The 72,089-nt window shown below is 38.0% G+C and overlaps 1 long non-coding RNA gene across 1 annotated transcript; it reads left to right on the forward strand.

Moving 5' to 3' along the window:
* Nucleotides 1-5,057: 5,057 nt before the first annotated feature.
* LOC311588338 lies at nt 5,058-36,720 on the forward strand. The gene is made up of 3 exons (XR_014776163.1): nt 5,058-5,142; nt 28,899-29,086; nt 36,603-36,720. It is a non-coding gene; the product is annotated as an uncharacterized lncRNA (long non-coding RNA).
* Nucleotides 36,721-72,089: the final 35,369 nt, after the last annotated feature.

The following is a 72,089-nucleotide window of genomic DNA, read 5'->3' on the forward strand; positions in this document are numbered from 1 at the left end:
AATGTAGTAGAATACAAATGCCCAGATCTTTGCTGTTTACGGTAAATGTCACTGATAGGAACAATCTTTCTATCTTCCAAATCTCAAGAATGCTTGGCTTATACCATTTGTAGGAAAATTATTGCATTTTTTTAAAATTTCAGTTAACTATTATGTTTCTGCCTATGATACTTGGTAAATTTTTAATAGCATATGCTAAAATCTAACTGAGCAAGTACAATGTCAGCAAGTATGATCATTTTAAGTGCAGGCTGCAATATATCTAAAATGAGATGTGTTTGTGCAGTTTTCAGATTACAACCCTGTGAGTTACAAAAGCATACCAACTGTGTCAATAAACAACCAATAGGAGATGTAGCTAAGAGAACAAGCCCATGTATGTTGCTCCAAAGATACTGGAATAAGTTGAAGAGACCATGACTAGGAAAAGAAAGCCTGTTTACATAGGTAGAACCACAGCACAGACTATAGATATAAGTAGGTGGTGATGGCATAAGCATGATGAAAATCTTACAGATTTAAGATATTTTAAGGGGAGCAAACATCTTAGAGTACATGCTAAAATCTGCTCCACCCACGGATGTTCTTTTTTCCAAATATGTAGAAAACATGTTCAGCATGAGATGTAGAGTGGTGTATCTGTTTCCTCCACAATGAAATACTGCCTTCCAAAGGGAGGAGAGAGGCTCAAAGACTCAGGGAGTTGCTCTGTAGTGTCAGAGAAATAGCAATCAGGTATCATGAGATGTCTGCAGCATGAGCAGGAAGCTCCAAACATGGCAGGTCTCAGGAGTCACCGTGCATCACTAGATGGGGTTTTAGTGGTAAAGACGACTTTGAGTCACTCATACATCTGTGGGTATCCCCTCACCTGTGCTCCAGTAAGAGACCCCAGCAAACTCATGGGCTCACTGAGAAGAATCATTCATTTGGTCTGTTTGTGATGCTCTATGTGGGTCAAGAATAATTTACTCTCATTTTCACAGGAAAAGCCACATTACAATGACACTTCAAGACTACTCTTAGTATTTACACTTCTACTTCAGATAGCTCCTCGAAAGCCTTGAGGACCCACTAGCTTATGTGCAGGAAAAAATTCTCAGGAGAATATAGGATGTGTGATTAGTCTGGGTTTCAAAAGTGAAAAATGGACCCGATCAATAATGGATCCATTTATGGTAGCTCTGATTCTGAAATCCCTGGGGAAGACTGGCCTTGGTTGTTGAATCATCAGTAACTTTGACAATTAGATTCTTCTGTATTTGCTTCTTCTCAGTGTGTATATAATTTCCACAAAAGTCTAACCATTCAGACGATAAAGGCAAACTAAAGTGTACATCTTTACTTATTGGGAGTCATTTTAAGATATATTATTGAATAATAAATTAAAATTAGAAAATTTGTATTAAAGTTTCATACCACCGGGCATGGTGGCACATGCCTTTAATCCCAGCACTTGGGAGGCAGAGGCAGGTGGATCGCTGTGAGTTCAAGGCCAGCTTGGTCTACAAAGGGAGTCCAGGACAGCCAAGGCTACATAAAGAAACCCTGTCTTGAAAAACCAAAAAAACAAAAACAAAAAACAATTCATACCATACTTGGTAGCAGGGAATGCTCAGCCATCCAATAAAATGCTTTTTATTTTATATGAGTGTCATACAAATATATAGTTTATTATGTTACATATACTTTATACATAAATTACACATAATTTATTTATAAAATTATAGTAATTTATATAAAATGACCAGTGTCATTCTAATACTACAAGATACCTGATATTAAATGGTTTCCAGTCTGAGGGGAATTTTTAGACTAGATATAAAAAGATAAAATAGAAGAATTTTAGTCATACACATTGAACTAAATTCCAGATTTCTAACAATGTAAAATATATTCTCTTTCATTTAGTGCCTGTTTTCTCACTGTCCCTCTGTGTGTGTGTGTGTGTGTGTGTGTGTGTGTGTGTGTGTGTGTGTTCATGTAAATAAAAAGTGCCTATTGACTATATCAAAGAAGGGCAGTATACTGAGCAATAACTCCTGCAACTTCTGCTTCTGCAATTCTTAACTTTTTAGAAATGTTTTTCCAAAATATCCCAGCAGAGGGCGGATGTTCTCTGCTTCAATTCTATAATCTTGGGAAGAAAGTTGAGCTTCTAAATCCTGTATTTCACCTCTTTGGGCTTTTCCCCTTGTGGAATCTTTAAGTGACATTCTTCTCTTGCAGTTTTTTTTCTAGTTAAACAGACCATGGCCTGATGAACGTGGCAAGTGACAATGACGTCACTTTTCTCTCCTCAGATTCACAGCCTGTTCTTTGTTTCTAAGTAAAATGAGTTTCTTGAGATCTGTTTGAAACATTGTTTTAAAAAGTGTTATTTCTATGTCTAATATGTTGCAATAAAACTTGCTCCATTAAATATGTACATCAGAATCAAATAGTAAAGGCAGAAAACCAAACCAGGAAACCAACATGAAGGAGAATGAAACAAAGTGCATAGCTGAGGTAGTTTCAGCAAAACTCTTCCAAGCTTTAGCCCAACTCTAACCAGCACATTGTCCTTGTTTCATAGTTAGCTCTGTGAACAGAGTTATTATGAGCTCCACTGTGTTAGCTTCTGGAAGATACACCGTGTCCACAAGAAGTTACCAGGCTCTTTAGTTAAAAAAAAAAAAAACCTTCCCAATTTAGTCTTTAAGCAATGAAGAATATAGCATACCTTCATGCTTCTATTGAAAAATAGCAACGGGTTGTCTTTGGTACACTGAGATCTCGGATGGCTCACTTAAATTCAAAATGCTGGATCATTGACTATGTCACTATTTTCTTAGTTAATTTTTGAATTGGTTGGTTGGCTTTAATTTTATGAGTAGTAAATAAATACACCTTTCACCAATGAGAACTACAAAGAGTGAAACAGAAGTTATTTATTCATTCTTTCACCAACAATGCAGAGCTCCTAATACTGCAGAGGCAATGCTTACGCTGATTTGATGGAGAGACACACCAAAGAAAGAGCTTCCAGTTCATCCACTGAGGGTAAATTTTCTTACACCATGTGATACCCCATTTCTTACACATATGACTACTTTTATTGTCTATGATTATGGACTCACATGAATGGGATTCATCTGCCTGTGTCGTGCTGCCTCCTGTTTTTCTCCATTATCAGGAATGCAGCTGATTGTGAAACTTTTAATTATTTTTCCAGCATTTAATGTGGATTGGTACTCCCTACGATGACATGTAACTATTTCTCACTCTTTTGCTAATGAGAGTATTCCACTTCCTTACGTGTTTTCTGGGTACTAGCTCACCCATGTGGTAACTGTGGTATAGTGGTACCTATAGTCTTTACATTAGGACACAGGGTGTCTACTATTTCCCCTGTCTAGTTTATATTCCATGGCCACTTTTAAAAATCATTTTTCTATGTGTACCCTTAGGCTCAGTTCCTTGTGCCTCTTATGCTCCTTTACTTACTTTGCAAAGACTCACACTGAGAAACTCCAATCTCTTCCCATCCTCTATCAACGTCTGTGTAGCTGTACATCCACCCCGCCTCCAACCACCAGAAATACAGGCAAGCAGAATAATCTCTCCTCCACGAACTCAACACTCCTCACGCAGGTCTGTTAGATGTCCCTGCCCTCATACAGCATGCCTTAAGCAACTTTAAATTATAATAACAAATAACCTGAGGCAATCAGTTTACAAAGAAGAAAGGTTTATTGTTCCTGGTTTTGGCTGCCCTGGTTCATAATCAACTAGGTCTGTTGTTTTCTTTTTTGGTGGGAGGCAGCTCACCATGACAGGAAGCACATGTTGAGCAAGTTATTCACCTAATGGCAGCTGGGAGGCAAACCAAACAGAAAAAGTGGCATTCTGTCACCTCTTGCCATCCATGACCAGCAACCTCCCTCTCGGCTCCACTTCTGAAAGATGTCCAAATCCTTCCAATAGCACCATGCCAACGCACTTTGTCAAGAAACCTCTTCTGTCCTGATTATCACACTGTTCTTCCTGTGCCTCTTTGACAGGCACACCTTCATTGTCACACTTTATACTTCCACCTCACTTCTAGCATATTTAATGTCCCTAAGATCACACATTTGCCTGCCCTGGCCTGTACCCCATCGACTGTGTATCATTTATTTAATAGGATACTGACTGACTCTCTACCACAGAATGTATGTTATAAAAAGCATCCTTAACTTTGCACTTGCAAAGGCTGTTAATGTACCCAACTCCCCACTTAAAAGCCATTCACTTCTGCTGAGTTTGCCTCTGAAAGGCCTAAGCCAGTTAATCACCTTACTCATAGCACATTGAGGCATTTGGGTCCTTACATGTTGAGGCATTTGTGTCCTTACAACATTGTGAATATTATATTTTACTTAGTGGAACAACATTTTTTTTAATGAAATGAATAGGTCAAAATGAATCTTGTCCTATGCTGCTCTTCATATCATACTAGGTCAAACGTTATGCAATAGTGTATTACTCATTTATATCCCTTTCTCTTCTCTCTCTACCTCTATTGCTCCATTTGTCCTTCCCTCCCTCCCACTCCCCTCACCACCGTCTTTCCTCCAGTGGCCTTTGGTCCAAATCTAAGCCTTGTGAATGCTAGGCCAGCACTTTACTAATGAATGATATCTCTTGCTCTCATCTAAATTTCTCACTAAGTGATATGGAGCTTCAGGCAGTCTTCAGGAATTGTAGAATTACACTTTCTTTTGTATATTTCATAACTACAAGATATGTATATTTTATAACTACAAGATTCCTTAAGTAAGCAAGACCTTGAGACTGAATTTTAAGCAACTATTTTATCCCTACCTTTTCACTGCCCCACTTATTTAATGGTAAATGTATTTTCCCAGTCATTCAGCCACCCACAACCCATGCATGAAACAAACAAACAAACAAACAAACAAACAAAACACCCATTGTTTTTAAGTTAACATATTTAATATAAGTAATATAGATTTTTTAAAGAGTATGTGATTACAAAATACTAGAAAATATTTAAAGGTGGACTTTTATCATTTCAGGAGCACAACGCCAATGATGGTCTAAGATGCTGCTTTGTATTGCAGAGGGAAGCCTCTGAGTGGAAAACGGCTCTTGGAATGGGTATGTTATTCTTTCTTCTACTCTCAATGCATTGATACAGTTAGTTTCTAACACTACTAAGGTCGATGTATCAAGGAGAGAAAGAAAAGAGTTACAGGGACAAGAAGTATGTAGTCACCTTAATGCATTGTTCTTGCTGACTTTGTGTTGCTTGTTTTTGCTCCATTCACAGAGTGTTACGTAGCCCACATTGGCCTCTAAGCATATCCATGCAATAGTGATCCTTCTGCTCCTGTACTCAGAGTGCTGAGGTTACAGGCATCCACACCTGGCTATGCAAATTCTTTTTTTTTTTCCTTTTCTTTATTAATTTATTCTTGTTACATCTCAATGGTTATCCCATCCCTTGTATCCTCCCAATCTTCCCTCCCTCCCATTTTCCTCTTATTCCCCTCCCCTATGACTGTTCCTGAGGGGGATTACCTCCCCCTGTATATGCTCATAGGGTATCAAGTCTCTTCTTGGTAACCTGCTGTCCTTCCTCTGAGTGCCACCAGGTCTCCCCCTCCAGGGGACATGGTCAAAGGTGAGGCACCAGAGTATGTGAGAAAGTCATATCCCACTCTCCACTCTACTGTGGAGAATGTTCTGATCATTGGCAAATTCTTAATTGATGTGTGCTTCCGCAAGAGGGAACCATGCTTTCTTTCCCTGACAGATATGTAAATCAGACTGCCTGTGTAACTTTGCATGAGTTCTCTTCTCTTTTGATGCCAGACACCATTCAGACCCACTCCCTCTCTCTCACAGAACTTGACATATTGCTCTGGTGTCTCTTGATCTCTGCTATTCAGTTTATATTCTGGAATAACATGTGTATCTTTTTTTTTCGGTTTTTCGAGACAGGGTTTCTCTATGTAGCCTTGGCTGTTCTGGACTCACTCTGTAGACCAGGCTGGCCTCGAATTTAGTGATCCACTTGCCTCTGCCTCCTGAGGGCTGGGATTAAAGGCATGCACCACCATGCCTGGCTAACATGTGTATCTTAATGACAGGCGCTTTCATCAGTGTCCAAGAAAACCCATAGGTATATCCACAACTATCTTCTTCAAATGTAAGGCACTTGCAATCTCCCCTTTGAGTCAGGTTAAGGCCCTCCCACTGGTCTTCAGAAAAAAGAAAGACACTGAACATTTTCTCACCACAGAACCTACGGAGTCTTTTACAGGACAGCAAGGTTCACCTTAGAAATTCTCTTAGTAAGTACTCTCTTCTGCTATCCGTTTTACCTCAATAACTTCCTAGATCTGTTTAGAATCTAAGTTATAGTATTGGAAAATATATTATTTTTTATATACCCACTTTATAGTTTGTCTCCATGCCTTTTTTTTTCTTGAAAGAGGGTTACAGTATTGGATTCAAAGTCTCATCTCTAACTTTATAGTCTGCTTCAAGCATGTTATACAAATGCTTTGTAGTCTCTGCTCCATTTCTTCCTTCTGAGTAGTCTTTCAAAGTGGATCAGGCAGAACTAGAGCAAAGCTTATGATGCTCCTCACTCAGCATCTGACTGCTAGGAACACAGGTGTGTGCTACCACAACCACAGGTGTGTGCTACCACAATTACAGGTGTGTGCTACCCTACTCCATTGGCCACACAAAGTATTACAATTTTTATTCATTTCAGTACTTCCCTGAGATGAGAATTTTATCCAGAAAGATAATCTCTAACCCAAGGCAATACATATATTCTTTTCTATTTTCCTCTAAATTGTTTACAGAATAGCCTAGTCATACTTAAATATTTAAATAGTGGGATTTACTCTGAAATTATTTGTAATATGAGTAATCTGCTTGTGCATTTCATGCAAATTGGAGGTTATGCAGCATTAAGTGGCTATGCTTCTCCTAGTGATAGGAGACAACAGTTCATCCTGAGCACGTACCCAGATGCTGACACAGATGCAGACTCAATCATGAAGCTGTTTCTCTTCCCAGTAAGTGGAAGGCATCCTTCCTTAATAAAGGGAAGTTAATTTGAGTTACTGACGTGAGCAGCTTCTCTACTTTACATGTTTCCACTGTGTCCACAGAAGACCCAGAAGCAGTAGTACAACTGCTTCCCCCATTTTCTGGGCTTGTTCTGTACCTAAAAGTAGAAGTTTGATAAACTAAAAATAATATAAAAGCTTGTATATTAATTTTTATAGTTTTTATTTATAAAAGGGTGCAGGCATGCTCTCTCCCTCCCTCCCTCCCTCCCTCTCTCTCTCTCTCTCTCTCTCTCTCTCTCTCTCTTTCTCTCTCTCTCCCCCTCTCCGTGTGTGTGTGTGTGTGTGTGTGTGTGTGTGTGTGTGTGTATATGTGTGTGTGTGTGTGTGTGTGTGTGTGTGTGTATGTGTGTGTGTGTGTGTGCATGTGGAGGGGGAGGTTAAAGTACTTTCCATGTAAGTGTGAGGACTGGAGTTCAGATACCCAGGATCTACATAATGGCCAACGGGCATGGCAAGGAACCAACATTTACATCCTTAGAAGGTAGAGATGGGGATCCCAGAAGCAAATTGGTTATCATGACCAGGCACATTGGTGAACTCCAGTTTTGACTGAGTGACCCTGTCTGCCTCATCAGATAAGGTGGAAGAGCAAAGACAATCCCCGACATCAAGCTGCCTTTACACACATGTGCACATAGATGAACAAACACCCACACACACATGTACACCTACTCACACATGTGCAAGCAAGTAAAATTACACATATTACAAATAAATTCACATATGAAAATGAAAGATACATTTTACAGAAACAAATGAAAGATCTTAATCATATAAATCTTTATTTCTAAAAGTCATAATTAGAATGTTATTGTAATGGTATTAGAAGAATAACAGTAAAATAATTATCCATTGCAAATTGTTCATTTTAGAATTAGTTTTAGCCAAAAATACTGTATTTAATGTACTGTTTCATTCCAAAACATTCAATAAATACCAATTCTACATGCTTTTGATATTGTGTCAACATATGATTTAAAATAGAAAAATAGGAGAAGATGATTTTTCTTCAAACTGAACCGAGTCTGCCCAGTTCTGATAGTGGAATGATTTTATGAAATGACACAAATATCATCACAAGTGCAATAGACAGGATAGTGTTTCTCCCGAGGGAAAAGGCATGGAGGCCAGGAGTATCAGAGCATTTTACTTTTGCTGCTTTTGTTCTGCAGGTAGCTATTACATACCTTATATTTAAAAATACGTTGTGCAGTGAGGTAGTTATTGTGAAATCTAATGATTCAAACAAAATAATGCCAATTTTCTATGGGCAAGCTCCATCAAAGGAAATCTGTATTTAGACAAAAGCCAACTGGAGAATATGCCACAGTATGCTAACCATACCACATCTATAACAATCCCTTGTAAGGATGAAGACTTAATTAAAAATTACACAGCAATCTGTTAGCTAGAAATTTGAGGTCAGGCTTGGCAGATTAAATACTCAGAATTTCCTTTGCCATATGCTTGAATCACCATGTGGTTTCCGGAGGAATAATTTATGTGGCCGTTGATTGCATATATTGCAAGTAAAATATATGGTTTTAAGAAAGCCACAAAGGCAGACAGGAGCCAAACTTAGTTCACTAGTAATCTCACTTGAATATGCTACTTCTACAAATATGGGTTTGATTACAAGAAGAAAGGTGTGAAAAGGATGTGAAGTAAGGAAAGGAATGCATGCCATATTTTGTATATTTTAAAATATGATCAATTTCAGTATGCAATATGAAATATAATTCATTTCCTTTGCAGGATATAAACTCCAATCAAGTTATATTATGCTTTTGCTTGGAGTATAATATATGAGAAATCCATGTCTCAAAGAAGATTTGGATTTATTCCTGAAGCTCTTTTTCAAGTTGATTTTAGATCAACACACACACACACACACACACACACACACACACACACACACACACACCAGCAGCAGCAGCAGAAGTGGCTATCAGTTCTCTGTTCCTTTGTTCTCCGTTTTCAGCCACCAAAAACTCTGGACCATCCCGTGGTGTGGAACTCATACATCTGGCTTACACCAATCTCACCACCTGAAAGGCGTACAGGAAGCATACGGCAGAGATTATTTAAAAACAATGAACACGAGAAATATATATCAATAGTGAACTCAACTGGAATTCCATTTGTGTTTGATATGTGTCCATGGTTTTCCTAAATTCTGTATCCCAAGCATTCTTCACAGCACCTGTCTGAAACAGCCACCCCTGTAATGATCCCCAGTGGTCAGCCTGAAATGTATACATACAAGTAACATATGAACACACACAGACACACACACACACACACACTCATTCTGTCTCTCATATACACACAAACACATATGCACACATATGCATTACAATAATTAATGAAGTAGAGTTTATGCATTTGAGAGAAAGTAAGGGGGTGATAGTGTGTGGGAAGGGGTAGAGAGAGCAAAGGAAAGGGTAAGTTGTGTAACTATATTTTAATTTCAAAAATAAAAATACATTGAGAAAATGAGTTGCCACATTCCTAAAAAAGACACACACACACATACACACAAACACACACGCGTGCACACACACACACACACACACACTCACACAAACACACATGCACGCACACACACTCACACACACCACACACACACAACCACACCACACACACACACACACACACACACACACACACACACACACACACACACGTATAGTACAATGTAAAGTGGAAAGACACCTTAGAAAACCTGCCCACCTCCTCTCAGGAACCCTGAGTGAAGAACGGGACCTGGAGTGAAAAGATGTTTGCAATTTCCTCATAATTTTGGTGACAAAAGACACCAAAAGTTTCAAAAGATAGAAACCCTGTGGGCAATCTTTACACCTGAGGTCTGCGCTAAGAGCAGGGGCAGTGCTCAGCTTGTGCAATAAAGGAAAGGAGGTGAACTGACTCCAATTGCATGAACACCCCAGCAAAACCCACCCCGACTTCTTCCCTCACACCCGGGCATAACCTAACAGCTACGTTTTCTGGCTTTGGTGATATTTCCTAGATTATCTTTTCAGAATCCAAAGAAAAAACCCTCTTTAGAGGCACATACAGTGTCACAACAAAGGCACTCCATCCAAACAGAAGAGGAATGGAGATGGTACTGGCAGAGGATCTAAGACAGATTTATGACTTTTCAGTATCCACCCAAACTGGGAAAATATTTGGGGCAATGTTTTGCCGTATTTTGGAAACATGAAAACAAAAATGTAGCATGAAAATATCTGAATTAAAATTTTACTTTAAAAGTCACACTTCAAAAATATTGAGTATTTATTCAGCTAGAAAGGCCCAATTTATTTGATTTTTAAGGTCTATAGGAATTAGACAGAATTTCACTATGGGGCACATTTAGTCATCACTCAGCATTTCCTCCACCGGGCCCTGTTCTGCGCTCTGGTAGTGAAACAGTGAATATTAAAAACTCTCTAATAAACAAGTCACATGAGCTAGGTAACATCACAAACAGCTGAAATGAATGCAGGGCATTAGCAGATAATGGCTGTGAAACTAATTTGCACCGAGCAACAAGAGTTACAGTCACCGGAGGGAGCAATTCAAGAAAGATGAATACAATCGTAGAGTTGGCCATGGGGAGATCAGGATGAAAGGTCACTTTTCTTCAGGGTGTGGGCATTGGTAGGTTGCCCGTGCTTCCATCGGAGACCTCATACCTGTGTGCATATGGGCATCACTAATTAGACTCTGTGGGATATTAATTACTTTTAAAAAGAATATGAATTTGAGAGAGAGAGGAACAAGTTAGAGGAGGGAGTCTCAAAAGAAGAAGTAAAGCCAAGTACTGAGGGTGAATATTATCAAAATACATTGAATATTTGCAAATTTTTCAAAGAACAAATACAATGTTCCTTTTTTAAAAAGAAGCACAGTATTCCAGGATAAGAAGAACTCTTGTCCAAAAGGTCGGAAGTAGATCCAGAAGGAGCCAACATGTGACTATAGATTAATGAGGTGAATGCAGAGCTTAGAAGAGAAAGGCGAGGGAAGATGGAGGTATCTATAGCCCGGCATGCTCAGTCCCTGAGTGAACACTCGTATTGGGTTGTAATCAAATGTGAAATAACTGACTCTTTCAAATAGAGACCACACACTGTGTATTGTTCAAATCAATACATTTTAGATGAACTAAATGTGGTTTCCCTAATTAGCACTACAGACACAAACAGGAACCGATCTAAACAAAGAGGTACACATGATCACTTGTTTTAAACAGATGAGCAAAGAGGTTATTGAACTTTTTTAAAGGTATCACAAAGTACAAAAGAACTCATTCATCTTGCTTTTGAGTTGTGAAGGGATTGTTAAGCAGTAGAAATACAAGCAGGGAGAATAAGTAACCATCTTTTTCATTGGCCTGTGAGTTAAAGAATAGTAGATTCAAGAAGTGTGCCAGAAGGCCTTGCTATATACTGAATTATCCATTTGGATACAGAGTCAACTGAACTTGCAAGTGGGGAGAGAGGAGGAGGCTTTTAGAGATGAAGGTGCAAGCAACGAATACAATCCTGGGCTGTGCGTCCTGGCCTCTGGTCTCAGCATTCCCTGAGGCACACAGATTGCCACGAGTTTGAGACTAGCTAGAGCTACATAATTCCAAGCAAGCCTGACTGACATATCAAGATCCTTTATCAAACCAAAACAGAGTAAAACACAAATGCACACACACAAAATCTAGGGAAGTGCGGTTAACAACGACTTTGTTTTTCAGACTACCAATTAGATAGATAAAATGGCCACAGTGTCGCTGGAGAGGGAGCACTCTGGGAAGGTGGAAACAGACTCCTTTTCTTAAGCTTCATATTTGTGTGGTGTATGGTGCTGGTGATGTGTGTGTGTGTATGTGTGTGTGTGTATGTGTGTGTGAGTGTGTGAGTGTGTGAGGGTGTGTGTGTGTGTGTGTGTGTGTGTGAGAGAGAGAGAGAGAGAGAGAGAGAGAGAGAGAGAGAGACAGACAGACAGACAGACAGACAGACAGACAGACAGACAGACAGAGAAACAGAGACAGAGAGAGACAGAGAGATAGAGTTCAATGGGTATACACAAACCTTATTGTATAGAGAACAGAAGCCCATCTATAGCAACTTCCATCTTGTTTGAGATAGTCTCTTGGTTAGACATTGTGTATGATAGGATAGCTTCCTTGCTAAGTTCCAGTATGGTCTGCCTCCCTTCTCACCGTAGGAGCACTTTGATTAAAGAGTCTTACTGTGGTAGCTGGTTTTTACATGAGCCCTGAGGATTCAAGCTCAGATCCTCACACTTGGGTAGCAAGCACTTTTACCACTGAGCCATCTCTCCATGCACAATACTTTTTTTCCCCATCAATGAATGGATAGTAATATTAAATTTCTATATTTCATCCAAGTTACTGTTAGCTTTTGCAATTTGTTTTGAGAAAGGGTCCTGCCATGTATCCCTGGTTGGCCTGGAAGTCATTATACAGACCAGGCTGTCTTGGAAATAAGAGAGATCTATATTCTGAGTGCTGGGATTAAAAACATGCTCCACTATACCTTGCCTTTTTCCTGCAATAATAAAAAATAGAATACAATTATATCATTTCCCCCCTCCTTCATCCAACTCCTCCCTTACCTCCATTTTAAAGTCATGACTACTCTTTCTTTAAGCATTATTGTTACATGTATAAATGTGGCATAAACATATAAATAAAATTTGTTCAGTCCGTCTTTTATTTTTTTTAGTTCTTGATTTTTTAAGACAGGTTTTCTCTCTGTAGCCTTGAGTGTTCTGGAATCACTTTGTAGACCAGGCTGACTTTGAACTCACAAAGATCTGCTTGCCTCTGCATCCCTGAGTATTGGGATTATAGGCGTCTGCCACTGCTCCTGCATTCTTGAGTCCATTTATTGGTGCTTCTATGTGAATTCTGGGCTGAACATTTGGAATTGAATAAGAAACTAAGGATCTCAGTTCTGTGTCCCTGTCATTCTTTGGGTAGGAGTGAGACCCCATGAGAATTCCCACTTCTTTGTTACCATGTCCCTTGATGCTGTCATCGTTCAAGTCTTGTGCAGGAAGCCATATTGTTGAGATATCACAGGTGTAGCTTCTCTGTCATTTCTGGGATACACAATCTCACAGCAGACTTCTTGGTGTCTGGATTTTGCAATCTTTCTGCCCCCCCCCCTTTCTGAGATATGCCCTGAGCTTCAAATATAGGATAGATGTGGTAGATGTATCAGTCAGGGCTGAGCATCCTGAGATCTACCAGTTTCTTGCTGTGTTTTGAAAAGCTGTGGCTTTCTGTGATGGTCTTCATCTGCTGCAAAAAGAAGCTTCTTTGGCAAGAGGTAAAAGCTCCACTCATCGCTGGGCGTGGTGGTGCACGTCTTTAATCCCAGCCCTTGGGAGGCAGAGACAGGCAGATCGCTGTGAGTTCGAGGCCAGCCTGGTCTACAAAGTGAGTCCAGGACAGTCAAGGCTACACAGAGAAAGCTTGTCTTGAAAAAAACAAAACAAAACTCCACTCAGCTGTGGGTTTAAGGGTAAGTATTCTACTGCAATTAGAACTGGCTTAATAAAGTGACAAGAGGAGGTTATCTTCTCACATCCATAATCTCACTAGCCCCAGATACATGGCTAGTGGTCTATTTCCAGACCTAGTTTTCCTCTGTTGAGTGGGGTTAAGTCCAAACAGGCAGCCTTTGGTTACTATCAAGACAAAAGTGACATTATTATAGCTTTAGGGATATCGTTCCATGATGATCATTTTTGTGTCATAAACATCACAACTGGATGTAGGGTAATGGCCTCTTCCTTTATTGGCAGCTTGCATATTTCCTGGTACTATAAAAGCTAGTCCTCAGGGAGGAGTTTTTATAACAGATCCAGCTAAAATCTTCCAAGTTCTATTATCAAAGTGCATGGTGTCAGCATCTCTGCATCTCTTAACTTTCACAAACCTTTAGAATCCAGAAGAATTTGTAAATGTTGAGACTATTCTTTTTTCCATTTCTTTTTATTTTTTACTTTTACATATACATTTATATTATTACACATATATACAATAAACTACATACAGCAAGAAGGACCACAAAATAATCACAAATTATAAAAATGTTACATTCATAGTGTTTTGTCTACTTGTATTTGGCAACCTTGGAGAAAACATTTTTCCTATCTTGGTGAGGCTAATATTCTGAATATAAATCAATATCTATCATATCTCATCTCTATAGACCTAAAAACATCTATCTAGACCTAAAAACATCTTAATCCCAAAACAATTAAGCTTAATTATAAAACTAAACTATCTGGTCTTCAACCCTGTCAGAGACTTGAGAACAAATAAAATTAATTACCTGAGTAAACAGGAAGTGCATGTTAGCAGCTTCCAAAATGAGAAAATGACAGAGACAGTTCACTGCCTAGACAGTCACCCAAAACTCTATATAATGTTGGAGCATCATTTTCAGCTTCCTGGCCCATTATATTTCCAGACATATTTGTGAAGCAATAACTGTTTAGGACATGCTTACCCTGTCTTGGCAGAGTTCGGCTGTCAACTCTGCCTGCTTCCAAGCTTGCTCACTTTTAGGCAGAATTCTGTCAGTGGCTGAAAGGAGGACATTTTGCCCAGTAGCTGGTTTGCCACATTTGAAGCCATCTCCATAAGGAGGTTCTTTGATGCTCACTCTCTTCTCTTAGATAGGCTGGGTTTTGCCAGGAGTTAACCTTAAGATCATAAAAAAACCTTTAAATGCCATATTCTCTAGGTCTCTGAGGTTTTTGTAGACTTTATCTAACTATTTTACTTTATTTATATATAGAATCATATCTATATGTTAAACCAAGGGTGTATATTCTTGTGATAAAAATAGAGTAGTAACTTACATGACCATGAGTTGTTCAATGAATAATTAATTTATATTAATTAATTATCCCAAACAGGCTGCAATAGCACCTTCAAATCACTGGAAGTAAACCTTGTACTATAATTGAGTTGTATAGGTACAATGCCTCATACTTGAGTAGAAATATATTTAATGTGTGTGAAGAATAATCTTGAATTTGAAGTTTATTAAGCCTGGAATTTCTCAATATTTAGAAACTGGACTACAAATGCTATTCCTATCTTGCTTAACCACTTTCTTCTGCAAAGGTGTTCTTTGTCCCAAATCAGCCGTAAGAAGCCTTAAAAATAGAATGATGCCCCATTTCTCTTGGGGGGGGGGTTGGGTAGGGTTTGGGTTGTTTTCTTGGTATATGGATATTTATTTTCATCAGGAGTTGGTTATAAGTTATTATTGGTCTTATTCAGACAGAAAATGTTATTGGACTCAGGGATTTTTTTCTTTTCCTTTATCTTTTTTTTTTAGGTATAGAGATAGGTGTTGAAAAGAAAGATGGGGGAATATAGGGATATATAGGGTTAACACAACATAAAGTAGATCATTGAATCTACTCCTCAACTTAAGGCCTTAACTGTTACTCACAAAAAAGGTTATATTGAACTCATGGGTACAGAATCTTGTACATTGGTGAACAATAAATCAAGGCCATTCTTAGCATAAGATTTCTGAGTCTGATCTTTCCAATAAGAGACATCCTTTGTGTTTGCATGCAATTCAACTTGTGAGGTTGCAGCGTGAGATGCTTTATTATGCATATAGTAAGACTGTAGAGCCTGAAATGTTGTCAATTTCCACAAGGATGGTGGTGAAGCATCTTCTCTTCTTTATTGTTATGATAAAATGTCATAAGAAAGAGAGAATTAAGTATTAGCCTACATTATTCGATTATTTTTTCTGATGTAGTTTCTGATGAGGAGAGAAGTGGTGGAGGCATTCTCACTAAATAGCTGCACATTTGAAATCCTTTTGCTTTCATTGTGACTATATCACGTTCATCTTAATACAATTCAGTTAAAACTGCAATTCTCACTATTAGCGCATAAATGAACAATCAGGCTAGCTTTCTTTCCTTTGTAAAATTATTTAATATTATAGTATAATTACACTGTTTATCTCTTCCCTTTCCTCCATCCAAACTTCCCATCCTTGCTGTATTTCAAATTCATGGCCTCTTTTTCATTAATTATATTTGCATTATTATATGCAATATATATATATATATATATATATATATATATATATATATATATATATATATTCCTAAATATAACCTTCTCATTATATACGTTAGCTGCATGAATGTTTTCATGGCAGGCCATTGGGTATAGAATATCTGATGGTTGTGTTATTCCCTGGGAAACACTATTTCTCCTACTCTCAGCATTTCTTAGTATCCTATAGCTCTTTGCAAAGGGTTGAGGTGTCATGGGATTACACCATCCACTTTGGCATGTCTTTTGTTGTGCTTTTTCAGCATATGTTTAGGTACTCATGCTGGAGAGACTTTACGGATGCAATTTCTGACATTAGTATGACATACAATCTCACAGCAAACTCTCTCCATCCTGGGGCTTGTACAATCTTTCTGTCCCCCTCTTGCACAAGAATCCTCAGGTGTGGAAGTTGTATCTATTTGGTCTGATATCCACAACTCTGCATTTTGATTGGTTCTCATTTTCTGTGATGGCCTCCATCTGTTACAAATAGAAACGTCTTGATGAAGGGTGAAAATTACACTTGTCTCTATGTATTGACACGTGTTTAGATTGCAGTTAAGGATTATACCTCTCTAGTAAAGAAGTAGTTATAGGGTCTCCTCCAAAATGACATCACCATCCCTGTTTAGTCGGCTATATTTCCAGTACCACATATGGTTAAGCAGAGCTTAAGTCCAATTTGAGTGTTACTGGTTACTTCCAAGGTATGAACCCCACTTTTGCACCATTAAAGTTAATGTGCCATGCTGGTCCTTTTGTGGTTCATAGGCATCATATCTGGGTAGAACTATTGATTGCTTCCCTCTTTTGGAAGTTTTCATGGCAAATGGGATGACTTTTTATAAAGAAGACATCAACAATAAATTCAGATTTGTGGGTCATATTTGGAATATTTCTTTTCACTGAGTACTTCAGATAGTTTGGAAACCTTCTTACCTAAAGGATTTCAGCACACGTTTTTGCTCTGAGGTCTCTGAATAATTTTATACTTTATCTGTACTATTTGACCGGGTTCATGTAGTATTTGATTTCCATTATATGACAGCTCTATATGTTCTCTTTTTGTGTTTGAAGAAAGTGACTTGTGAGAATAAATAGTAAAAGTGTACAATACATTTCTGAAAAAAAAAAACAACAAAGTTTAATTTTGTCTCATGGGAAAAATATACAGAATGTCCTCTGTGAAAGAAAGAAAACACTCTTCTACTAATCTTTAAGCATTCTTTCTCTAAGTATACAACGTGGACAAGATCATCTCAGGTGAAACCTTGCACATCTTCTTCTAAATGAGATGTGGTTCCTCACTCTTAGCTTTATGCAGTAAGGCTGCCTTTTCCATTCCTTGAAATGGTGAGTAAACATCACAGTAAACCTTAACATGGAGAAAAGATATATACAAAGTGGCAACAAACTAACTAATATCATCACAGAATAATTCTTTGTTATTGACAACTCTTTTAAAAAGGCATTTTCCAATATCCAAAAGTTTACATATCGGCTTCAAATTGGTTTCTTAGCTCTACAAAATAATTGAGGAAGGTAATTATAGTTTCAATTTAAGCCAATATCCTTAGACTATTATTGCTTTGCTTACCTTCTTATACATTAAGTCTTAGAGCAAAAGCTTAAGCTCAGTTCATTTTACTCTAGAGTTGAACTTATCCAAAATACTTCAGGAATCTTTTTCAAACATATAAGATCATTTTCCCCTCACATTTTAAATAAATCCTCTTCTTTAATTTTTGACTTGGTTTTGATGTGTGAACAACAGTATAAATGTCACCTTCTTTTTTGTCAATTCATCTTTCTCTAAAGTTTAGAAGTCTCTTCATTACAAAGAGGTTTTTTTGTGGGTACAGGTTTGAGAAAGGGTCTCGTTAGATCTTTGTAATTTTCCTGCCTTAGTGGCCTAAGAATCACCATTTCACACCAATATGCTATTTAGTTAGCCCAAGTTCCATCTAGTTGTGTTTCCCAAGAGCCAAGTGATTTCAGTTTATTTTGGCAGTGTGAGAAAATGTGTAAGTTTTATGACTCAGAATATCATTGAAATTTTAATTGCCTGTATTGTAAGTGAAAGTATATAAATCAGGAAATTATAGACTAAATGACTTTCCAATTAGTTTATCTCCACTTAAATAAGTGAACGCAACAGAATGGCTTGAACTTAGAAAGTTTTGAAACATCCCATAGCCCTAATGCCTTGAACTTACACTGTGCAGAGCTATTAAAATCAACCACTGTAGTAAATTTATAATACCTCAGTTCTTATACATGTCTGATGCCAGACAGAGTCCAGATTTATGGGCAATCATACATTATGTATCAGCTATAAAAAGTCTCATGCTTTTGCACTAAATTTCAAGAAAATAAAAATTCTGACAAAGGAGGTACTGCACTAAAAATGAAAGCCCGCTAGCTCATGATCTGAGCCTTAGAGATGCTATTGCACTAAAGTACGTATTTGTGTTTAGATCCTCACAAAAGCACATCGAGACATTAATAGTAGTTTTCAGAAGCCAAAGTGGTGTCTAGAAGGGAGAAAGCTTTTAGTTCAGCAGAAATTGAGTCAGATTTTTCATCTTAAAGTCCATAAAGATGTTAGTGGTACTAAGGCCGAGAATCACCCCTGCAAAAAAAATCATTAGCCCTAAATAAAAGTTCATCTTGACTTTCTGTTGAGTGACATAGAGTAAAAATAATAAGTTGACCACACTTTTAAAATTACAATTAATAGAGAATAAAGACTGCTATCAAATACTGACACAGATGTTAGGAATTCCCATATTCTATAAAAAATGGAGAAAAACCAAAAGCAAAGACAAGTTAAGGTAGTTCTTTTTGCTATAAATTCACTTCACAGTAAATGCTCTTAGCTTAAAAATTAAAGAAAAGATTTTATAAAATATGTTGTCCTAATCCATGAGTTTCTAAAGTTGAAAGCCAATGAGTGCTTTATTTGCAGTATTTTTAAAACTTATTTGGGAAATAATTTCTAAAGACATCTGGGCACCTTGTCAGGAGTCACATCATGACTGAATAGTCATTCCACTTACAGCCACTTAGATAAGGTGTTGTTTTCCATGTGTGATGGTAAGATCTCAGCAGTTAGGAGGCTGAAGCAGGGAGATCATGAGTTTCAGCTCTGCTTGGGCTGCAAGTGAGACCCTTTCACAGGAAGCCAGTAGGCAAACAAGCCAACAAAGACAGTGTCTGTCAGATATCTATAAGGTAAATCTCTTGTTTTTCTCTGGAATTTTATACATAACTATTGAGATAAATGAGTTTGTTTCCTTGTGGTATCAGAAAGGTGAGGCAAAAATCATTGTCTTTTCCATATTAGGCAAGCATGATACTACTGATCTAGAACCCTAACCTCACCAAGGCTGATCTTCCAACTCCATTACTACTTCTATATGTTCACCTTTTATTCTATGGTAAGGCAACACCCTACACAATTCATTTTTTTATTCATGTTACTATTTATTTACACTTATATTTATATATAAATATATACTTAAGCCTGTGATGCATATTTGCCATTATTTATCATATTATATCTTACATTTTACGTTTCTAAATATTTCTGTAAATTATCTTTTTATTATTTTATTCTCTAGCCCATTATACCACTAATAATCTTAATGTCAAGTTGTTTTTTTTTTTTAATGTTATCAAGATTGGAATAACTGCATCTCAAATAACTATCACAACCACATGGTGGAGTAGTTAGATTAAGTAAATTTTGAGCATAGTGTTTTAATCGCACTTTCTAACGTTAAAGATGAAGATAATTTAAGCAGTATCAATTCGTAGATAACTCCCTTTCTGATGCATATCAACAATTCTGCAGACACTTAGTGTGACTATGTTTAAGCAAGGAAGTAGGGAGGTGGTTATGTGTTATTGGAAAGTACGATCATGCATGTGTTTGAACGGAATATGCTTGACTGGGATTGTAGATATTTGTCAAAACAGAAGGACTTTGCAATACATAAATATGTGTAATATAGAAATCAACACAGATGCATGCATATGTGAGTAATTTGGATCTGAGAATGGTAACAGTCTGACGTAATAGATTGCATTATGTATACTTTGACAGACTTGTCCTAAGCATTCTTTATGTATACTTTGACAGACTTGTCCTAAGCAGCAAATGCATTGATTCAGGTGCTGTTTTGATTGTAAAATAATGTTAACTTGAGGGACATAACAGTTATTAAGAAGTATGAGGGGGAAAAGCTTGGTTGGAAGAATGCTTGCCTAGCAATCAGGAATTCAAAGTCATCCTTCCATGCATAGCAAATTCCGATGCCAGCCAGGCTGTACGAAAACCCATTTCGAACAGCTAAGCAAAGGATAAAGATGCAAGATCCTTCTAAAGCTACTCTTGGTTATGCTTTATTATGAGGCAGCTACAGAATTTCCGTGTTAACTGCTAGTCATTCTGGTTCTGAGCCTAGCTTTTAATCACTGAGCCATCTGTCCCGGCCCAGAGTTAAACTTTAAAATGTGTAATGAACCTACTGGAGATCAAAGGAGAGACTTGTAAATCCGTAAAATGCCAGCCGACCTTGATCATTATCTCATAAAGAACTTCTTTTTTTTTTTTTCTTTCAGGAGAAAATGTCTTTTGAATTTATGTTTTTTTTTTCATATAGTACATCTCAGTTACGGTTTACTCTCCTTCTAAATCTCGCAGTTCCTCCCCATCTCCCCTGCCTTGCAGATTCACCTCCTTCTTATCTCTCATTTCAAAAACAAAGAGGCATCTGAGGAGTATAAATAAAATAAAGTAAAGTAAAACAAAAACCAGTGTTTTATCTTATGTTAATAGGACATATATAAATAGAACAAGACAGACCAAAGGAAATGAGCCCAAGAAAATACAGATACAAATGCCAAGATCCACTCGCTTGCACACTTCTTTCCATTTACCCCATTTGGATGTACTTTTTATTTAATTTTACTTGTTTTGTTCTAGAGAATTCAGGTGGCCGTTAGGTTTCTAGAATGAGATCTCTTCAATTACTATTATGTAGGCACTTGGTGCTATGAGCTTGGCTTTTAGAACTGCTTCCACTGTGTCCCATAGGTTTGGGTATTTGGTTTATTTTTCATTCTATTTTAGAATGCTTTATGTTTCTTTATTAATTTCTGTTTTCACATATTTTGATCTAGTAGTGAAATATTTAGTTCCCGTGAGTTTGTTAAGTTTTGTTATTGACCATAAGCAACCTTACTCTGTGGTGGACAGACAGGATGCAGGGTGTTATTTCAATCTTCTTTTATCTGTTGAGACTTGCATTGTTATCTGAGTATATGGCCAACTTTGGGGAAAGTTTCATTTCATTTCATTTCATTTCATTTCAGTTAACTTTCATGGAGAAAGGATATATCCAACAGACCATAGTGCTAACAGAATTGCAAGAAAGCAAATATGAATATGTACATTTTTCTTTTCTTGAAGAATTACCCCATAGGAAAAATGATTACTGGGTATCCAGGAATTAACATCAATTTCAGTGGAAAGCGTGTCCCCATAGTTTGAATATACATGCACTTCAAACAAGTACATTAAAATATTATCACTCACATTATTTATTTACATACCTACCATGTAACCTACAGATTATAGCTTGGCATAAAAATTATAGCCTGAAAACTAGTAGTTAATATTTCATGTTCCACACAACTAAACTCAATTGTGTGTGTGGGGGTGGGTGGGGTGGGGTTCTCTCTTTGTGAACACCATAGCCAATGGAGTGTTTATCTGCAGGTGGTAAGAAGAAAGTCCACTTCAACACAACTCAATAGCTACTGTGGTTCAAACTTCAAGAGTCTGACTGACACCAGATGGTTTATTTTAGGCATATTTAAGCATAGCACAAATTGAAAAAAAAATGTTTCCTGGTGATAATTAACTCAATCTCCTATGTACAACAAAGCTTACGACATCAGACGTCAAATCTACTGTAAAGTACAATTGACATTTCCCATTAATATGGGCTCTATAGATTTACTCAGGAAGCAGGCTTAAGGTAAACCAGCTCTTGATGGAAGGTCAAAGCGAGAATAGGGTTATAGATGAAGGTAAGAGTCTGGGGGAGCTGGCGTGGCCTGGCATGGAGATAGCACAGAGGTGACCAGGCTATTAAACACACACATCCCTGTTCTATGATCAGCAAACAGGTTATGCTTCCCTCCCTTTGAAAATAGGGTCCTTTGTGATTGAAATTTCTTGTTTCCGCAGTGCTCATCTGTGAGCACAAGGACCTAGTGCCTCCTGCCTACTATGTTCTTGGTCCCACTGCGTACATTAATCTGGCTAGTGTGAGCCTGCTCTCCCTCTAACTGGCTACATTACCAGCTTATGCCAGTCATAAGAATTTTATCTAAGAGACTGCAAATCAGGTAGATCTTTGGGGAGAAAAAAAGCTAGGCTTGGTGGATAGAGGAAATCTTTCAGAATCTTCACTCCCAACATGTTATCATCTTCAAAACCCCAGAGCCACAAGTAAGTCATGGCGTTTTGTTTCTATTTTAGGGACAGAGTCTCTTTCCTAGTGACTTTTAATTCCAGTGTAACACAGATTAGATTCATCCAGAGGAAATAGTTCTTTGAGGAATTTTTCAGATCAGACTGGCCTATGGTGATGTCTGTCGGAGGTTATCTTGATTCTTGATTATTGTAAGATAGTCCAGGACACTGGTCTCTATAAGGAAGCTAACTAAGATGTAGCCTGTGACCGAGCCAATGAATAGCATTACTCCATGGTTTTGACTTCAAGGTCTCTCAGTGATAGGTTATGACCTGAGAGTGTGAATGGAAATAAATCCCTTCTTTAGTCAGAGTTTTATCACAGCAACAGAATAACACTAGGACAATCTTACTGTAGAGAGCAGGCAAGCATTAAGCTTCTTGTTCTCCTGTCTCCTAATTTCTGTTTTTAAAGCATGAGACACTGTACCAGAATAATAAATTATCGGACTAGCTTCAACCTGCTCAGTATGTAGCGGATTCCTTCATAGCACATTGACTATGTAGTAGGAAACTATTGTATGGCTTCTCATAGGAAGTCATGAACAAACTTCTATTCAGCCCAGAAAAGAGCAACAGTGATAGACCTAACAAATTACTGGACCAAAGGCTAGCAGCTTAAACCAATGCATTTACTGAGCCTGCTTAAATTCTCATGGGTGATTATTTACCTACAGGAGTGTGTGGGGACGGAAAGCAGCTGTATCACTAAAAATCCCACCAGGCAAGGGATTGAGTGACAAAATCTACAGCTCTGGACTTCTATACTGCACTTTCAGGCAATCCCTTGGGAAAAAAGTCTCCTCTCTAGATATTTTTGACTTACTTATATAACCTTGGAGAGGTGTGTGTGTGTGTGTGTGTGTGTGTGTGTGTGTGTAGCTGGGGTGGTGGCTTATAAATTTGGTAAATGTAGTGGTTGGTTGGTTGGCTGTTTTGTCTTTTCCAACTCGTCACAAGGTAAGTCATCTGGACAAGATGCAGTGCACAAGATTGCAGTGCATTTTCTCAGCTAATGTGGGTTGGCCCAGCCCAGTGTGGATGTTGTCATCCCTCTACAGGTGGTCCTGAATTGTTTAGAAAAGCAAATGCAGAAAGCCTTAGGAAGCAAGTTGGTACACAGAATTTCTCAGTGATTTCTGCTTCCTGCCTAGAGTCCTGACATGACTTCTTTCAGTGATGGACAGTTAGCCAGAAATGTAGTATGAAATATTTCCCTCTCTTCTGCAAGTTGTTCTTGGCGATTTCTTTATCACAGCAAAATGAAACAAACTAGAACAGTTTCTGGGCCTATTATTGTTTTTCATTCCTCCACAAGGAAAGACTATATGTTGAGACCAACAATATAATTATTTTAAGCTAACAAACAGTCATATTTTAGCAATAGAAGTTTTCAGAAATTGATTGATGAACTTGCTTATTACAATTTCTGATATTCCAGTAGCTTTTTTTAAAATCTAAGGAATAAGCTAGCAATGCTATAATCCTGCATAATTTTAAAATAAATTTCCTTGACAACTATTTGTTCAATATTGCCACTTTCATGAATAATATTTTATTTTATAAGAATTTAATATTTTTGGATGACTGATAAAGTAATTCCTTAAAGCAGTTTGCCAGCATTTTTTTATAGTTTACTGCTAAATAATCTGTGAATTTTATGCCCTGTACCATATTCACAAATACCACCCTGACCTAAGCCCCAGTAATATTTTTCCTATACGTCACTCAACTTATCTCTTGTTTTTGACTCTGACCCCTATACCTGTATTCACTATTCAAAAAACAGCATATATTTCGAAAACTAGGAACATACATGTACTTTGAGGATTTATGTAAACTTGACACATGCTGGTGTTATTGGAGAGCAGGGAGCCTCAATTGAAAAAATGCCTATATAACATTGGGCTGTAGATAAACATAAAGGGCATTTTTCTTAAATAGTGATTGATGGGGGGCAGGTTCCATCCCTAGTTTGGTGGTCCTGGGTTCTATAAAAAAGCAGACTGGGAAAGCCATGAGGAGCTAGGCAGTCAGCAGCACTCCTCCATGGCCTCTGCATCAGCTCCTGCCCCCAAGTTTCTGCCCGGCTTAACATCCTGTCCTCGCTTCCTTTGATGATGAACTTGACATTATGTGGAATTGTAAGCAGAATAAATGCTTTCTCTCCAAGTTGGTTTGGACATGGTGTCCCATCACAGTAATAGTAACCCTATATAAGACAGTAGTATATCACATTTCTTTTTACAGTATTCTGAAGGATTCTCAATAGGGCTAATAATAACAAAATAAAATTCTTTCAACAACCCCTCATTGTCCTTCTTCATCACAGGACACCCTGACTCCAAACTCAACAAATAATCAAACAAATATCCTTGTTTTCTTCATTGAACACATTATGTTTCTAATCCTGAAACTGTATTTTCTGTCATCTTTGCATTAAATGTATTTTCTAGATTTTTAACATGATTAGCTTCTTTTCAATGAATTCTGTACAGAGCCATTCCCTGGCAAATCAATCTAAAACACTACTTAGGAGCCTTTCATTATAATTATTTCCCTATAAAATGTTCTAATATGTGAAATTGGATTACATAGATGCCAATTATTCTCCTCTAATAAATGACTTCTCTTAGGAATCATAGGAATATTGTAATCTTATTTTTTTCATTTTTATTTCAGTGTTTTGTCTATTTTTGTCTATGGGTATGCCTGGAACCTGTGGAGAGCAGAACCAGGCACTAGAGCCCCTAGATGTGCAGTTAAAGACAGTTTTGAGCCACTATGAGGGTTCAGGGAATCAAATGCAAGACCTCTGGGAGAACAGCCAGTATTCTTCAGTGCTGAGCCATCTCTCAAGCCATTCCTTTTTTATTGACTTCAAATAACTATGTAAAATGACAGCATGACCATTCCATGGTGTGGTTAAGTGGAAGGCTTTTATTGTAAACATGAGTGAGAGAACTGCTAGTGGAATCTGGAAGAGACCAGAGCAGAGAGAAAGAAATAGACTGACCAAAACCAGCAGACTGAGCACAGCCAGGACTATCTGCAAGAGAGGGGATAGTATCAGGTAATTAAGAGTATAGTGAGAGAAACAGGAGCAGAAGTGTGTGTGTGTGTGTGTGTGTGTGTGTGTGTGTGTGTGTGTGTGTGTGTGTGTGTAAGAAAGGAGTTTAAATTAGGGGAGGAGGTGAGAAGGGTTAGGATGTTAGTATGGACTTTGAAAAGTGTGATAGGTACTTGTGATACTTCGACAGGATGGAGGCTAAGATTAGCTTTGATGTGCTAATAGGGACCACTAGTAGCCAAATATCCTTTCTGTTAGATGGAAGGGAAATGGCCCTTTTCATATAGAGGAACCAACACCACACATTCCCGAGGAAGGCTGGCTTTTATCTAACCAAAATAAATCCTTCTGTATTACATGTGGAGCTCATTTCTGGATATGTAGGCTGCTTTTTGCTTTGTGAATTGAAGTTTCTTTTGGACCTGATAATACCTGTGTTTATGAAGTACAATATGATCAAACCACAGTAATTATCACTTCTAACATTGCAAAGTTGTTTTCAGTTGTTTAGATGAATTCATAAAATTCATCTGATATTCTAGACAATTGACTACAAATTTCTATAGTTGTTATCATACTACTGTATAGTAGGACACAGAAACGTACGCTTTTCTTTCCGTCTTATGGAAACATTGTGCTTTTTTTCTAACCTCTTACTATTTGCCATTTTACCTACTTTCTTTAGTATCTAGTAGCCACTGCTATATTCCCAACTTCTGCCAAGAATTCCTTCCATTTCCACATAAATGCAGTAATGAGCAAAAGTCTTAAAAATCAAGGTGTATAGTTTACAATATTTCAGGAATGAATGTACATTTTCCCCAGAGTTCAATAAGATGGGTCATGCTGATTTCTGTTGAATTTTTATTTCTTAGTTTTCATAAGTATAAGAATGAACTTTCCCTACACTGCTCTTCACCATAACATAAGAAACATATGATCTTCATGTTTTGATGTTTGTTAATGTTACATGAGACATCTAAAGACATTTTAAATGTTATTACTGCACAGATTTCTTAGAAAAACTAAGTTTCACACCACAAGTGCATTTTATTTTGATTTTGACTGGAGAATAACTTACACCATTAATCTTGACCATAATAGGATATTCATATTATCAACACTATTATCCAACCTTGGTAAGAGATTACAGATCAATATTTTTTTAAGACTTTGTTTAATTATATGTAATATATGTATATATGTATGTATGTATATATGTGTGTGTGTATCTATGCTCTATGTGTGTGCATGGTGGCTACAGAGGCCAAAAAAAAGTGTACTACATATCCTGATACTGAAATAACAGGCAGTTATAAGCCACCACATAAGTACTGGGAACTGAAGCCAGGTCCTTGAAAGAGCAGTCAGTGCTCTAGACTTCTGAACTGTTTCTCCAGTTCTGTAAATGTTATTTCTGCATTTAGATAAAATATAAATAAAAATAATCTGTGATTCAAATATATAAAATGTAAATATTTATAAAATTTAAAATATGTTATATTCATACTTATAGACATAAACACACGCTGTGTTAAGGTTCTTCAAACTAAATAAAGCATAGATATAAATAAAATAGTAAGTATAATTAAAGAAGAACAGATAACTGAGTCACTTTCTCTGTTGTTCTCATCTGGACTGAGCTAAATACTCTGGACATAATTAAGCAGAAATGAGAGGACCCCAAAAGCTGGAAGGTAGAAATAAGAGTCACAGAACTTATGGGTAGATAGGCTGATGGGTTTTCTTTTTCTCTCCCGTTGTCCCATAGAGTCGTAGAACTTTTTTTAAACAGAATTTTAAAGATTTATTTATTTATTAAGTACACAGTATTCTCCCTGAATGTATTTATTTATTATGTATACAGTATTCTGCCTGCATGTCTGACTGCACAGATATCATTATAGATGGTCGTGAGCCATCATGTGGTTATTGGGAATTGAACTCAGGACCTTTGCAAGACCAAATAGTGCTCTTAATATCTGAGCCAATTCTCTAGCATGAGGCATAAAACTTTAAAGGAGGCAGATTGTTGGGTTTTCTTTATATCTCCCATAGTCCCATAGATTCATAGAACCTAAGGGTAAACAGAGTATGTATAGCTTCTCTCTTGGCCCAACAATCTCAAAAGGAAAAGCCTAGCAAAGATGTAATGGGAAGTTCTAACGAAATATAACCCAAAGAGTCACTCTCAATTGCATCTATCTGAAGAGTACCACTACAGGGTGCCCAATCTTCCCTTAGAATTGCAGCAGAGCTCAGCTAGCAGAAAATCCTAACAGCTGACATCTTCCTACAGTTAACCAAGTAGCGCAAGAAGAATCAGGCAAAGGGGCTTCTGTGTGCCGTCATGTTTCAGAAGACCAGGTAGCTCAGGGAAGCAACTTCCACCCTCTCACGTAGCGCTAGGAGGGATAGAACAGGAATGCCAGCAATGACAAAAGAGTTGAATATTCAAAATTGTATTACTCTAGAAGTAAATGTGTCCTGTAACCTCTACCTACAAAGCAGGTGAGAATCAACAGGGTAAACATCAGAAAACAGAGATTTTTTTTTACAAGATTAAGGATCTCTGACATTGTTCTTATCACCATCTAAGATATAGCCCAAAGTCATTCACACTGAACACAAAGAGCACATAGTATGAAAGAGAAAATCAATGATATCAGCTGTCGACATCAAAGGGAATCAGAAGGTAGAGTGGTCTGAGAAACATTTTTAAAGTATTTTAAAACATTAATGAGTTAACTGATAAAATAATTACCAGATATCATATAGAAATAAAATTCAAATACTTTAAGTTCCATTAATCCTACAAAGGGGTTACAAATATGACCAAATGGTATTTAGATAATGGGTAGGCACAGTAACTGAGATAAATCCTTCACTAGATAAGATCAATATTAGAACAGAAATGAAAAAGAATAGAATTATGTAACTTGAAAACAGATCAATACAGTATCTGCTGTCTCCACAGTAGGAGAAACAGTTGTTTTTTTTTTTTTTCAGCAGTAAAATGCAGCTTAGGAACATGGACATCAAGAGCGAGAGGGTTAACATTCATTTTCTAGACACTTGAGAAGAAGAGGAAAAATAATGTGGAGCTGGGAAAATATGAAAAGAATCATGCCTTCTAATTTCCTAAATGTAGTGACAAAAACGAAGGCAATAGATAGAAGAACGGGAGGCAATCTCAGGTAAGTCAAACCTAGAGAAACTCACAGGAAACCACGTTAAATTCTGTCTGTGAAAGTAAAGACAGACAGAAACCTTAATCACCGTCAGTAAATCCCTGCATTATTCATAGAGGAAACCATTCCAAGGAGAGCGTGCTTCTCTTTTGAAATTGTGGCAGCTAGAAGAAGGCACACAACAGTTTGTCAAACGTGGAGAGAAACAAACATCCCCTGCAAACCCCACCTCCATGGGACCAACCTTCAGAAAGGGAGGGGAAATGAAGACATTCTCAGATAAGCTTGTATCTACTTGTGAAGAAATACTAAAGGATGCTATCCAAACAGAAAATACACAGTAACAGAAAACCACACTTCAGAAATAAAAGATCACCACAACAGCTACAACTAAAAGGAATCAGACTGTCCTTACATGGAGAGATCATTTTTTTCAATAGTAATTTAAAAAGCAACAGTGTTTGACGTGGTGGTTCATGAATGCTCCGGAAGTAAGACAAAGTTAAAAGAAGAGAAGCTAAAGGGTTGTAAGCGGAAGTAAATTTGCCCAAGTTGGTTCAAAGATCTAAAATGACAAATCTAACAGGTGGTTTTAATATTTGGCAAGTCAAACTAATCCCTCCTGTGAAGATATTAATGAAAACCAATCTTATTGCAGCAGTGGATTCGGAAAAAGCATCTGAGGAAGGTCAATTCCGATTCATGAGAATGTTCTCAGATTGGGCAGAATAACACAAGCTTTTAATTCCAGCACTTAATCCCAGGCAGACAGATCTCCATGAGTTGGAAGCCTCCCTGGTCCACCTAGAAAGTTCCATGAAAGCCATGACTACGTAAAGACACCTTGTCACAAACAAACAATCCAAAAACTGTCAGATTTGGACTAAATAATATGGAATACCCATCTTCCTTCCATCGTGCTGCTTTGACAGAGTCACCAACCAGTCTTACAAACAAGGAAAATCTCTCACAGTTCTCAAGTCTGATATGGAGGTGCTGGCAGCATCTGTTGCTAGAGAAGGTCCGTTTGCTGGTTTGTGAGGTCTTTGCCTTTGTCACCTAGTCGCTGCCAAAGGCCTCACTTGACTATCACATCACCTTGAGGACTAGTGATTTCAACACATGGATTTTGTGGTATGCAAGAATTCAATACAAAGAAGCATCTATTAAAAATATCCCATGACTAGTGAAAGAATCCATGCGTCCCATGAATACAAGGTAAAGGCACTGCTTATTTGACCCAGTGCTTAATATTCAGGCTAGAAAAAACATAAATAAATGCTCCGCAGAATATAACGAATAAAATAAATTCACCTTCACATGCAGATAAACTGAATAGCTTGCAGATTCCAAGCTACTAGAAAATTTCTCTAGGAAGGAATATGCAAATTTAGAAAGACTGTGGAATATAAGTTCAAGAAAAAAGAACTGATACCAGCTTTACAAACTAAAAGTAACCATAAAGGAGTGAAACTTAGAAAAGGGGGGAAACACATAGTTCTGTAATAAATATACAAAAATGTGTGATGAAAACTAAAGGGTACTGAAGGAAGAAACCAAAGGCAGTAAGGTAAACATATAACCTTATCTCATTTATGGACTGGGAGCAAAACAAAGTTTCATTTATTAACAAACTAGTCCATTTGTTGACATAATGCAATTCTTATTACATGTATAGAAGAATTTTGTAGATGCGTAAATCTTATTTTGAAATTCACGTTGGAAGATATTAGTTGAGAATAGCTGAATTTTTTTTTAAAAAGAAGAGTGTTAACAGGATTATTCTTTAAGTGTACTCCTATGTATCTATAGAATCTAATCCACATGCTATCTGCAAAGAAATAGGTAATGGGTAGAAATGGAAACCCAGATATAAGATCATCAAAACTACTTTCAATAAAGCAGAAGGAACAATTAATTACACCAAGGAGGGCCTTTCCAATCACCTGAAAACAAACAAACAACAGAACCTGAAATCCTCCTTTACAAAGTGGTTTATCGACTTAAATATAAAAATGTAAAATCATATAACTGCTAGAGAAAATCAAAGGAGGAAATATTTCAGGTAAAGAACTTAAAATTTATTTCTTATGCTGGAACCCAAACCAGGATTTATAAAAAGGAAACATAGGTAAATTGAGTAACATCAGAATTAAAGCTGTTTTCTTTGTAAGAGGATATCAATGTAAGATACAGACTTGAAAAAATTTCAAATTATGTTAAATCAAGATCTAGTTTATAGAATTATTATTTGTTATAACAAAACTTTGGAAGCTGAGTAGTATTCCATAGTGTAAATGTACCACAGTTTCTTTATCCGTTCTTCAACTGAGGGGCATTTAGGTTGTTTCCAGGTTCTGGATGTTATGAATAAGGCTGCTATGAACACTGTTGAGCATATGTCCTTGTGTGGTAGAGCATCTTCTGGGTATATTCCGAGGAGTGGAATAGCTGGGTCTTGAGGAAGCCCTATTGCCAGTTTTCTGAGAAAGCGCCAAATAGATTTCCAAAGTGGTTGTACTAGTTTGCATTCCCAACAGCAATGAATGAATGTTCCTCTTTCTCCATATCCTCGCCAGCATGTGGTGTCATTTGAATTTTTTACCTTAAGCATTCTAATGGGTGTAAGATGGAATCTCAGAGTCGTTTTGATTTGCAAATTAAAAAAAGATATCCAAGAGGAGTCCCAGTGAAGATATAATATTGATGAAGATATAATATTGATGGATTAGCAGAAGCCAGAGGCCTCAAACTAGACCAAAGGCTCATTACAAAGAGTAATTGCACATAAAGATGTGGGCACACATGAGTATACTGTGATATATATTGTAACACCCTACAGTTTCCAGGATAAGATATTTTAATGTTTGAGATTTTTATTATTTTTATTTTGTTATTTTCTTGATGGGACAGAGGTTGCCAGGAATGAAGACAGCTATGAAGAGATGGGGAGATGGGGAGATTGGGGTTCATGATGTGAAATTTACAGAGAATAAATAAAAGATTAAAAAAAAAACAACCTTGGGAGCAATCTTAATGTCCCTCAAAGGATTCATCAGACACAAACAACAAAGAATGAACTATTAACTAGGGAAATCAAGTGAAGTTAAAAGCCAGTCATAGAGATGCTGAGTGAATATAATGGTAAGAAGTTCACAAAATATCATAATTACAGAGATGAATAACTTGATGAATTTATCATGTTTTTTAAGATTCAGGAGCAGGAGTAAAGAGGGCTTTCATGTGACTATAGAAACTTATTCCAACTATATGATGATGACATAATATGAAAATATACAGTCTATTAAGCTTATAACAGTAGTAGTCTGAAAATATGGGACATAATTGCAATACTGTTGATGCATTCCCATTGGTGTAAAGAATCAATAAAATTTCATTAACTCTATGGGTTGTGCCAAGGCCAACTTTCTAGTTTTCACAATATAGTAAACTAGTTGAAGGGTGTAGAAAGCATTTGGTTCAAAATAAATAAAAAGAAACAATTAAAGAAAGCTAAGGTTCAGTTATGCTATGCTCATCCTTCCTCATGAAAGTGTATCAGAAAACTGTGAGAGGTTTCTGAGCATCACACATTTGAAGTTTTATTTGATTACCTCCCTTTGGCTACAGCATCATCAAATCTCTGAGGTGACACATAAGGAACACCACATTACTCCAGAGGAATTTGTTTCACTTGGACTGATGAGCACAGACTGGCTACAAGTATATACTTTTACATTCATGAGCAAAAATTTACAGCTTTTCTCAAGAGTTGGAAATTGAATCTAAAATGTCAGACAATCACTTCAGAGAAATAAAGAAAAAAAAAACACAAAGAAGAAATGCTGCTTTAAGGTTTTCTATCACTCCTAAAATATTTTTAATGATAATTAAAAAAAAAAAAAGATCTTGCTGGATGGTGGTGGTGGTGGTGGTACATGCCTTTAATGCCAGCACTTGGGAAACAGAAGCAAGGGGATCTCTGTGAAGTTGAGGCCATCCTGGTCTACGGAGTAAGTTCCAGGACAGCCAAGACTGCACAGAGAAACCATCTTTTGAAGGAAAAGAAAGGATCTTTTAAAAATCGAAGATAGACTCTTCTCTCATATTAATACATCCTTGCCAGTTTCCTAACCACTGCCTCTCCATCTTGCTTCAGAAAGGAACAGGCCTCGAAAAGACAACAACCAAACAAGACAAAACAACATACTATAAGACCAAGCTAAAGCACTCGTATCGGGGTTTGACAAGGTAACCCGATGGAGGAAACTCCTAAGAGCAAACAAAAAAGTAAGAAATACACAGAGTTCCCTTGTTAGGAGTTCTACAAGAACACTAAGCTAAGAGTCATAACGTACATTCTGAAGACTCGGGACAGACCCATGCAGGCCCTGTGCTTGACACTTTAGTCTCTGCGAACCTGCATGAGCCCTGTTGGTTGGGTTGGTTCAGTGGGCCATATTCTGCTAGTGGTCTGCATCCCCTCTGACTCCTACAATTCTTTCCTCAACCCTTTTTGGCAGGCTTTCATAATTGCCAACTGTAGCGACCCAGAAGGAGACCTCCAATTTAGACTCTCTCTTTGTGTAATGTCTGGCTGTGGGTCTTGCCTCATGTCTGCTGCCTGAGGTCACCTCTCTGACCATGGCAGATTCTGTATGAGTACAGCAGAATATCATTAGGAATCATTTCATTGATTTTTATCCTCCCAATCCTGTTTGGTTGTACCCTAGGTATCTGGGCTATCCAGTCTCCAGTTTCTGGCTACCCGTGCAGTATATAGCATGGCCTTCTTCTTGTGGTCTGGCCCTCAAGTTAAATAAGACATTTGTTTGTCACATCCATAAGTTCTGAGCCAGCATCGCCTCAGCACATCTTGTAGGCACGACAGACTGTAGGTTGAATGTTTTGTGGCTGTTTTTGTGTCCAGGTTTCTCTTTTAGTACCCTGCAGAGTACCTTCCTACATGAAAGAGACTAGAACTGACGCGACCTCCTGCCAGCAGGAAAGACGCTCGACACCAGGATCCTTCCCAAACACGCTTTATTGGGAGCGCCCTTGAAACTGAAGCGAAAGACCCCGAACCCCCCTAGAGCTTGAACTTAAATACCATCTAAAGTGGCGTGTTAACACCTCACAGGTTCAGGCAGAATGCCTAATTAACATATGAATGCAGATAGGTCAACAGCTTACACAAGCGTAGTTACAATTAGCATAGTCCCCTTACGGGAGGGGCAACTAGAGATAGCTCTAGCAAACGCGCATGCGTACTGGCAATTGTTTACAGGTAGCAGCACACAGACCAGCGCCATTATTGGGAGCGGCTGGCACAATCGTGGCTGGCTCCTTACATAGAACAAAGGGGTGAAGGCTCCATGAAGACACCAGCTGTATGGATGTTGTCCTTGGAAACTGGACCTGTTGTCACTTTTCAGAGGTGGACCCTCTAAAGAACACACTGATGCCCACTCTCTATGTATCTACCCAATATAGTACTTCAAGTTTTAGCTAGAATAATAAGACAATTGAAGAAGATAAGGAGGATATAAATTAGAAAAGAAGTCAAAGTATCTTTATTTGCAGATGATATGATAGTATACATAAGTTCTACCAGGGAATGCTTACAGCTCATAAAGATTTATAGTAAATGCAACATTATAAAAATTATATACAAATGTTGTCTATATACAAAATTAACTCAAAAAATCAGTAGCCCACCAATATAAAATGTCAAACTGATTGAGAGAAATCAGAATAACACCATGCACAATAGCTACAAAATATAAAATATCTTGGGAGTGACTCTAACCAAGCAAGCCAAATATTGCATGACAAAAAGGTCAAGCCTATGAAAGAAACTGAAGAAGATACCAGAAGATGGAAAGATCTCCTGTGTTCATGGACCAGTGGGAGTAACATAGTAAAAATGGACTTCTTTTTTTTTTCTTTTTAATTTTTTCATTTAATTAATTTATTCAGATTACATCTCAAATGTTTTCCCCTTACTTGTATCTTTTTATTCCTCTCTCTCTCCCATGTTCACCCTATTCCTCTGTCCTAGGTCTGTGACTGAAGGGGACCTCCTTCCCCACCATATGGTCACAGGCCATCAAGTTTCATCTTGATAGCCTGCTTATCCCTTCTCTGAATGCAACATTCTTATCAATAGCAATCTACAGATTAAATGCAATCACCACCAAAATCAAAAATAATAATCTACAGACCTTGAAAGAACAATATCCAACTTCATTTGGTCATATGCCCAAAGGATGGTCCATCCTACCACAAGGACACTTGCACAACTATGTCCATTGCATCTTTATTCATTATACTCAGAAACTTGAAACAACTTATATGTCCTTCAAATGAAGAATGGATGAATAAAATATAGTACATTTATAGAATGAACTATTAATCGACTGTTTAAAAATGACATAATGAAACTTTCAAGCAAATGTATACAACTAGAAAAAATAATCCTGAATGAGGTAACCCAGATTGAGAAAGAAAATATACGTATTCATTTATAAATGGATATCAGCCATTAATTAAATGACAAGAAAGCTACAATCCAAGACCAAGAGAGTTTAGATAAAAAGAAAGAGCTGTGGGGGATGTATGGATATCTCTGGGAAGGGAAAATAGAACAGATTTTGATGGTGGACTGGAAACAAGTGAGAATGGGAAAAGGTCAGGCGGGGTGAAATGGAGGGAGCAAGAGGGGACTGGAGCAGGGGATCAGATGTGGAAGATGGATGAAGACAGTAGAAGGAGAGGAAAGGGGTCATTTGAGGAATGATATGGAAACCTAGTGCAATTTAAAAACTCCTAGGATCTATGATTTACAGAAGATTTTCAGTTTCATGAGGTCCCACTTACTAATTGTTGATCTTAGAGGCTGAGCTGTTGGTGTTCTGCTCAGGAAGTTGTCTTCTGTGCCGATGAGCTCAAGGCTCTTTCCCAATATTTCTTCTAAAAGATTTAATGTTTCTGGTTTTGTACTGAGGTCTTTAATCCACTTGAACTTTTATTTTTGTGCAGGGTCATAAGTAAGGGTCTATTTGCATTTTTCTAGAAGTAGACATCCAGTTAGATCAGCAACATTTGTTGAAGACGCTATCTTCTTCCATTGTATGGTTTTGGCCTCTTTATTAAAAATCAAGTGTCCATAGGTGTGTGGGATTATTTCTGGGTCTTTGATTGGATTCCATTGATCCATCTGTCTGTTTCTATGCCAGTACCATTCTGTTTTTATTGCTGTTGCTCTATAGTACCGCTTGATATCCTCCAGAAGATCTTTTATTGTACAGTACTATCTTAGCTATTCAGTTGTTTTTGTTTTTCCATATGAAGTTGGGAATAAGTCTTTAAAGGTCTGTAAAGAATTATGTTGGCATTTTGATAGAAACTGCATTGAATCTGTAGATTGCTTTTGGTAAGATGGCCACTTTTACTGGATTAATTTTACTGAGCATGGGAGATCTTTCCATCTTCTGATATGTTCTTCATTTTCTTTCTTCAGAAACTTAAAGTTCTTTTTGTACAAGTCTTTGCCAGTTGTTGCAATTCTAACCAAGCAAATGAAAGAAGATTGTCAACAGAACAAATGGGCAACCTACAGACTGGGAAAAGATCTTCACCAACCTACATCCAGCAAAGGGCTAATTGTCGGACTCTGCTGGAATAAGGCTGAAGTCTGACTTTGCCAGATACCCTTTTCAGATTTGGTGCATGAAAGCAGACTCCCATTTCTTAGCATGGGTTCTCACTCCAGCTGATCTGGTAACTCTAGGTTTTGTAAGGAGTATCAATATAGCCCAAAATAAAATTACAGACCTGACCTTTTCCTGATAAGGAACTTCAAAAAGCACAGGGAATTCCTGAAAGTACCCCACTCTAAGCTGAGATCCTAGCCTCCTGCAAATGACCTTTAAATGCACCTAGAAGTCATCCCTTCAAACATATGATAATTAATAACCTTTTTCTCCTTTTTGTGATAGGATCCTATGTTACTGACTGTAAACAAGGTACTGTACCACTCAATGTAGATTAAGTATCTTGGCACCCTTAGGCCTAGCTAATCAGACATTCATCCTCAAAATCCCTCCCCACTGCCCAAGGTTTATAAATAAAGACTATCTGACTTGCTAGTCCTCTCTTGCTCCCAATTCCTCCATTATGACAATCTGAGAATCCATTTATTCAAGGGGAAGCAATGCTAGACATGCAGAGGACAGGCAGCAATAGCGGTACTGCCTTTTCAGCCTGTGGGGCCTACTCCATCACCACTGCTACCTCCATGCTTACCTCTGGTGAAGCACCACAGGGCCTGCTTCTCACCGGCCCTAGATGCCAGATGGTTTCAAACATCCATCCGCTTCCTCTGCTATGAGCTGGGAACCTTTCCTAGCCCTCAGGTGGCAGGTCTCACCCTAAAACACTCTAGCCATCCCTGAGCTAGAAATGGGACCTTTGATCTCAAAGTCCATCCATTCTCATTCAGAAACAAACAGTACCTGTACTGACCTACAGGACATGTAACCCAAGCCTACCCTCTGTGAGACACTGAACAACAGCTAATATCCAAAATATATGAAGAACTAATGAAGTTAAACACTACCAAACCAAATAATACAATTAAGAAATGGGGCACAGTGTTAAACAGAGAATTCTCATCAAAGGACTGTTGAATGTTTGAGAAATGCTTAAAGAAATGTTCAGTGACCTTAGTCATCAGGGAAATGCAAATCAAAATAATTCTGAGCTTATACCCTTCAGAATGGCTAAGATCAAAAACTCAAGTGACAGCACATGCTAGCGAGGATGTGGAGAAAGAGGAACATCCCTCCATTGTTAGTGGGAAGGAAAACTTGTACAATCACTTTGGAAATCAATCTGGTGCTATCTCAGCACAAGACCCAACCATACCACTGCTGGGCATATACCCAAAAGTTGCAAAAAGGGCATTTGCTAAATGGTGTTCACCCTTCAAAAGAAACTGAGATACATTTAGACAATAGAATATTACTCAGCTATCAAAAACTAGGAAATATTGAAATTTATGGGCCAATGGATGGAGCTAGGAAAGATCATCCTGAGTGAGGCAACCCAAAAGTTGCAAAAAGGGCATTTGCTAAATGGTGTTCATACCTGCTTTATTTTTATAGCCAAATCCTGTGTTATGTGGCTAATATCCACTTAAAAGTGAGTATATACCATGCCTGTCTTTCTCTGTCTGGGTTGCCTCACTCAGGATGATCTTTCCTAGCTCCATCCATTGGCCCACAGGATAACCACCTTACAATACATAGAACTAAAGAAGCTAAAGAACAAGGAGGACCGTTATATCTCATTCAGAAGGGCAAAAAGAATAGACACAGGAAGCGGCTGAAGAGAAGAAACAGGATGGGAGCCTACCATAGAAGCTCTCTGAAAGAGTCCACACAAGGGAGAGCTGAAGCAGGTGCTAAGACTCACAGACAAACGTTAGGGCAGAGAACAGAAAGTCTTATGGAAGAGTTGGGGGATAGAAGGACCTGAAGGGGACAGGAGCTCCACAAAGAAACCAATGGAGCCAGTAAATCTGTGCCCTGAGGGTGTGTGCAGAGGCTGATGCACCAAACAACAACCTCACATGGTGAGGACCTAGACTCCTGCTCACGCGTAGTCTATAGGAAGCAGAGTCTCCTTGTGGATCCCATAATATGGGGAGTAGGGCCTACCTCTGACATGGACTCTAGTGTCCACTCGTGGATCACTTTCCCCTGGCCGCATGGTCCCTGCCAGGCCACAGAGGAAGAGAATGCAGGCAGTCCAGATGAGACTTGAGAGGATAGGGAGGAGGGATCCCCCTTTCTGAGTACTAGGGGAGAGGGAAGAGAGGATGAAGGGAAGAGGATGGGACTGGGAGGAGAAGAGGGAGGGGGCTATAATGTGAATGTAAAATGAATAAATTAAAAATAAAAATAAAAACTAAAGCTACAACAAAAAGGTCCTGGGATCTCTGAGGATGGCCTTAAAGTGTATGGAGATTCAAATGGAGATTTTTTGAAGATGGCAAGGCTTCCAGTGGAGGGCTGGGGCTATATTTGGTAAATGTGTTTGCCAAAGGAGAGCCCCAAACAAGCCAAATAAGATTGGATCTCTGTGACAGAAGTATCTCTTCATCATTATCTCCATGAAATTACCAAATTTGCAACATCAACAGTAACAGTAAGACACTCAGTATGATTTAATCATAAATATTGTCATTTATAAATTAGATGGAGAAAAGTCTTTACTTTAGCACACCTAATGAGAAATTGAGTTGCCATGAGAAAGTACCCAGACTATTGAGAATAAGTAATATTTCACCTACCATAAAAATCCCCATTCAACAGGAAAACACTGTCAGAAATTGGCTTTCAAACCAAACAGCAATAAGCTTAGGATCTTAGAAATGAATTTCATAAAAACCAACAAAATAAGAAAGAGGAGTGTTTTATATTCAAAGCAACTAAATCTGAATAAACTGATTTTACGCTTGCCTCTGATTGATTCTGAATTCAGTTTCCAAATGGATAAAAAGCAGTAGAGAGATGCTGGTGGAGATAACTTGGGATTTAAGTTACACTCATGTTAGAGGCTACTATTGTGTTGCTAATATCCCTCATACGTGAGAATGGTATTAAGGAACATACAAGATAAATAATCTTTTTCCTGGTACATGAACAAGGATAAAAGACTTTTATATTTAGAAATAAAACTAGTCTTAATGCTTAAAAAATATTTGAGGACTTATCAGGTAAAAGCAGAAGTGCATGACAGCATGCAGCCAGATACTGTGCTGGAGTAGCCTGACAGTTCTACATCTTGATTTGCAGGCACCAGTAGGTGACCTTGTGCCACACTGGGCATCACGAGTATAGAAGACCTCAAAGCCCACCAAGGACATGACATACCTCCTCCAAGAATACATATACTGGAAACATACTACTGTAATAAGTCAAACAGACTATCTCAGTTAAGGTTTTATTGCTGTCAAGGGACACTCAAAACCCAAACCAAGGTAACTCTTATAAACATTACATTTCACTGAGACTGGCTCACAGTTTCAGACATTTAGTCTATTATCATCCTGGTGGGAAGCATGGCAGAATACAGGCAGACACGGTGCTAGAAGAGCCAACAGTTCTACATCTTGATTTGCAGGCAGCAGAAGGTGATCTTCTGCCACACTGGGCATCTCTTGAGCATGGGAGACTTCAAATCCCACTCTCAGAGTGACATAATTTCTCCAGCAAGACCACAACTGGGCAACAAGGCCATAACTTCTAATATTGCCACTCCCTATGAGTCAAGCATCCAAACCCATGAGCCTACGGGGGCCATGCCTACTCATACCAGGACACATACAAACAGAAGACATGCATGGCAGATGCAGCAACATAAGAATTAACCAAGAGAAGGAAAGCCAGCCTATTTCAGTGTTTCCGTAAGCGCCATGATTTATTTGGAGGAAAGAATAAAAATTTTAAGTGTGTACATACGGTTTTTAAAAAAAGGTATTAGCTGTCTATGTAGTACTTTACTTTGTTATGAATCACTTTATTTAACAGGAAGTTTTAATTAAAATGTAAAGCAGGTCAGAATAAAAATGTTACTGCTCGCAGAGCCAATATTTGTGTGTGTCATGGTGGGATTCATGTGCTGGTATTTGTGGAGGATTCTAGCATTCGCTACCTTAGAGTCTCTGTATTTCCACAGGCTTGAATTAGCTCATTAAAAATGAAATATTTACACTTGCCTACTGAAAATAATAAGAATATAGATTTCATATTATAGAAAAATAATGACGACATAGGATATACATTGCAAAAATAATTGGATGAGTGTGTGGCTAATATGTACACTTAAAACTGTGTTGTATAAAAAGAAAAATATAGATTAATGTTATGGAAAACTCTAGTGAAACTCTAACTTAACAAGGTTGTTAGCACTCTTTAAAATAATAAATTTCCATAAAACAATATTTCTTTTATTACAGGGTAAGCACTAGTAAATGTAATGTTCACAGAACCCTGGGAAAATGCAATGTTCAATGTTATGTCAGACAGCTCCGTCTCCAGTAGTTTCCATATGCAGTTATGAAGTGGAAGTACCGAAAGATTTATTGACTATACAGAGTGTTAGGCTTCACTCTCTTCCTGTTGTACTAGATGATAAGCGAACCGCTGCCAGGAACATGTCTAATTCTTAAGTGCTCCTCCATGATTCCAAAGCCCAGTTAACAATAATAATCCTTGCTCAAACACTGAGGCAGTTTCCTTTTAAAGAGCTACATTTTGTATTCTTGACCACCTCCCCTTGGTGGGGAGGCCTGGTGGCACTCAAAGAAAGAACAAGCAGGCTACCAAGATGAGACTTGATAGCCTATGGCCATATAGTGGGGGAGGAGGTCCCCCTCGGTCATAGACCTAGGAGAGGGGAATAGGGTGAAAGCGGGGGGGGGGGGGGGGCGGGGGGGAGGGGAGGGAGGGAGGAATGGGGGGGATACAAGGGATAGGATAACAACTGAGTTGTAATCCGAATAAATTAATGAATTTTTTTAAAACAAGCTTCTCAATGTAACAGACAGAGACCATTGCAGAAAGGCACGAGAAGTCAAAGTATAGAATTATGGAGCCCAATCCCAATGATAGATACATCTACAAAACACTCCATTAAGGCTCTAGAAACATTGAAGAGGAGGGGGGGAAAGAAATACTGTAGGAGCCAGAGGATCTAGAAGGTTGCTGTGAGATTGTATCTCCAAATAATGTCAGAGGCTACACACAGAAAGGTTCACCAATAATATGACATGAACAAGGATGACAACAATAGGCATGCAAAGTGGATGGAGAAAGCCTATGAGTTCTTCAGGCATATACAAAGAACTACCAGCAAAGGGATATTTGGGAGGGCTTAAAGAGTAGGGAAAGAAGGGGGGAAATGACACAATTCTATTATAACCTTAAAAATGAAAGAAAAATCTGAATATTTCTATTAAACATTTAAGATATCCATAGGTTTTTTCTTTTTCTTTTTTTAATTAACATTTAAAATTTTTACGTATACATTTATATTATTACACATATACACAATAGACTACCTATAGCATCCATAGGTTTTTGTTTTTGTTTTTTTTTCTTTTTTCTTTTTTTTTTTTTACACATTTTTATTGAAAATTAAAAATAATTCCTATTACATCTCATTTTAGCATCCATAGGTTTTTGACACGTAATAAAACTATAAAAATAAAAGTGTTGGATCTATCAGTTGAATATTTACTATGAAATTAAATTTCAACAATATGTAGTTTATTCTATCTCAGACAACTTTGTTTTTCCGCACTCAGATATAAAAGGAGAAGTAACTATATCATACTATCATATAATTTTATAGTCATAGAAATTAGTATGGTACTAAATTGTTATTTTTCCAAGAGTAATGTATAGGACTTGGGACAATGTGTAGTTGTGTGCAAAACTGACATACTGACAACTGAAATTTAAATCAGTGTGTTACATTTGAAAGGGATAAATAAAAACCACGCACTTGCTTTCACTCTCCTTTTTCCTTTCACTTGAAGATAAAAGGATATTCTAGACCATCTATAAATCTGAAGCAAGCCTCAGTGCCAAGGACACAGCCTGCTTATGCCTACTCTGATCCAGATAGAGCAGAATTCAATGGGTGTCCTTACAAAGATGAGTGGGGGAGGCTTGCCAAGGCAGCCTGTTCAAGGAGACAGTTGGTCGGGCTTATAGTAAGCTTTGCTGCATATGGTGTACATTTTCCTTTCTTCATGTAAAAATGTATGAAGAGTTTGGGTAAATTTTCAGAGCTTTTTAGTGGAAAATAAAATGATGTTCTTCTTTCTAAGGGAATGGCTGTAGAAATAGCTTAAAAACTGCCAGATTGTTTATTAAAGCCACTTACGGTTTTTAATAATCATGCAAAGTTATATCCTATGCTAATATTCTCAACTCTCTGCAATTTAAGGCTTAAAGGAGAATTTCATACAATTAGCTTTCAGGCAGACACAAATGTTAAGAAAAAATCAATCTAATTCCCAACAGTCTTGGTACATTTATTAAAGAGTCATCAAAATGCTAGAAATACAAATTTAATTTTATAGGAAATCAGGCTCCCACAGAGAATTTAAAAGTATATATGAATATAAAATTTGCTGTATTTCATAAATATCCATACACTTTGAACAATCATCAGTGAGAATTATGTGTTAGAGTGTACGCTTATTAGAATAAGTCACACATTAAATTAGAAAAAAATTTAAATGTGTGCATAAAAGCTAGGAGGCAGTGGAAAGTGTTGTTTAATCTTTCAAATGCTATGTAGTGCATTTCCATGAAGCAAAAAAAAAAAAAAAAAGTGTGAGCACATTTAAATGTAGGAGCAAATTTCCACTTTGGGGAGATGTTTTCTTTCTGCCTTTCTCTTTGCAATCTATGGGAAGGGGCACACGGTGTCACACATGTGCCCTGTGCTTTATGTACTTCATCTTAGTATATGCTTCCTCAGTCATAAATTAAAGAAAACGTTATTGCCCCTCATTTCTCTGACATTATTGGGCTTGTCACAGAGCTGACTGTGACATTTTATGAAACATACCAAATCCCTTTTGGAGTCTTGTTAAATGTAACTATTTCTTTACCCTCAATAACACTCACTCAAACACAGACACAGACACAGATGGACACAGTCATAGACACAGATACACACAGACACACAGAAACACACACACATATACAACAAACACACATGTGTACACATATACTCACACATGCTAAAAGACAGCCCTGTATGCTTAGAATGAAAATTCTAAGGCCCATGCTTGGAGAGCTAGTTGACAACATTCCATCTAAGTCCCATGGGGTGGAGGATCCTGGTCATGCCCAAAATGGTGGTTAAATGCTAATTGTTTCTACAAAAATTGCCAATAATTCATATTCAAATATATAATATATTACGATTTTTTCTAAAATTTTAATGAATAAAAACATTTGCAATTCTATAAGGTATATTTTCTATTAATAGATCTATGATATTAGGAGAAAGAACAAGTACAATGGATGTCATTTTCTTTTAAAAGATTAAACTCCAAAAGCTAGCAAGAGATGCTACTGTCAGTGGTGCACCCACACTAGTGACAGCAAAGAAGATTTGTGTCAACTCTGGCTTGCTACAGGTATAGCAGTGCAGCAATACAGGTATTTTCAACACAGGATCTTAAAGCTATTAAAATATATAGATTATAAATACTTTTATATTTTTAATTTTAAAAATTGTAAGTATATTAGTCTTTTGCTTGCCTATAACTAAGCCCACTATATGTATGCCTGTCCCTGCAGAAGCAAGATGAGGGTGCTACATTGCCTAGAGATGAAATTACAGACCGACAGTTGTGAGATGCTGGTGGGTGCTGGACATTGGACCCAGGTTCCCTACAAGAACAGCCAGTATTCTTAATCTATGCCATCTCTCCAGCCCCATGAATACTGTCTATAGTGAGTAATTTATTTATGTAAGTGTCATCTATAACACATGACCATTTTCCTTGGAACAAGAGAATTTATCAAATTGTCAAAGTCTTCAAGCAAGACAGAATACATGGTACATGTTAACAGTTTTACCTGTACTTCAATAGATAATCAGCATAGACTTTTGTGCCATCATACTGGTCCTTTGCTGAGATATAAGTGTTCAGGAGGAAAAGTCAAGAAGAGGAAATACTTTTTTATATTTTAGTAATTTATTCATATTATATCTCAATTGTTATCCCACCCCTTGTATCCTCCCATTCCTCCCTCCCTCCCACTTTCCCCCTACTCCCCTCCCCTATGACTGTGACTGAGGGGGATCTCCTATCCTTGTATATGCTCATAGGAAGCCTGCTGTCCTTCCTCTGAGTGTTACCAGGCCTCCTCATCCAGGGGACAGAGTCAAATATGGGGCACCAGAGTTCGTGTGAAAGTCAGTCCCAAATCTCCACTCAATTGTGGAAATGTCCTGTCCATTGGCTATATCTGAGTAGGGGTTCAAAGTTTACTGCATGTATTGTCCTTGGCTGGTGCCATAGTTTGAGCAGGGCCCATGGGCCCGGATCCACCCATCATAATGTTTTTCTTGTAGGTTTCTAGAACCCTCTGGATCCTTCTATTTCCTCCATTATCCCATGCTTCTCTCACCTAGAGTCCCAATAGGATATCCTCCCCTCTGTCTCACTTTCCTGGTGAAGACTTTCATGGGACATGCCTCTTGGGCTAGTGTCCAGATATGAGTGAGTATATACTATTTGACTCTTTCTGCTTCTGGGTTAACTCACTCATTATGATCATTTCTAGTTCAATCCATTTGTCCACAAATTTAGGGAATTCATTGTTTTTAATAGCTGAGTAGTATTCCATAGTGTAAGTGTACCACAGTTTCTTTATCCATTTTCTACTGAGGGACACTTAGTCTGTTTCTATGATCTGGCTGTTATGAATAAGGCTGCTATGAATGTGGTTGAGTATGTGTCTTTGTTTTGTGTTGGAGCATCTTCTGGGTATATTCCAAGGAGTGTAATTGATGGGTCTTGAGTAAGTTTATTTGTCCAAAGTTCTTTAATTCTTTGTTTTTTTCACTATCTTATCTTCCTAATAATATTTACAGATGATATAATGACATCCGCGTCCTCACTGAAGAGTCTTCAAGCACATTTATACTATGATGTGGATTAAAAAAAAAATAAGATCTCCACCTTCTCTAAGTAGGATATTGTTCATTTATTTCAACTATTTTGCACTACTGGCCATGTGTGCTCCAAAAAATGTTCTTTCCTTAAGAGAAGTACATCCTTGTGGATGTACTATTCAGAGTTCTCCAGGGAAGCAGAATTATTTACAGACAAATACACACACACACACACACACACACACACACACACACACACACACACATTCACACACACATATATATAATATATACAAATACAATATATGTGTCTATATATAATATACATGTATATAGATTATATGTATGCATCTAATATATATACTGAGACAAAATTAGTAAGAGGAAACAGATATCATGGGAAATGGGCTTACATGGTTATGAATACCAAGCCATTCTAAGATCTGCCATTGGAAAGTTGATCTCAGGAGCAAGAATGGGTCAGTTTTCATCCAAAACCTGAGTTCTCAAAACAAGGAAAGAAAATAGAATAAATTCTTGTCACTGAATATATCCAAAGGCAGAAGACCGAAGATGGCCCAGTTTCAGGCCTTTCTGTTCAACTGGGACTTGGACAAACTACGAATAACCGTGAGGCTCACCGAGGGCCAGTGTACTTCACTATGCACGTGCCACTTAGATACTGGCATTCAGGTATTCCCTAAGCACTCCACAGACAGATTCAGAATAATGTTACAAGTATACGCCTGTCATGTGGGCCAGTCTAACTGACAGAAAACTGACAAACATAGGAGACATACCCTCTAATAGAGGAAGTAGGAGTAGTAGACATTGATTTTGGAATATATATATATATATATATGACAAATACATGAGAATCATGTCCTCAGTTCTTACTAGCTTTAATCACATTAATTAACTCATCTAACTCCAAGATTCCTAATCTCTATTAAAGCTAGTAATACTCTGAAGTCTTTAGTGGAGATTAAATGAGGATGCTTAGAAAGAGCAGACAACCTTGCCTTATCAGAGCCAGTGGTTAAGGTTTCCCAGCAGACAGGTGGGAATCTCGTATAGGGAAGTTTCAACCATGGAATTAAGCAAATTACTACCTTTTAAAAACTATAACTTTGCTGTCACATTGTCAGGTATTACAGCTGCAACAAGATTGCTCAATAAAGATGCTTATTGGGTTTCTGCTTCATTGATATTGTTATTTTTCACTCTTGGCAATTATGAATGAAGTTGCTAAGGATGTTTAAACACAAATCTTTGCATACACACATGCTCTCATTACTCCAAAGTGAATGCTAATGACTGTGCTGCTGGTTCCTATGGTAAGTGAACTACTTAAGAGATTATCAACTAGTTTTCTGTAGTGGCGAAATAGTTTATGTTTCCCATAGCGATATCTGAGCACCCAGAATCTTTCATGAAGCATTGCCTTGGATGAGACTGAGTTCTCTTCATAAAATTAACATTTGGTTGTATTAACCAGAGTTTAACCTTCATGAAGTGAAAAACTAAGATGTTGGGTTTTTATCTATTCATTCATATACATTATTTTATCTTTTGTTTTGCTTTTTATTTATTTTTTATTTTTTATACTTTTTTATTAATTTTTTCATATTGCATCTCAATTGTTATTCCATCCCTTGTATCCTCCCATTCCTCCCTCCCTCTGCCACATTATTTTCTCTTTTGTCCAGCATGTTATCATGATCTACCCCTGCCCCCACTTCTTTCATTATCCACTAGTGAAAGTTCTTTATTTATCCTGTACATGTGTCCATTGGAATTATGTTTTGTAAACATTTTCTCCCAGTCTTTGACTTTCTCTTTCATTCTTGTTTTAAGATATGCTTCAAAAGCAAATAGTTTTATTTTGATAAACTCTCCCCCAATTTTCTCTTACTCTTCTCTTGTGGCTTATTTTAAATTTGCCTAGCATACTAATTACAGAATAATAGCTTGTATTTAGGGTTGTTTTTTTATTTTTTCTCTCTGTCAACGTTTTGTATAGGAGATGATAGAAGTTTCTAGGCTTATTTACTGTACACACATATGTAGTTGAGGAAGCAAAGCTTCTGGACAGATTGTCTTTTATTTAGTGAATCTCCATGGCAGCTCCTATTTCTGTTTTTAAGGAGAGGAATCAAACCCGAACCATGTACTACTGCTGTTCTTTTCCAGCAGGGCAAGTGCCTACAGTCCTTCAACCAATCATAAATACCAAAGCAAAGCACAAGGCCAGGATGCTTGAGCATAACTATGAGTAGCTCAGCCATTCCTGTGTTAAACAATGTCCTATTAGTCTGCAAACCTCAAGGCCAAGGTGTTTAACACCCAGGAAAGTGACAAGCAGATTGTCAGTGGATAAAACACCTTAGCCTACCCCAGAATATCAAGAAAACCTGAGTTTCCCTTTCTTGGGAGAGAAGCTTGTCACCCTTTGTCGTTTCTCCTCTTTCAACCAGTTGACACAAAGTTCCCCCAAACAAGCTTCTGCTATGTTCAAGATTAATTTTTCTAATTTCTACTGTTTGATATCACACAATCCTCTCCAGTATTGGGACCTGAGTGTGGGTCAAGTGGATTGTCTTATTTTAAATCACGTTATGTCAGGCCAAGAGTATTCTTTAATTTGGGAATAATTTAATGTCACTTCCATGGTGTGTCACTTTGGAAACTTCATCAATTGTTCTGCTACAAGAGCCTCTGCTTTGACTGATGCAAGTGAAAATGTCCGGAGTTCTGTTGGGTTCTGAGAACGTTCAGCCTAATGGTCTCCAGCTGCCTAAGGAAATTCCATCATAACCACATGCAGATCAGCTTTGTGCCAGAATCAAGTTAACCTTATGTGCAAATCTACAAGACAAGCCTCTCTGTGTGCCCCAAGGCATGTAATTACCCTACTTCTAAGAAAACATTCAAGAAAAAAAATGTTCCCCGTCTGACTTTCCAAACAAACAAGATACCTGCACCTTTCCTTGTCAGAGCTGTAGATCACTGTCAAGAGTTGGTCCAACCTGTAGAAACCTGCCGTTTGGAATTTACTAGACATTCTCCATGAAAGGTGGTACTTGGACCTTTTCACGGGAATGTGTCCTAAAGAGGGCATGTCTACAAAAACAAACAACAAAACAAAACAAAATAAAACAAAATGTTTGTAGGGGGACTAAGTCCAGTCTAGGCAAGGAAGATTCTTGGTTGGTGTGTCAGTCTCTGCAATGGATTTACACCTGAAATTCAAATGATAACCAGATGACAGGAGGCTGTAAATAAAACACTGGAATTTTTAGTGGATACTCCATGGTTTTGTTTCTATGGCACTAAATATAGATTGATTTGGAGAAATGAAGTAGTTGAAACAGTGAGCTGCTCACCTTTAACATCTTAGGCAAGAAGTAAACATGATGAGAAGGGCTTCCTTAACTCTGATGGAGCAATCTGTATTCTGCTAAAAGAAGGACTAAAGGAAATGTCTCCGGGAGCTGGGTATGCTGGTACAAAGCCATGATCCCAGTACTTGGGAGGTGAAAGCAGAAAGATCAGTGAGTGGTTCAAGGTCCACCATGTGACTGATACTGCCTCAAACATGCCATCCTCTTCCCACTAAAGAGAAAGCAAAATCAAATAGAGAAAACAGCTCTGGAGAGTAGCTGGCTTATAAGATGCATGAAAGGTGAAGCTATGGCTGAAAGCTCAGCTGTGCAGATTATCCCTTTGAAACTCAGTTCTATAACTGAACAAGAACATGAACCAAAACAATGGACAAATGAACTAAGGATCAAGTAGAGTCCTTGGACTCTCAGTGCTCCCACAACTATAATCACTCTATTATCTTAGGTGGATAATGATAGGACATAACAGTTAAAATTTGTTCATTTCTCTCACGAGCTTCCCTTTGTCATTTCAAAAAAATGTATAACAAAGAATATATATTTTTATTACTCATGAGGTTGTGGTGGGCAAGAAAATAGCAGAGTTGTACCCTTGAAAGCCTGAGGTCTTCCTTGAGCTCCAGAATATTACGGGAAAAAAACCCCAACATTACAACTATAGCAAGTATGTACTTTGACAAATGTGGAAAGGCCAAACAATAAAATCAATATGAAAGCAAGGTTGAATGTCACTACATAAAATGTACTACTGGCATAGAACCTCGAATCCTTCTCTTTCTCATCAGAAAAACTTGTAAACATGCATGTTGCCAGTCTGAAGTTATATGGCGGAAGTGAACTTTTCTAGCACCCAGCACAAGACCCACTTGCAGGACTAAATAGCAGACTATTTGGACCTGTGATGGGTGGCAGTGCATGAATCTTTTGCCAGCTCTACTCTTGGTGTATATTGTGGGTATTGAAGTTGTCATCGGGCTACCAGCTTCTCTTCACATTAATGGAATGAACCTAATATAGGGAGTCAAGGCCGAGGCATCTACACTTCAAAGGCGGACAACTAGTAACATTCAAGTCCTATTACAGCAATCCCATAAAGCGAACATCTCTGTACTGCTTGAAGAAAATGTCTAGCACACTTTCAGAAAGATATCCAAGGTTCTCTTCATACTTAATTTTTAAAAAATGTTCTTAAGTGCTTTTGTGTTCCCATTGTCCCTTAGAGAGCTCATGTTTGTACCTTGCTCTAGTTAGCATCTCTGCTGCTGAAATAAACAACTCTCACCAAAAGTAACCTGGAGAGGAAAGGGATTTTCATTTCTCAGTTTATAGTTTACAGGCTATCCTCAAGAGAAGCCAGGGTGGGAATGCAGCTTCCTTATGGAGCCCTATAACACCTGCTTAGGAACAGTGCTCTCCGCAGTGAGGGGAGCCTTCCTAAATAAGTTAGCAGTGAAGCAGGCAGCCTACATACATGCCTACAGGTTAATCTGTTGTATGTAGTTCTTCATATCAGGAATGTCAACTCAGGGACCAAGGTTAGCCACCACCCATTTTTAATTGAGAAACCTAGCAACACAGTAACCATGGCATTCTAGAAAACAGGACTGTTTCTAGAAGTATGCCTTATGTGGATTACAGGCAATTTCAACATCTTCTGAAGGATACAGTCTTACGGGGCTCCTTAGAGCTGGTGACACGATGAAGTATGACTCCCAGCATCAGATCATTGTGAACATGGAATTTTAAATAGGGAAGTGATTGCGTATGGAGGCATGTAAGAAGAATAGAAAATGGCTCTAGAACGCATAGAATGTGGCCCACCCCACCAGTTAGCGTACACACGATGGGTGTGTCTCAGCCAGGCATAACCCTGATATCTATGTGTCCGAAGGACATCATGCTGTTATGGAACATAGCTCTGCTTGTTACCATTGGGGCCCTTATAATCCCTTTAATATATCAATTGTGTGAGTACTATAAAGGGGGCTCCCAGCCCCTCACTAGGCAGTATCACTGATATATGCAATAACAATTCTTGATCTCTTTCAGGCATTGCTGCTGGAGCAGATTAATGACTCAGCTACCACCCTTGAAAAGAACCTGCAGATGTAGATTGCTAGCAGTGACCACTACCCTTAAAGAATTTGGAAAAATAGATTGTTCAACAAGGTTACATAAAGATGGTTTGCTAGTGGCTATGAAAGAAAATTTTAGGGAAAAGTAGATTGTTTAGCAAGGTTAAGTAAAGTTGTTTTTGCTATTGGCTCCGATTCAGAAAATCTTAGGGAACAATTTGAAGTTAAGAAAACACACATTCTTAGTAGTAAAATTAGGAACATTTGAAGTTGGTGAGCAAAAACAATACCCCAATTAGCATTAGCTGACATGACTCTCACACTGAAGCTGGATTTCATGGTGACTAATTTCTTATACTTAATTTTGCCCTCAGCTTCATGATATGATTTAATAGAAATTATTAACGGATAGATGATTTAAAGTAGAAATGATTGGTTTTTACACAGAAGTTTAGATTTGTGATTCTTTTAAGATTTTTATAAGATTATATTTTAAGATAAATGATTCTTTGTAACCTCAAATTGCAGCCTGCCAGTAAAGAAAAGCTAGCTGGGAAATTACCTTCCTTGCTTATAGTCTGTTAATATGTAACACGTTGCTTAGTTTCAAGTGTATATGGGTTCTTGGAAATAACTTGTTTTTCCATGTTTGTTTCTCACATCTGATCATGTGAAGGATTGAGGATCATGTTTTTCTTGTGTATACTCACTGCAATCATTCACTTAAAGAAAATAGAATGTAACCACATCATGATTTTTGCTGCTTGTAAGATCTTGCTGTGACTTACACGCTGAGGGAGAAATAATAAAGTTATTGGAACTAACTCCTTGGAGTTTGTTCCATCCACCAAAGTATATATGCATATATATAGTAGCTGATTGGGTTGAAATTCATTCTTTGGAATTTCTTCCATCCACTATGATGTGTAGATGAGAATGTGTGTGTGTGTGTGTGTGTGTGTGTGTGTGTGTGTGTGTGTGTGTGAATGTCTAAAATAAGAGAAGCTTTAGAGAGGAAGCTTGTTGGAACCTTCATACTGCAACGCAGTCCATCTTACTTCACCGTCAAGTGTGTGTGTGTATGTGGTTCTTTTTTCACCTTCTTCCCCTTTCTTTTTTAGCCTCTTGCCACCATCAGTGGAAGGCCCTACTAGAAGCTATTCACCTTAGACCCCACTTACATGGTGGTTGTAAGCCCCCTCCAGGAAGCTATCAGCAAAGGCCCACTGCCATCAATTTAATTCTGGCCCCTCAATCCACCACTGATTGTCAGGAGTAATCAGTTCCAACCTGCAAAGTTGTCCTCAGAGAGAGTCTGCAGGGTCACCAGCCAGCCCCTGGATCTATGCCTCAGACTCCCCAGTTGATATTAATGATGTTGAAGTAGGCAACTTGGTTTATTCTAGAATTACTCTTGAAAGGAAATGATTCAAAGATCACTGCTTTGCCCAGAGTCTGGCTTAGAGTTCCAGTATCTGTCCAGATCCACTGTTGGGTGGATCCTTTCAAAGGACATCTATGTTGAGCTAATATCCACTTATAAGTGAGTATATCCCATGTTTGTCCTTCTGGGTCTGGTTACCTCAGTCAGGATGATCTTTTCTAGTTCTATCCATTTGCCAGCGAATTTCAAGATTTCTTTGTTTTTAATAGCTGAGTAGTATTCCATTGTGTAAATGTACCATGGTTTCTTTACCTATTCTTCAGTTGAGAGCCATCTAGGTTGTTTCCAGATTCTGGCTATCATGAATGAAGGTGCTATGAGCATAGTTGAGCAAATGTCCTTGTTGTATGGTGGAGTATCTTTAAGGTATATTCCCAGGAGTGGAATAACTGGGTTTTGAGGTAGCCCTATTCCCAATTTTCTGAGAAAGCACCAGATTGACAGACTGCCTCTGAACCTCTGTCACGCATTCTGGTGCCCACAATTTGATCACTGCTGTGCTGATAGGCTGTGGTCAGACAGTGATGGAGGAGCTCCACTCTCACCCCAGTTAGAGGTCTAGGGGACAGGAATAGAGCAGAAAAGGAGAAGGTGGGAATGGGAATATAAGAATGAGAGGATAAATATCGGGGTGTAATGTAAATAAATTATAATAAACTAAAATTAAAAAGTAAGAAAACTATTAAGAGTTCTCATCTATCTCTAATTCCATAACCTTGGAAATAGGAATCCCCCATGTCCTTGGGAGGCTGAGGCATTGCCAATGATGTAGGTCCAGAAGATGCTTTCAGCATTGATGAAACTGAAGAGAGGAATAAGCCATGCATGTAACATATGGAGAAAAGCTTGATACTGTCAGGATAACAGCTAAGTGACTCAGTTGCCTAAAGAACTAAGTCTGAAGATAATTTGCTTCACAGAGTTAAACTAGGCAGATGGTGTTGACCTCAACATGGATGCTCAGGGTGGCATCTCCTCTAGTATGCTAGGATGCAAGTACTAAAGATTTTGTGTGATTTAAAGCATGTGTATGCGTTATTATCATAGGTAAGGGACTTTCACTAAGTACTTCAGTCTTGAAAATAATGCCTTTGTAAAGAAATAAAAGTAAGAGAATCTTGTGAAAACATATGCTTAAAAGCTGGTCAAATTCCCAATCTGTTTGTTATCATCAGCACCACTGAGGAGGCATTGAGCACCAAGTACAGAACAAGTGCTGTGCTTCCCAATCACTAAAACTTACTGGCTGCTTGTTATGTGCCAGATGCTGTTCTCATGTCCCGAGTGTGTCAGTAATCACCAATTTCTAGCCTCAAAACATACAAAGAAAACTGAGATTGTCATAGCGTGTAATGAGACTCAACCTTAGCTACCCATTCACCAAAAAGGAAAAAAAGGATCAAGAATATATAAAAAATTAGAGAAACAACAAAAGAACAAGAATACCAATGGGAAAAACCATCAGTAATTTGTACATTTTATACAAAATGGGCCAGGCTGAGAAAGATAAAGACCACATGTTTTCTCTTATATGTAGAAGTTGGTAACATCAGCAACAACTACACAAAACAAACCTGGACACAGGAGTAAATGTACTAAGGAGCAGTAAGGAGTGAGGTGACAGAGGGAAGAGCAGATGCTGTGAAGGAGTAGGAGGAATGATGTACATCATCACAACACAATATATACACAGATGGAAATGTTATAAAATAGCCCAATTCTGTTCAATTACTATGAATTTATAATTATAATTAAATATAAAAGAAAATGATGTTCATGAGAAATGTAATTTCCATGTTTCATGTAAAGCTGTGGCTGGGTTGACAAAACCCTGTACATCTCAGGGTATTATTTAATCCTCAGTGAAATCATGGGAGAAAATAACATCATTATTGCCCCATTTTGCAGAGGATGGAATCAAAGTTTAGCCCGAGTTCTATAGTAGTTATGTGGTTCATACATGGTATCTGCAGCTGAATGTCAGCATTTTCTCTACAGAACTAGAGTGCCCAGAAAGGCTACGGAGGTCAGTAAACATGGAGAGCCACAGAGCCCTTTGTGGACCTCGCCCCAAGATGGCACCTGGCATGCAGCCAGACTGCCTTGGTGGAGGTAAACAAGTCCTTATTTGGAAGAGGCCTGCTGCTTGCATTAGCTCCGCCTCTACGAGCCTATCAGCATGTGAGACGTGGCTTAGTGTGATTGGCTGTTTGGGTGGTATAAATGAGTGACGGGAGTGGCTTGGGGGATTCTCCTGGAAACAAAGCCTGAGTAAAACTGCATGAGAGAAGAACAGGTGGTCGTGTCTTTCTTGCTGGTCGAGCGAGGCGCGACAAGTCTCCACAAGTAAAGCCAACTTAGTCCTTGTTTTCACAGGTCATGCCATCTTATGGAGTGGAAGATGGTCCTGGTAACCCCATGTGTTGCTCTGTGTAGCTCTTCTCTGAAAGGCCCATGCATTTTTAGAGGTGGGATAACTAACGAAGTTTAACCAAATGGAGAGAGGACTTACCGAGAGAAGAGAAAGCTCCTCTACATGGCTGTGGATTGCATGTGGCAGTGCATGGAACTGATATGCTTAGTGATGAACCCAAACGAGCCTTAAAGTTTGCACTGAAGAATTAACCTTCTCAAATGTGAACATAGGAAGAATTCCCTACTCTAGTAGGGGATCTTTTATCTAACTTGTTCCCCTGGGCTACATTTCAGTTGTTTAGAGACATATGAAGGGGAGAAAGTTTTGATCTATTTTGCCAGCTTTTGAGAGCTCATGGGGAATATGAGAATTACACCAAATAGAAAGATCCCTAAATACACCATTTGAAAACAGATGTATTCTAAAAATACACTAAAGTATCTTGGCCTAAGATGTCTCTATAACAAATACACTAAGCCAGGAAAATGCATGTTTATTGCCAGCCTGAGTGGAACCAAATTCTATAAAATACCATTTTTTGTTGGCATCCCTAAGTTTTTTAAAAATGCAATTAGCATATTCTATATTCCAAGTATTATGCTGTATTTAAGCATAAATAAAAAGACAGAAATAATAGCTGGCACGTGTATACTCTACTTCACAATGCTTGCCAGCTTCCAAACCTTCATTCATTTGTACAACTTTCACATTTAGTTGAAATTAAGTTTCATAATATTCATTTCACAAATGGACATATATAGTGTCTAACATCTGAGCTATATAATATTCCATTGACCAGACACCACTGGTACATTTGGCAAAGGTGGAGATTTGTCCCATACCATTACTGTTCTTTGGGGATAGATTTGTGTTATTAATGACACTCACATGAGATCTAAAGGTGACAATAAAAGGCATTCTCATCAAAAGGCTACATTAGGCTAACGTTGTGATTTCATACAAGTAAAAAAAAAGTGAACTTCACAGAAATTATATGGAATCTTCATGAACACACTTTTACAATTTTTCCTTAAACATTGGTCTTTATGGGTAATTAAATGCTTACAAATAAGTCATTGGTGTCTGTCTCTTTGATCTACAACTTTTTTAGTATTGTTATTATGATTATAGTTATTACTTTGCTAGTTCATGCAGGTTTTGGTCAAGTTAATTTTGCTATAAACATTACTTAAAAATATAAACATCTTACTTAGCTTAGAATTCTGTGAGGGCAACTCAGTGATTATCATTAGGAGGTTCCTTCATGCATTTGTGGTCAGGAAGTAGACTGGCTAACTCCAGATCCTCCAGCCTGGACTCACTTGGCAGTTCAAAGACACTTCCTGAGAATGGGGAGTCTAAGGTCTCTCCCATTTCCAACTCCATTGACAGTGGCCTTGCTCAACTTTATTCAAAAGGCATCTGTGATATCACCCGTGGCAATGATTGAGTTCATGTTTACTTACTAAAGAGTTCTTCAATGACGGAGAGAAGATGGAGGAGGAGAGGAACAAGAGATGCTTACAGAGGGTGAATATGATTGAGATACATCATGTACATATAGAAGTATGGAATACTAAAACTCATTATTTGCATAACTAATACATGCTAATAGGGTTGAAAAGAAAAAAAACTCATCAAAACATGCTTGTATTACTTTGATGTTTTCCAACTGGACAAAGCAAGTCAATGTGGTGTTGAAGCTATATTATAACCAGCAAAATTCCCTTATTCCTAAACTGTAGACACTGAATCCAGATGACTATAGAATTAACATTGAACATGACAGACTGACACAGGAGTTGGTACAAATCATAAATGTAATATATTACCTGTTTAGATATGTGCTGTAAAAGACACATTCTAGAAACATAGACAAAATTGACTATTCCAAGATGTAGAATCAAACCAAATGAATAACACAAAATATACAAGCCCACATAGTATAAGATGAAAGGAAGCATGAATTTCTCTTTTTTTCCTGGTGCTAAAGCTTGAACACAGATCCTTCTGCATGCTAGGCAAGTGTTCTACCACTGAACCATATCCCCAGCCCATGAATAATTTTGATAGAGAGTTGAGTTGGTTAGGAATACATAATGAAGGAAGTATTGAGCTACTTCCCATAAGTGTAACTCATCTTGCTGTCAGATTATCTGTTGGAAAGCTCTGAATTTGGCCCTGAAATATTACTGTGAACTTGAAAAAAAGATCAATCTCCAAGCATGCTCCCAGGTGGCTTATGGAGACCAAATTCTGAACTAGAGTCTGATAGGTATTACCCTAATGCAGGTCACACAACTACTCCGTGTCTCTGGACACCTGATCTCTTTCATCCTAAGATGTCCTTGTTTCTATTACCAGGAGGAACAACTCTCTATAAGCCTAGATTTGAAACATGCACCTGACAAAGGAACTATGGCCTACACTCATATGTAAATATCAGGCAATCAGGAATAGGTGTGTGGTGAGCTTCCCTCATTTGTGTAGATAATTAGGCAAGCTGGACTTTTTATTTTCCCAGAATACAATTGCATTTTATATTAATGACTCTCTCAACATGTTCTGCAAAGTATTTTATTGTTGTTTTCAAACAAAGTATAGTTTTTTCTGATTGTCTTAATGAGTTAAGATTGGTATTTTATTCATGCAAAAATTAAATATATTATCATTCCCTCTTCAAATTTTCCCATGAGTTTCTTAATTGGCTTCATACACTGACTTAGTTAAACATTTATTGAGTGACAATTAGGTACTATGTAATATTCTAAGTATGAGGAAAGAGAAAAAAAACAAACAAGCAAACACCAATGTTGCTTGAAGCAACTTAAATGCCAATGAATGAATGGAAAATATAAACAGTTATACAACAGAATGCTAAACTAAAATAAAAGAAAACTAAACATGTACAGAATAAAAAGCTAGTCCACCTTGGAAAGCAATGCGGTGTTATTTTTTTATTTTAATGTACATATAGCCAAGAAACTCAGCATTTCCATTGTGTGCACAGGTCTAAGAAAATTCTTCTGTATGAACTAAAGCATAGAAACAAGATAGTTAAAAGCACTAGTATTTCCATTGTCATAGCAAAAATATATAACTCCTCTGTCTGCATTAATAGATAACATAATGTTAATAGATAAATTCTAAAAATAAAATTAATCAGGGATTGCTGATGAAATGTAAAAATTTATATAACTGTACTGCAAGAAAAAGGGCATTAACTTTAATATTTATACATATTCTAGGTTAGTTAGTTAGTTCTTTCTCAAGTTTGTATCTGAAAAAACACGTTTATATGCTTATCAAAAATATATAAAGTTTCATAGGCACAAAAAACAGAATTTGTATGACTTAATTTTAAGCTAGGATAAATGACCTTCTACTAGCCTAAAATGCTATATAACAAAGTCCAGTGTGCAGAAGTTGGCAACTCTCCAATGTTGTATACATAAGGAATGTTCTAGTCTTGTTTCTTGTCTGTAATAAATACAACAACCAAAAGAAACTTGAAGAAGAAATTGCATATTTTAATTTATAAGTCAAATCTTATAGGTTGTAATCCTGATTACCTGCTTGCTCCCTTGGTTTGCTTAGCTACTCTTCCTATACAGCCCAGACCCAATGCCTAGAGATGCTACTACCTACATCATGCTGGACTCTTTTACACTAATTAGGCAATCAAGAAAGTGCTCCACAGACTTGCCTATGGGCCAGTCCTAAGGAAGAAATTTAGAAGCCTGAAATGAGGGTTCCTCTTCCTGTGCCAAGTTGATAGCTGAAGTTAATTACAAGGACAATGTCAATAGTGAATACTACGTAGTGTAAGGGTTTGAGATAAAGAAGTGGGAATCAGGTTGTAGTTACGAATGGCCTTCCCAGATGATAAATATCCTAATAATCATTTCAGGGCTCAGAGGCTTAGAAATCTCATAGTTATGTCCTATGGTGCATCTCCCCACTATCCAAGATCCCAGATGCTATATTTTAAAAATCAATATATTTTATTTATTCCTCAACAAAATAGAAGTGTGAGGGGAAGAAAGTATAAGACATTCTCAAAAGATAAGCTTCCTGATTGTAAAACTAAACTATCTGGTCTTCAACCACACTGAGAGTCTTGAGAAGGAATAAAACTTAAATGCCTGGGTGAACCATTAGTGCAGGTTAGCAGCTTCCAAAATGAAAAAAAAAAAAAAAAAAAAGAAAGAAAGAAAGAAAGATAAGCTGCCTGAAAATATGTTAATATATATTCATAATTTAAAAATATGATTGAGAGCCAAAATGATGGCTCAGTGAATGAAGGTGGTTGCTTACAAGCCTCACAATATTGTGATTTCCCAGGACACATGTGGTGGAATGGGAGAATTATGCCTATAAGTAGTGTTATGATGTCCATGCATGTTCTCTGTGTACACCCTTACAAACACAGTAAGTAAATAAATGCACTTAGCCAAGAATAAAATCAATCCGTTGTGGATTTTTGTGAGGTATAAGTGGATAAAATGTAATTGACATTGAAAGGGTGACGATCTGAGCGAAGCTTCATGGCTTCAGGATGGCTGTTCTGACTGTGCAGAAATACACTGAGATGTAAAGAGTTTGGGACTGGACAGATGTTTGTTTTGATTGGCTACTTTAATATAGCTGTGTGGTGGATTTATTTGTGAGTTCACTGTGGTGATTTTATTAAAACAAAATTTTAAAAATCGTAGCAAACATCATATTTGTAAATATGATGATGCATTTGCCCTTACCTTCAGTTCATTACAAAAAATGAAGATGCTCACTCTTGCTAGTTTCATTTGTTCTTGGTCCAGTGATCCAAGCTGGGGCATTACTTTAAGGATAAAAGATGCTTAAAAGTCGAAAAAAAAATGTGTAAGGTTTTAATTTTCTATACATCACACACCTTTGCTTACAATATACAAAACAGTCTACAAACCATTAAATTTAGTGTGTGTGTGTGTGTATGAAAAACCCCTACAGAAATGATATTGAGAGAAACTGAAGAGCTAAGTAAGTGAAGAGTTGCATGATGCTTATGTTCTGGACAACTCAATATTGTTATGATGTTGGTTTTTAAAAACTGATCTGAAAATCCAAATATTTTACTTAGGCTAAAGTAGCCCATGTGTGTATGTTAATTAGCAGACTGGCTTTTAAATTCCATATAATAATCAACTCCTTTATAAGAAAAAATAGTGGGAAGTTGTCAGCCTACAGGAACTATGATTAGTGCATTGAGCTAAAGTCAGCCATTGCCAGCAAAGCGGCATGCTGTAACCACATGACTGTTGTATTATCCATCATATGTCAGGTCCCAGCCCACTGGAAAAAAATTGAATCAGGGTTCACCTGAAAGAAGGAGTGGGGATTGAAAGTAGGATGCAGAGATGCGAGAAATAATGAATCAAGTCAGAAAATTTCTGATCAAGATTCACTTTATTGCCGACTAGCAGGAACATATATAGAGAAACGTCAATAGGGTCTATTCTAATCTCACTCACCCTAGCCCCCAGGCAAGAATGCAATAGCCTAAATTGCTCCCTGTAGAACTTCCGAGTTCTCAGAGTAGTTCCTTGTAAGAACTTCCTTAATCCTCTGGGTGGTTCCAAGTTGGGACTTCCCTACTTCTTTCAAAGGTATATAGTCCAAGGATAGCCTGGAACACAAGACCTCATGAGGCAAAATGTCAGCAACTCGAAGGTCACAGCATACAGCCTAAGCACAGGATTTCTGACATGGCAGAATTTGGCATGGCTTCCCACATTCGTATCGACTTAAACCCACTACCTGATAAGCAAGGAAATAACTCACTAAGGGAAAGGAACAGAAAATAAGAATTCCTTGGGAGGAGGGGGTCTATACCCGGGGACATGGTACACATGCTCACTGAACGGCAGTGATGCTGTGAACACAGTGGCTAGCACTGTATTTTAAAACTGCTCCCTTCCTCCTGACTCTTCGGGTGTGGCATGGCTGTGAGGGTTAGAGGTGTTGACAACTTTACAGGCGAGCAGTTCACAGTGTCCCCAAGGAGGAATTTGTGCAGCTCCTGAGAGATTGGGGTAGTTATTCTAAGACTGAATTATCAGTCAGGGCAGTTGCTGCTGCGTACCCACTCTTGATTCCTTCCTCATATGTACCCTTCTCTTTGCGTGTCCTCTTGCTTGCCTTTTCACTACAAGGACTTCTCTTAAAAGCCAAGAAGATGCCCGTGCTAAGGTTTTGGCTCTCTAGAGCCTTGAACCAAAATTAACAAGTTATATGTAGCTTGGCATTTCGCTACAGGAACAGAAAACAGACTAAGGTAGACTATGTGTGTCCAGCTACTAAAGAGTCAGAGGATGTCATACTAGTTTCAGTCATGTCCAGAAATATACTGTTCATGGTTATTTCTTTGTAGTTGGAATAGTTCATCTTACAAAAAGAAAGACTCATAAAGCTTGGGACACTGATGAAGCATACAGGCCTCAGGAAACTCCTCAGGTCCCAAATTCACAAGCCTTCCTCTCAGTCAGAAAACAACAAACCACTGCTGCTAGAAGACTGTGCAGTGGAACTGCCTCAAGGCTGGGTAGTGAGCATTAAGGGTGCAGCTTTCTTGATCCGTCATCCATTCTGGAATTTTTGCTAATTCGTCTGCCTTAGAGTCACCCATGCTCCTGTAGGTAAACCCAGTAACAACTTAGACTTAGGTGGGCTGATTTCATTGCTTTTTTCCCCCCATGTCCCATTTGGAGTAAACAGATACTGGTTCTCATCTTCCCAGGATGCATCTTACAAATGTACTTAGGAAATGTGCTCTGCGTTTTTAGAAGCTTTAGCCTCTGTGGTATAAAGGGCATTCTAATATTCCTATTGGGCTAATGTTCTTGTTTGTGCCTGGTCTTTCTGTGCCTTAGGGCATAAACATGTTGAATGGAGTGAGTGCCTTGGCAAGGAGTCTGATGATCAAGAACAGTCTTTCCCACCAGACTACCTCCTTCTTGATATTTTAAGTTCACCTATTTCCATTTTGCATTTAATAATATAGAGAGGAAATTGTTTAAATAAGTGTACATGTTCTTCAAAGGAAAGAATGAACTCTTGTAGAACAAATGCAGAATTGACATATTCATTCCCAGTGGAAAATGCTTCCTTTCTTTGCCTATTAGCATCTGCTCATACCCTTTTTCTTCCAAAAGTTCAAGTTAGCGCCTTTGATCTCCTGGCTGGCACAGATGTCTGGGCAGAATCTTGATGGGATTTTTCCATTCTTTTGTTTAAAATTATTTTGACACAGAAGCAAAGAAATCACAAAGCTCGTGTTAAGAGGTATCAAATATTAAATAGAGACATTTCCAGAGGCAATGACAGATAATGACGGAAATTAGCTATTGCCCGAGAATCTCTAGGTTAGGGCTCGCCAGCCTCTGAAGTGTTCAATGGCAGAGCATTCTGTGACAAGGGGAATAAGGGCGGTTTGTGGGAAACACCAGGAAGCCCTGATTGTATTATCTGTAATCACTCTGGCATTTCAACTTGCCAGTACAATACATTTCCTATGTAGCAATAAATGCTGCCACACATTTCATTAACTCATGATTTCCCCTAAACAGCAGCGTGTTTAGCTGCAGATCCATGAGTGGCCTTATCAAGGAAATGGAAGCAGAGGAAGCAGACATGAAGCAAAGGACTGGGTTGTCTCCTGGGAAAGTGACTCTGCTGCCAGATGCTTGGGCTGGATGTGGGTAATTAGCCCAGTCAGAGGCTCCTTCTTTTGTGGGTCCTGGTTTCCCATGGGAACCCATTCAGGAGGCTGAAGTTATGCCAGGTCCTGTTGCATTCTGCCAGCCAGCTGTGATCTCTCTCTGGAGACCGGATGAAGTCAATCTGTCCAAGCCTAAGTCAGGAACTTGAAATTTGAATCACCACCCTGGTAGCAGTTTGCAATATGCCTTTGTGCAGATCACACTGCGTCACGGTTTTCCAGCAGCTTCTTACCTGGAGAAGGGACAGGGGCATCTAACTATGATTCTTCAGAGAATTTATATGGGAAAAACACGTGTACGGCGGCTCATGAACAGCAAAGGAGCCTTGTAGAAAGTCAGCCAAGGAGAGCATTTTCATTTGCAGTTACTTATGGAATCAACACATTTGCCCCACAGCTGTTATGGATGGAGGAATCAGTCCAAAGAGTGGGAAAGATGATATGAACTGTGTTTGACATGGATTGTGACTTTATTACTATTAGCTGCTGTGAAATATGGACTCACATCCCAATGCCGTGAGCTCAGACAGGAGTTAGACACACAGATTTGGATAATTCTGCTCAGTACCTGCATGCATGAGGGGCTGACACCATATGTAAGGAAATTAGGTACTGCTCTGGAAGATTTAGCACTGTATGAAAATAATTGTTTCCCTTTGTCAGATTTGTCCCATTTGCCCTTCGATATTCATTCTCTGTCATTTTTTTGTACCTCTTTGTCTCAGAAGGCTGACCTGTGTACATAATATCAAGGGCTTTCTTTATCTTGTGCATTCCTTTTAGTTAACACAGTGGAAGAGTTCTGGGACATTGGAGAAGGGAGGAAAATGAGGTCAGAATGTCCCCTGCCGTGACATCTCTCTGTAAAATTGCTTCCAGATCAGCTGGGAGCTCCTTTGTATGGCTGACATTTTTTTTTTAACTTTTAATGAATGACCTTTCCTTTTAATTCCTTATATTTCAAACTCAGAAAATGTTTATCTTCAAAAATTTATTTTTATTTTATACACACACACATACCCACACATGTACATGCACACGCACACACACACGTGTGTGTGTGTGTGTGTGTGTGTGTGTGTGTGTGTGTGTGTGTGTGTTTGCCTGTATGCCCTATGTGTGTTGATGCCCTCCAAAGCCAGAAGGGGGTATCAGACCCCCTGGAGCTAGAACCACAGAAGGTTGTCAGCTGCCTTACGTGGGTGCAAGGATTCAAACTCTAGTCCTTTGAAAAAAACAATAAGTACTCTGAACCACTTAAACATCTATTTAGTGAACCTCCCTTTTGGTTCGGTATTTATTATTATTATAATTTATTTACATTACATCTTTTTTTGTAATCTCCTCCCTCTTATCTTCCTGTCTTCACCTTCCCTCCCTTTTCACTCTATTCCCCTCCCCTAGACTTCTGACAGTTGAGGTCCTCCCTCCCTACTGTCTGACCACAACCTATCAGGTCTCATCTGGGTAGCTTGCATCCCTTTCTTTGGTGTTCCAACAAGGCATCTCCACAAAGGGGCAGTGATCAAATTGCAAGCACCAGAGTTCTTGTCAGAGGAAGTCCCTCACTTCCCCCTTCCCTATGAGAATGAGCTGTCCACTGGCTACATCTGAACAGGGCATCTAGATCCTCTCCTGGCAATGTCCTTTCTTAGTGCATCAGTTATTCTGGGAGAAGATAAAATACTCTAAATCACTGAGCAATTTCTCCAGCTTGCCTCTCCACCTCTGCCTTATTTTTTCCCTTTTCTTTTTTTGAAAACCACTTTTGAAGACCAAAACTGGGTGGGATGGAAAACAATGCTTCTCGCAATAGAATGCGGTCAAAGGAGGGGATATTTTACTGAGCATGGAGGTGGTGACAAGAGGTAGATAGTGAATTCATGGAAAGGTGTGCGAGGGTAATAATAGATTAAAATGACTTGGAAGAAAATGTTTCTGCTTATGCTGCTGGTAAACACAGAATCAGCATTCAAGCCCGTGGATGCCTGAGTATAATGCCTTAGCTCTCAGTCTTGACTAATAATAGGTCCTCAGTTTTCTTCCCATTTGCAAGCTTCCAAAAAAGGAACTGCAATGTGTTTTTATGACAATTAGGGAGGCCCTACATGTTAACAGTTCACAAATTCTAAACAGAAAATCCCTTCTGAATGTCTAGTGAGTTTCTGATACAAACATAGAGATGAAAGGAACAAAATTTTTATCTGATTTCAAGGTATAACTGTATGGTTTCCTCCTTAGACACTTCACTTAGATCTCCTCACAATCCCTACTTCCAATTATTTCTATAGATGAACATATTTTATTTATTTATTTTTACCAGAGTCTCCCTACTTAATCAAGGCTGGCCTTGAATTCAAGATTTCCCTATTTCTGAGTCCTTGGTACTGTGTGCCACTGCACAGGACAATAAAATATATTTCCTCAAATAAATGATACATTTGTTTTTAAAAATCATGTTTTATGGATGGAAAAACTTAAAAATTGTTTTCCAGCTCCAAAGGCCACTATGAAAGTCTACCAGTATTCTAGAAACAAAACTAATATTTGGAAGGAAGTAATGTAAGTGTTCTTAACTGCTAACAGAGCAAGTAGGTATCTATAAATACCACAGAATTACTGCCTGTTGGTCCTTGATATGACAGTGCTAACTGGCAGACGGGGAAAGCAGACACTAAAGACACAGCAAGGAAGAACACACACAGTCCTTAGTGTTGATAGATGGACATGCCTTCAAGTACTGGAGTGTTGCCAGCCAAAATCAAGGTTAGGTGTCACGTTCGGTAACAGAAAGGATTGTAACAAATGGCCTTAAATTAGCATATTTTCTTATTTCACTATGACTATATGGATCTGTGCATTACACTGAATCATACACACACACACACACACACACACACACACACGTGTGTGTGTGCTTGTACACGGGCGTGGTTGTGTGATGGTGGTGGTGGTGGTGGTGGTGGTGGTGGTGTGTGTGTGTGTGTGTGTGTGTGTGTGTGTGTATGAATGCTATGTGTCAATGATATATAAATGGGTTTGTTTTTGAAGGCTTGTAAAATTCTTTTAGAGTTGGGCCACTAATTAAATTCCACGTTTTTGTTTTAATAGCATATCATAACCAAAAAGGGCTGTCACTTCTAACTTCGACATGACCATCTTAAATCCTCAAGATGTAAGCATAAAGTGACTTAGCAATTTAATACCAAGTAAAGATTTATAATTGTTTATTATCTAAAGCATCTGTTTGTAAAAATGGATGCTGATTTACATTGAATAGAGCACAATGATTCAAACTATTATCATAGAAACCAAGAACATTTTCGTAGATAATATATGATGCACAGAGATTGTTTTGCTTAGCATAAATGATAGACTAGGTACTCACTGCACTAAATCTTGGTAATTTATATTTGTTTCAATTAGTACTCTCTGTATAGACACAATCCTTGCAGACATACAAGGGTATGTATACTGTGAACTGAAACAACAATTTTAGAGACACACTAATCCCACGTAAATTTGTATAGGTATATTATAGAAACTTGTATTCAGAGAAAAGATATAATGGAGTTAGTGATGATGAGCATTATGTGATTGTAAAAAACATGGGCAATTTATGTTTGAATTTTTATGTGTTACCAGCAGCAGGGTTTGTCACCCATAGGCCAACTTGCTTTGTTTTGTTTTTGTTTTTCCTTGCATTTTTTCAAGTCTGTCAGGCTGAACATTCATAAAGAAGTGCAGATTCCCAAAAATTACTCATGTTTAATTTAGATTTGATTTCTCCTACTGCTAACCACTTCAGTCGGCAGATAGCCACTCAAATATAAAAGGCTGACTAATATTTGGCAGCAAGCAATGAAAGTGGCCTTGCCTGGTGCCAGATCAAGAGAGTATATTTAATCACTCAAGAACTGCAGTTCTATTAGTCCTTGCTGTATCAGTGATGGCTTGCCGAGGGAATAGACACTCAAGACCTACAGAGGAAGAACAAACGTGCTACTGAGTCCTGGCAGAGGATGCTCACCATCCAAAGAGACTCAGTGCCACAGGTCTACAAAGAAAGAAATGAATTTACTTACACAATTATTCCTTTATAGGAATATTTTCTTCCCAGTCACAGTTAATCACCACCAAGGAATTATTTCCTAAGTTGAAGAATGAAGGTGTCTACATCCTTTAGTGTGAACCAAGACAGCAGACTGCAGTGTAGGAGGACAGCCATCTGATAGAAATAGGAGCCAACTATGATTTGTTTTCTTTTCATTATTTATTTTATTTTATTTTATGTGTATGAGCTTTTTGCCTGCGAGAATGTGTGCACCATGTGTGTGCAGGCCCCGTGGAGGTCAGAAGAAGGTTTTTGATACCCTGGGACAAGAGTTGAAGATGGTTGTGAGCTGCCATGTGGGTTCTACAAATCAAAGTAGTGTTTTCTGGAAGAGCAGCCAGTGCTCTTGACTGATGAGCTGTATCATGAGCCCTAACTCTCCCTCTTTTTAAAAAAATTGCTGTATCTACATTTTTTTTTTTTTAGGTTTTTCGAGACAGGGTCTCTCTGTGTAGCCTTGGCTGTCCTGGACTCATTTTGTAGACCAGGCTGGCCTCGAACTCACAGCAATCCGTCTGCCTCTGCCTCCCGAGTGCTGGGATTAAAGGCATGCGCCACCACCGCCCAGCTGTATCTACATATTTATTTCATAATATTTGTTGTTTTAGAATTTGTATTACACTTATTTAAAAAGTTCTCATTGTCATGCTCCTTTAATGTAATTTTAACTTGCTTGAGAAGTTCATGAACAAATGCATTTCAACCAAATTTATACCCAGTGTCTCTCCATTTTTACCTCAGTCCTCTCTCACATCTGCATCATTGCTTTGTTTAGGTTCTAAAACCACTGAGACCAATTAGTACTGACCTTATACTCATGAGTGTGGAGTTATCCACTGAAGCATGTTCAAAGTACCAGACACACAGTCCTAAGAAAACCAGTGATCATCAGTTGTTAATAGCTCCTCAGCGGTGGGCGGGGGCTCATTTGCCTCCTCCCTCCCCCTTATGCTGAAATGTTGATTACTTTGATCTTGCGAGGTCTTCCCCTGGCAACCACAGCTGCAGAGTTCATGAATACAGTGGCCTTGTAACATCCAGAGAAGTGACGTTTTTCCTGCTGTTTTCTTTTTAAATACGAAACTACTTAGTTGACAAATAAAAACTTTGCATATTAAACATGAACAAGGCAATGAGTGGATAACTGTGTACATTGTGTGATGATTATCATAATCAAATCAATTAGAGCATCCCATCACTTTCTACTTTGTGCATTTGTCACAGACATCGCTCAAATATTTACACATTTCTAAGATTTCCCCATCACCTAAGACTTCCTAACTTATTGGCTTGTATCCATTGACATAGGGAAGTTTTTAAAGCACTGAATTAAGATGATGTAATAATTTGTTATATATTTGTTTTGAACATAAAGTAAATACATTGAGAAAATTGATGGTTGTCTTATTTTCCCAATTATTTTATTTTCCAGGTACTTTTGATATATCACTATGTACAGGAGCAATGCAAATTAAAGCCACCATGACAGTCTATTGTACATCCACTGGAATGGATGGGAACAGAAAGACTGAAAACAGTGGGTATTAAAGATAGAGATAATGGTATACAAGTAAGTAAATATGCCTTACAATTTTAGGAAATCATTTTTGCAAACCCATTGCAGGAAAAATTGTATGAACATTGAACTTCACCACAATGCACGCATATGTCTACCAGAACATATATAGAAACGTATTCATAGAATATGTATCCATAATGGCTCCTACTGGGAAAAAAAGAAAACTACATATCATCATAGACTTGATAAATAAATAAATTGGGATATAGTTCCAGAACATGACTCAGGACTGAAATAGAGTAAACCACTCACACATGTTTATTTATATTTGGTTGTTGTAAACAGAATACTCAAAAAAGGAGGCTGGTTATAGGCGATGCATTCCATATGATTTCATTTCTATGAGGCTCATCAAGCAAAAGTAAACTGTGCTGATAGGTGGAAATGGAGGCACCTTTAAAAGGAGGGTATGACTTGGTGAGGAGAAGGCTCAGGATCCTTAATAGGTTTCTATGGAAAATCCATAGCTTTGGTCTGAGGAATAACTGTATATATATATATCCTTGTACACAAGACACAATAAGAAGAAATAAAGATCACTTGAAAAGTAAGCATAGTTGCCATAATTCTGTATCAGTTAGGTTTTCATAAATGCATAACTACATTTCATAGATGCAGAAAACTCTCAAAACTGCTTTCCTTGTCTCAGGAGAGACATAGAAGCTGAGAAGCAGTTTATATAGAAAGTAGGTGACTTGGTCGTCAACCTGTGATTCCCTTTAGAATGTGAGAGGGATAAAACTATTTTCTTAAATTTCACCCAGTGCTCTCTAAAGGAGGCTTAATAGCCCTTTCTCAGACTATGTGTAAATGTAGGAAATAAAACTTCAAAAATTCTTATTTTTATGCACTCATTAGCATTTCAAAATAAATAAAAAGATATGAATAATGTGAGCTTTATAAAGGTCTTCATTTTTAAAAATCAGCATACAAGGCCTTATACACCATTATGACATTTTCAAGCCAAGTGTGTTTTCATACTTTCTCCTCCTTCATCTTCCTTTCTCCAAATTTTTCCTCCTTGTAAGCCCACACTCAATATTGTTTGTTCTTTTTTCAAAATACTAATATTTAGTAGCAATTCCAATGATTATGCCAATGACACGGTGCCACACACTAACGGATGAAGTCATCACATGGAATGGAAATGCTGATTTTTGTCGGTGGTAACACTGTCCATGTCACTCCGCTGCTCTGTTTCTTCTTTACTCTTAGTGACAGAAAATATCAGCCTGGTGAATAAATGTAAATAAAAAAAAATATTTATGATTACATTCAAATTTATTGACTCAAGCAAATAACTGTATTGAGATCACTGTTTCTGGAAAGTAGTTCTCATTCACGGACAAAATTGACTGACATTTGCATAGTTAAAGAGAAGAAGAGCAGAGTGGAAGAAAAAGACAGGCACTCATAGAAAGATGACATGAAGTAAGAATTAAGGCTTAGCACCAAGCTAGCACAACTAGCTCTTGTATCCATTCCCGAGGCTACCCACTTTGGAAATCTTACCACTTGAGTGTCGGAAAGAGTTCAAGAAGGAGAAACAGTCATGTGCACACAAGGCAACAGCAAAGTTCCGCAATGTAGGGAGACGAGTATAAGACATTATTTCAGAAGTGTGGAAATTTATCAAGATGTTCTTTATGTTTTCAAAGAGCTTGCAGTTGGTAAGGATATCTTATTAGCTACGGAGAGGTCGTGACTAAATCATTAAGATGTAAGCTAGACAGACCTCTGCCTTACAACATGAAAATATAGGAATTGTAGATTTCAGTAAGCATACAGAAATGAAAGGGCATTAGATTTTTGTAACATCCTCATAGATCAAAAAGTTCTTCAGGCTTCTAACACCATTATAACCATGGTGTTTAGAGCACAGCACTTTTTGGTGAAGGACATCTCAGCCAAGGGCGCAGTCAGATATGAGAAATTCATTGTATTTTACTCCACATATTTCTTGGTTTTTGTAGTCAAGGTAAGGACTTAACTCTTTCACCTGGATTTTCATGACTTCTCAGTCTGATAATTTTATTATGTCCAAAATGTCTTGGAAAACACTCTGTGAAGAGAGCGACAGAAAGGAGTATTGATTGACTGGTTGTTGCTCATTTCCAATATTTTCCATGGTGTCAGTGAAATCAGTTTTGATTTTGGATAATAATGAGGCATTGCCATGTGTGCAGATTATTCTTTAATTAATTTTAAGTATGATTTTTACCTAATCATGGACAAGATAAAATAATTTTAATATCTTACTGGCTTTTATAGTTAGATTTGTGGCATATTGAAGGGAAAACACTCAGCAGGTGTTTGTGGATACACACTCAGATTTAATGGATTTAAAGTTAATGCATTTAACTTTAATGGATACTTCAGCTGGACTGGATACTTCAGCTATGATATATATTTTCATCTCCTAAAGAATATGTTATACAGCATACATTTTCCAAACACATTTTGCAGCATTTTCCTTGTGAGTTGCATCCTGACAAGCCCAGAAACAACCACTAGAGGGCTCTCGAACCTGAATTATTTTTAATTCCTGCAATGAGATTGAAATTTTAAACTTTGAATTTCTTTTCTGTGCGTGGGAGCGGGGCAACCTTTGCTGCCTCTTACATGACAGCTAGCCATGCATGACCTTAACAGATGAGAGAGGCATGTGAGAGGAGCACACACTTTCAGACGGAGACATCAGAGTTGGTTTTGTTTGCGTACAAGTGTGTGAGTTTTGCCCCATCTTTTGCAAAGTACGTTTGAAAAGTTTCCATGTTTTTCAGTGATGGTGGAAAAAATGAAAGGCCCTTAAAGATAGTGACCACATGTTGGTATGGTACGTTTGATTTGTAAGAAACTCTTGGAGTCTATTAACTAGAAAGAATTACAAGGAGAGGCCATTTCTCCTCATATCAAATCATGGAAGAAATGTGACAAGTGTAATTGAAAAGAACAACTTTTATAAACAGTCTACAGAGAAAACTTCTTGGACTTTGCATACACTTTACTTATATGCTGTGCCAAATAACTTCCAGAAGCTTGTCTATGTGTCCTAAAGATATAGAGATTATTGCTCTGGGTAACTTTAACATAATGAGTTATGGATGCATTCACATGCAAGGGAATTGTGAAATGGTTGCCAGTGAACACATAACTGCTTCTCCACACTTTGAGCATTTACAGCACCAAGTTAAAATACCACCAGGTTTTAGTAATCCTGAAATCCTTTTTGTACCTTGAAGGAGAGAAACCTGTTCTTTAGCATCCCAAGTGTGGGATCGGAAAGGCCTCGTGAGAGAACAGGTAATGTTAATTCACTAGAAGAGCAACCACCTCGTGCAGGAGCTTAATTGCTGCCATCTGAAAAGATCCCGTGAACAGACTCTGGGAGGACATATATAAATGAGCGCAGAACTGGCGGCGGGGCCAATTGGAGACTTGGGATAGATTTGGCTGTTCATCGCTGCTCTTCAAGATGCTCCTAGAGAGAAGGCTCCAGAGCTCC

The sequence above is a fragment of the Acomys minous genome (genome assembly GCF_964271855.1).
Source record: "Acomys minous genome assembly, chromosome: 17".
In the NCBI taxonomy this organism is placed as follows: domain Eukaryota; kingdom Metazoa; phylum Chordata; class Mammalia; order Rodentia; family Muridae; genus Acomys; species Acomys minous.